The sequence below is a fragment of the Zootoca vivipara genome, chromosome 2 (genome assembly GCF_965207765.1).
Source record: "Zootoca vivipara chromosome 2, rZooViv2.hap1.1, whole genome shotgun sequence".
In the NCBI taxonomy this organism is placed as follows: domain Eukaryota; kingdom Metazoa; phylum Chordata; class Lepidosauria; order Squamata; family Lacertidae; genus Zootoca; species Zootoca vivipara.
Genome location: NC_142584.1, coordinates 11,115,548 through 11,187,636, shown reverse-complemented (window position 1 = coordinate 11,187,636; position 72,089 = coordinate 11,115,548).

The window sequence follows — 72,089 nt, the reverse complement described above, 5'->3', positions numbered from 1 at the left end:
TCCTTTTATTTAAAATGCATCCCTGGGTTATTTGCGGGGCATATGAATTCGTTACCCCACCAAAAAAATGTAGTCCGGCCCCCCACAAGGTCTGAGGGGGACAGCTGAAAAAGTTCCTTCAACTGTTCCTCATAAGGCTTGGTTTCCAGACCCTGGATCATCTTGGTCGCCCTCCTCTGCACATGATCCAGCTTGTCAATATCCTTCCAAGAACTGGACACAGTACTCCAGGTAAGGCCTGACCAAGGCTATTAGCTATCCCTGCCTAAGTGTAGAACCTTTGTTCCTGTTGAAATTCATTCTGTTAGTTTTGGCACAGTTCTCCAATCTGCTTAGGTCCTCCTGAATCCCGATTCTGTCTTCTGTGGCATTGGCTACCCCTTGCAGTTTGGTGTCATCTGAAAATTTGATGAGGATTCCCTCAATTCCTTCATCCAAGTTATTTATAAAAATATTGAACAATGATGGGCCTAATACAGAACCCTGTGGCACTCCACACATCACCTAGGATGATAAGGAACCATTACTAACCACTCTTTGGGTTTGGTCAGTCAATTAACTACGTATCCACCTAACAGTAACCTCATCCAGCCCACATTTTACCAGCTTCTCCACAATAATATTATGGGGGACTTTGCCAAAATCAATGTACACTGTGTCTATAGGTTAAAGGTAAAGGACCCCTGGATGGTTAAGTCCAGTCACAGGGGACTATGGGATTGCAGGGCTCATCTCGCTTTCAGGCCGAGGGAGCCGGCGTTTGTCCACAGATTGCTTTCTGGGTCATGTGGCCAGCATGACTAAACCGCTACTGGTGCACGGAGAACCGTGACAAGTGCCAGAGCGCATGGAAATCCTGTTTACCTTCCTGCCACAGTGGTACCTATTTATCTACTTGCACTGGCATGCTTTCGAACTGCTAGGTTGGCAGGAGCTGGGACAGAGCAACAGGAGCTCACCCTGTTGTGGGGATTCGAACCACCGACCTTCCAATCAGCAAGCCCAAGAGGCTCATCTATAGCATTCCCCTGACCCACCAAGCTTGCAACTCTGATAGAAAAAAGAAAGAAATGAGCTTCATCTGGCATGATTGTTTTTGAGAAACCCATGCTGGGTACTGTATTAGCAATCACAGGATCCTTTTCAGACTAACTTTAATGATCTGCTCTAGGACCTTCCCTGGAATTAATGTCAAGCTGATGAGTTACCTGAGCGAGATGGGCCAATGCTCTGACTCAGAATAAGGCACTTTCCTATGTTCCTAAGCCCAGGACCCAAGGCAACATTTAATACAGAATCCCACTGAAATAAATGAGAAATCAGTGGGGTACACACTACATCGTAAACATGCATAAATTTGTGCTGAGGGGCGTACGATGGCACTCTTATATGGTGGAAGGTTTCACGGCCTTTATTGTGTTCAACCCGTCGCCACCATCCTAAGCGGGTAGGTCAGCCACTGTTCTACAGATGGGGAATTCGATACCAAGAAATGGTTCAAACTGATGCAATGAGCCAGTAGCATCAGGGGGATTTGAACGCAGGCCTCCCAGAATCAGCAGAAGCTGGGCTTTTAAACCCCTGTGAAACCTCGGCGAAAGTACCCATCGCTGTTCACCTCCGGGCAGGGCCGCCTTAAGCAGGTCGGGCGCCCTGGCGCCGTGGTGCGCAGATCGCTCCGGCGCCCCCTGCCCCACCCCGTTTCTTATAGCGGCTGGTGGTTTCCGCACGGCTTCGCCGCAAAGCGCCCCCCTGCCGACCCGGGGCCCCGCGCCACCCAGCCTACCCCTAGAGCCGGCCCTGCCTCTGGGAGCACTATCCAAATCTGCAGAGGAATTCTTATTCAAATATACTCCCTTGGCACGTACGCACAGTAAATCCTCCCTAAATGCAGGCAGGCAGGCACGCTGTGCACACATGCCCCCCCCCGCAAGCACATATATTTCTAATAAACATTCATTCTTTCTCCAAGCACACCTCCCATTAACTTTTCAACACCCCCCCCCCCCGCTGCCTTCCCCTTCCTCCTTGTAGTGGCCTACTAGTCTCAACTCCCCAGGGAGAAGCTGGGAGCCAGGCTCCATATCAAGTTGTCTTTGCTTAACCCAAGGTTTCGGCGGTTGTAATTTATACACCTGCTCTTTGGGCCAAGAAAAGCCGTTAACTCATCTTTATTGCTGAGGGGGAAAACCTAGGATGCAGCTTAAAGTATTTCATCCCTTGCGGGGTCAAGTTTCCTGGGATAATTGGTTTGCGATCAGGTGAAATGTGTGTGTGTGTTTGTGTGTGTTTCAGAGCAAGGGGTGGGCATGGCAGGTGGTGGCCCTGGTAGTGTGCTGTTGGCTGCTGTGCTCCTTCTGTGACATTGAGACAAGACAAATGACTCCCCCCCCCACTTACCCACACACTGTGTGGTTTAATCAGCATGCAGACCACCCCAATAGCCTCTCTCAGTACTATTTGTATGGAAAAAGAGATGCCGGAACTCACCATGAACGGCCATGCAATGGCACCCACCTCCGGGGGTGAAGACAAACTACTGCATTAGTAGCACCGAAATGACATCCCTGGGGCTCAAGCCTGGGCAGTGTGTATGGAGGTCCTGGGCTGCCAAGATGACAAGACTGTCCAGATGATTGATGTGGTCCAAGGGAGAGCAGAGCAATGAATTTGGCACCAACATGGCTGCAGGAGTTGCTAGAAGGAGGCGTAAAGCACCACCCAATTGTCCTAGAGACTCCATTGCTGATTTGCGTAGCAGGGTTTACTCCTTAGCCTTTTCTTCTCCCAAATATATCCTGCAAGGCTGCAGGCTCACACACTGAATAAGTAAATAGGAAATAGGAAGCAAACAGACCTCTGCTGGATCAAGCCAATAGTTGCCCTTCTACTCCAGTATCCTGTTTTTCCAGTGTCCAACCAGCCTATGGGAAGCCCACAACCAGCATCTGAGAGCAATGACTTTTCCCTCCTTGTGGTTTCTGGCAACTGGTATTAAGAGGCATACTGCCTCTGACAATGCAGGCAGAACATAGCCATTGTGGCTAATAGCCACTGAATTATGGTGCTGGAGGAGACTCTTGAGAGTCCCATGGACTGCAAGAAGATCAAACCTATCCATTCTGAAGGAAATCAGCCCTGAGTGCTCACTGGAAGGACAGATCATGAAGCTGAGGCTCCAATACTTTGGCCACCTCATGAGAAGAGAAGACTCCCTGGAAAAGACCCTGATGTTGGGAAAGATTGAGGGCACTAGGAGAAGGGGACGACAGAGGACGAGATGGTTGGACAGTGTTCTTGAAGCTACGAACATGAGTTTGACCAAACTGCGGGAGGCAGTGGAAGACAGGAGTGCCTGGTGTGCTATGGTCCATGGGGTCACGAAGAGTCGGACACGACTAAACGACTAAACAACAACAAGCCACTGATAGCTTTATCCTCCATGCATTCCTCTAATCCTCTTTGAAAACCATCCATTTTAAAGAGAGGGGACTTAGCAGGAGAGGGAAGACTTTGAACTTGCTGGGTCAGTCTAGGGGGGGGGTGACATGCTCCAAAGACACATTATTATGCCCCTTTCACCGCTGAGGCTAGGTGGGTGTATCTATTTTGTGCACCAAGCAAGACATAAGAGTGAGGGGAGCTCCTCTCTCCCCTGCCTTGTCTCATTGTACTGGGCGCCTTGAAATATGTCTTTCAAGTGAGCTGTTTTGATGTTGTTTTTAAGTGCTGCATGTATGTTTGGCCACCCGTTTGTCACCCTTTTCACGTTTGGAGAAAGGAAACCAAAACTGCTCTGGAGATTGCAAGGAAATTTTCTTGCTGACATCCCAGGTGCTATCCAATCATCACTAGGCTTCCAGGCCATTTCCGCATGAGACTTGCAGAACCAAATTGTTCTACCACCACCACCACAATACATAGCTGCCAAGTTTTCCCTTTTCTCGCGAGGAAGCCTATTCAGCATAAGGGAAAATCCCTTAAAATAAGGGATAACTTGGCAGCTATGCCACAATATGAACGCTTGAGAGGAAACATGTGCTAGAGAGGAAACATGCAGCGAGAGCCTGTTCCCAACGCAGCTTGGTCGCCCTAAAATGCCAAGTCCGTCTTGCTCCCACCAATCTACTCACCCTTTTTTCTTGTTGCCCGCTCCCTCTTCTTTCCAGCATTTCTAGACATGTCTCCCAATTAAACAACAACAACAGCACACATAAGCAAACCAACCAACCAACCACACAAAGGGAAAAGAAGAAAGCATTTTCCATCCAGCTTGAGGAGTCACACCACTGATGATGGATCAGGCCCAGCAACAAGTACTGTACTGTGCTAAGAATAAAATCATTTTTAATCATCTGGAGAAATCTCCCAGGCAAGCAGTCTGTCCACCCAAACATGATAATGAGCACCCATCAGACCATTCAGATGAAACAGTCACATTCCTGCAGACCATTAGAGAATGGAGATTTGTGTGCATGTGTGAGTTTTATGCCACACCAATAATATTCATGCGCCTTGAAAAGAGAGAGAGAGCTGAAGACAAAAAGATGCTCTTAGTGTCACTTGTGAAGCCACCCTTTCTCCGTGCTTCTTCTTTAGCTGGCTGCCTACCTACCACTCCTAGTGCGCCCCCATATTTACCTATCCATCCATCCATCCTCCCCCAGGCAGATTTTATCACCTGCCACAAACCTCTCACTCTGAGAGGCTTCATCATGTACCGATTAGAGGGCACAGTGTCCCTTCTTCTTGGCTGATTACAGATTTTTGACCATGTCTGCTTCCCAGAGCAAAACTGAAGTGGAGCTGTGATTACAGGGAGGGGAGGGGAGCGGAGCACCCAGCCGCACAGAAATGCCCTCAGCGATCCATCTCGCCTCGTCGGCAGGAGAATGGCGTCTGATCGTTACGATGTGTTCAGCTCCCGGGGCCTGCTCTTCTTTGAGTTATGAGGATCATAGTAAAAATCAGTTTGAATTAGCCTCAGCTGATAAACAGCATCTCTTCTCTCAGAGGCAGAAAGACCTTGTTTGGAGAGGAGAATGGGGCTCAATGGTTAGAGCTGTTGCCCCTTCTCAGAATTTACTCCCTCCCTCCTTTATTCCTTCATATGACCTTGGGAGTCTGATTTTTAATTGCTCATTCCATTCAAGTAATGTTGGGTAAATTAGCTGCTGAGCTTAAAGGAAGGCAAGTTCCTTTGTTTAAGGCGGGGTTGGGGAATCTGTAATTGGACTACAACTCCCATCTTCCCCAGCCAGCATGGCCAGTGGTCAGAGATGGTGGGAGTTTTAGTCCTGCAAGATCTGGATGGTTGCAGCTTTAAGCTCAGAGGCCACATTTAGGTACCCCTATGTTGCATAGGGAAGCAGGGGCTTGGACAAAGGGGTGTAGGATGGGGAAGTGGAGAGCCAGTGATAAAGATGCTCTTTCTTTCTCTTTCCCACTGCTCATCCAAGCTGTAGCAGGTAGGGTCACCTGTGGGGTGCCAGCCCACCTGCTGCTGGGATTGCATGGCAGTAGGAGACAAATTTCAATCTGTCTGTGTGGCCAGCCCCAAAGTGTACTGTACTGGAATGAAGGAGAGAGAGACGGAGGGAGGGAGGAAGCTGAGAGTGGAGAAGAGGGAACCATAGAAGACCAGGAGGAAGGGAGGAGCAAGGGAAAACTTCTTCCCAGACATGAGCTAATTGATATTTGAAGGCAACCAAGATGATGAAGGGCCTGGAAACAAAGCCTTATGAGGAACGGTTGAGGGAGCTATGTTTAGCTTGGAAAAGAGGAGACTGAGAGAAGTTATGATAGCCATCTTCAAATATCTCAAGGGCTTTCACATGGAAGATGGAGCAAGCTTGTTTTCTCCTGGTCTGGAATGTAGGACTCAAATCAATGGATTCCAGTTACAAGGAAGGAGATTCCGACTCTACATCAGGAAGAACTTTCTGACCATGAGAGCTGTTCAACTGTGAAACGGTCTCCCTCGGGAGGCTGTGGACCCTCCTTCTTTGGAAGCTTTAAAGCAGAGGTTGGATGTCTACCTGCCATGGGTGCTTTAGCTGACATTCTTGAATTGCAGGGGGTTGGACTAGAGGTCTGGCTACCAAGCGCCCTTCTTCCTATTTTTATTTTTATGGTACTTATAAGCTGCTTTTAAACTGGGTGCCGCTCAAGCAGCTGACAATGGTTAAAACAAAAGCAACCCTCAAGCACACTGCTTTGAAATCAGCAGCCATAAAAGCAACAAGCAACACACACACACACACACACACACACACACGCAACAAACAGTAAAACAACAGGAGTTAAAACATGAAAACAGCAGCATCAAATTGAAAAGTCCCAGCATAATAAAAATGGCCTCTGCTGCTTTTCTAGAACCACCATTCCATGAACCTGGCAAGCTTCCCTTGGGAAGGAATTCTACCATGAAAAGGTGGCCTTTCTGAGCCAAGTCTTCCTCTACATCCAGTTCCATCCTCTGATCTGATCCTCTTCGGGATGGGCGAATCTGACAATTTTGGTTTCTCTCAGTTTCTCATTTCCCCAGCCTTAAGTCCAGTTCTCCACATTCCCACTTAAGTTTGCATATATATATTTTTTTAAGAAAGCACAATACAATGAAAATTCACCAACATTGTAGTGTTAATCTCTCCCAACAGGCACATTTTTTTTGTACGGCATTTTGCCATCTACACTTGCTTGCAAAGCAACATATATGCATATGCAACATATGCATTTTTGGTATGTTGCTTTAAGTATATCAGCCTGGATAGCTCAGTTGGTTAGAGCACAGCACTGATAACACCAAGGTTGCAAGATCAATCCTCATATGGGACAGCATATTCCTGCATTGAAGGGGGTTGGGCTAGATGATCCTCAGAGTCCCTCCCAACTTTATGATTTCTATACATTTTACCCTAGCATATGGTTTTTTAATTACTTGGCTGCATAGCTGCCAAGTCTCCCGTTTTCCCCAGGAAATCCCCGTTTTTCCAGCTGCTCCTAGCTGAAAAAAACGGATGTTTTTGTTTTTTCCCGGTTTATTCTGGCGCGGCGGCCATTTTGGAACTGGGCGGAGCATGCTCAGAAGAGACTTTTGATGCTGCTCTGCCCAGTTCCAAAATGGCTGCAGTGCGACTTCTGGCGTGGCGGCCATTTTGGAACTGGGCAAAGCAGCATCAAAAGTCACTTCTGAGCATGCTCCGCCCAGTTCCAAAATGGCGACAGCGCTACTTCCGGTCTGCTATTTCCAGCCCGGTCCCTTATTTCTCTGACAGCAACTTGGCAGGTATGCTTGGCTGGAGAAGAGCCTTGCAAAAAAATATTAAGAACTGCAAATTTCAAAGGATGATCATGCTTCAGTTCCCATACCATTTCAGAAAGGGCAGGTTTTCTATATTCGTCTTCAAATGCAAACTGAATCAAACTCCCGCATCCTTGCTCCCTCTTCCAGTCCATCCCAGAACTCTCACCACTCATGTTTCTGTCAGTATCCGTAGATTACAACACAACAGGGCAGGTCTGGGGAACCTGTGGCCTTCCAGCTGTTGCTGAACTTCGACAACTTCAACACCATCCCTTGACCACTGGTCACGCCGGTTGAGGCTGATAGGAACTGGAGTTAAATATATACATATATAATTGGAGGCCCACAGGTCTGACAAAAGGGGAGGGCGGTCTGACAAAAGATTGGGGTCCTGGAATTACAGAAGCAATCCCTGCTTCTGATTGGATCCTGGGGTGTCCCATTTTGGCTCCCACGAGAGCGCAGTCGTGAAAGACATGTGTCTCAACTGTCCTCTGTGGCATGTTGGAGGGCATGGCCGGGGGAGATCTTGGGAAGCCCTGAAATTCCAGACTTAATAAATGGCAATGGGGTGGGGAATTGAGATAGGGCGGTTCCATCTTCCCCCAGCTGTTCTGGCTGTCATTGCAGCTGTCGATTCCTCGTGTGTGGGGGAAACGCAGAAGAAACTTAGGGGGCTGGCTGCTGCTCTCAGAGGGTCCGGTGTCTCCCTGCTGCTTCCAGGTCTGCACAGCCACCATCTGCCTTGAGAGAGCAGGGTGTGTGGGGAGGCAGCTGTAAATCCAGACAGCGGCTAATCGCTGTCATAAATAACCATCTGAAATAGCCATTAAGAGGGTCGGAGTTCAGGTTGGCATGACAACAGCCGGCTGGTGGTGACTCAGATGTTGCGGCAGCCAAGCGGGTGGGACATGCAAAGATTGAGCAGGGGGATAGCGTGGGCCAGTCTGGACTTGGGAGAGTCCTGGCACAGGGGTATGTGCCAGCAGGAGGTCAACCAACCAGTTCAACCCACTCCCAGGCTGGCATCCTAGAAAGGAAGGCTTGTGTTTATGCTGGCGGCTTCCTCTCCAGCATCTAATGGAGGAAGAGAGTTACTCGATTAATATTCAAGCACAGAGAAGGCTCTAGTGCGGTAGCAAACAAGCCTAACGTGCAAACCACTTCTATGAGGACAGCTAGCACCATCGGCCAAAGGATCTCAGCAGGTGTCAACAGACATTTCCATGCACGGCAGAATACAGATTTAAATAGGTAAAGGTAAAGGGACCCCTGACCATTAGGTCCAGTTGTGACCGACTCTGGGGTTGCGGCGCTCTTCTCGCATTATTGACCGAGGGAGCTGGCGTACAGCTTCTGGGTCATGTGGCCAGCATGACAAGCGGCTTCTGGAGAACCAGAGCAGCGCACGCAAATGCCATTTACCTTCCCGCTGTAGCGGTACCTATTTATCTACTTGCACTTTGATGTGCTTTCGAACTGCTAGGTGGGCAAGAGCTGGGACCGAGCAATGGGAACTCACCCCGTCGCAGGGATTCAAACCGTCGACCTTCTGATCGGCAAGCCCTAGGCTCTGTGGTTTAACCCACAGCGCCACCTGAGTTTAAATACATCACTATTTAATTTTTATTTTGGTAGTGCCATCTCCTAACTATTAAATCATTCTCTGTGAGTGGAGATCGGAACTGAGTGTGCACTCAGGTGTGCACAATTGCCATTATAAGAGAACAGAGGAGGCATTCATTGAGAGTTCTGGAACCTCTTTTTCTAGAAAAAATACATATGCACACACAGTCATGCATACATACTGTTCAGATCACACATCACACTTACTCCCTGTATGTGGGACTGTTGTGCACAAGACGCTTGCCCTGCAGTGTACAGGAAATTGCTAGATCAGGGTGCAAGAAAATAAACTAAAAATTAACACAACGTAGGGTGCAGAGAGCCATGAATTAGTATAAAACAAGGGAGGGGGATTGACTTGAGGCTCTCTGAATGACATTGGACTTTAACTCCCAGCAGCCCCAGCCAGCATGGCCAATGATTAGGGATGGTGGGAGCCACAGGTTTCCTACCCCTGCTAGATTCAGCAGCCTGTGATTTGGCCAAGAGTTCAGAGCAGCAACAATGTCCCCCCCCCCGCCCAGCTCCCATTTCCCCCCCTCGCAATAACCCTATGAGGTAGGCCAGACTGAGTGAGCAGTCCAAAGTCATTCTGTTTTGTGGCTGAGAGGGGATCTGAACCCACTCTAATAGCTGAATCCCATTGTGGCTCCCTATTTATGTGTATGGCTGGCTGTCCGTATACCAAGGCTGAGACATGTATAAGCAGTACAAAGGAAGGATTGTTAGGTGGGCAGAACCTTGCTCTCGGGGTTGAAACATCAGCTCAGCCACAGGCTCCTGGAAGGCTTCAGCAACCCAACGCCTCCCAACCCAACCTTGTTTGTAAAATTAGGAAAGCAGAAGTCTGTTCGACAGCAGTTACTGCTACAATGAGCCAGGCAATGTAATGTTCTCACTCCCCTCTAGCCTTAGGGATAAGGCTTAGAGAAGAGAGAGGGCAACTTCTTTTAGATTTCATGACCAGCCTCTTGGGCACACTCAACCTGTTATGCTCTCGCTCCCCCTAGTGGGGGGCACCTGTTTGCATGCGTTGGTTGGCATTTGTTGTTTCTTTCCAAAGGTCTCATATGCACACACCCCTGGGGGCCACAGACCTCCGGCCGGGATCTATTTCTAAGCAACCAAGCTGAGCTGTCTCTTTTGGCTAGGAGACGCAATGGCTTCTCCTGCCGTTTTAATGGCAGCAGCCTGCGGTGCATTCTTCCTGCCTTCAGAGGCTCAGGGGGGGTTGCCTTTATGGTTTCAGAACAAAGCATGTGTAAAGACTGTAATTGAATCAAAGATGGCAGGGGGCTCCGGCTAAGTTGCTGAAGAGGCAGCGGGAGCACTTGCTTCTGCCCGGTGAAGGGTGCCATCACTTTTCGCCTCCCGCCGAGCGTAAATACAGCAAGTCATTTAGCGTGAGATCATGCCAGCCTCATCAGCTCTGGGGGCAAAAGGTACTGCAGTGCAGCAGTGGGAACTATCACACTTAAGGCGCTATGTCAAAAAAAAAAAGTTTCTATATTTCAAAAAGTAAAAACCAGGACACCCTGAAAGCATTTTTGGAAGGACCCCCAAAATGGTTGGGAATTCTCCCCAGACATCAATTCTGCCTTTGAAATCTGGGCATATGCCAGCCCTACCATAATATCTTTCCCCACCACTGGGCACTTTTCCCCATCCACGGCTGGGTGCCAGCGATACCCTGCCAGTGTTTCTCCAATTTGGGTCCCCAGTTGTTGTTGGACTACAACTCCCATCATCCCCGACCACTGGTCCTGCAAGCTAAGGATCATGGGAGTTGCAGTCCAACAACCCAAGTTTGAGAAACACTGCTAGTCACTGGAATGCCCATGGCAGACTCTCAGTTCTAGCTTAGCACACCCGGCATCTCCCTTCCAATTCACCATCACCCCAAATAAAGATTCTTCATTTGGGGAGATGATACAGTGTGTGTGTGTGTGTGAGAGAGAGAGAGAGAGAGAGCAAGCTTGCTGGCTTGCCCCTGCAATTGAGGGGGCCAGCGCCATGCACCGTGCCAGCATCACTTGCGCATGCTGCATTGCCATGCTGATCTGTCATGTGCACACTGTGTGACTTCTGCAAGTGGCATAAACACATCACAGAGTGCGTGTACAGTCACTGCAAAATATTGAGAGGCCCCGGGCCACTCCTTGAAAATTTTGGGGGCACTTGTCCCCCTGGCCCCCCCTAGATGGTGTACCTGATGAGGAGCCTATAGCCACTAGATGTTGTTGAACTCCAACTCGCATCAGCCCAGTCAGCATGGCCAAATGATCAAGGCGATGATGGGAACTGTAGTCCAGCAACACCCAGAGGGACACAGTTTAACACCACCTCTCTCTAGAACACAAGTCTGGGAGTATGAATTGCCAGCCCAGGTCAACCCTTCCCAGAGTCTGTGGTGTTTTGCAGTGAGGCCAAGATGCCCTATGGTGGCAGCCATGGAGAGGAAAATGAGGACATTCCAGGATCAAATCAGAAGCTGGGATGGCTTCCATAATTCTGGAACTCTTCCTGGAAAATCAGGACAGTTGGAGGGTATGAAGCAATCTGTTCTCCTTTGATCTGATCACCCTCCTTAGAAATCTTTGAAAAAGCACGAATACATCTTCTTCAGTTCCCACAGGTCTTTGCAATGTTGCAATGATTTTAATGGATCTTACTTCTGAAGTTGTTTGAATTTCACGCAAGAACTCCTTAGGCGTCGCAGTTCCAAAGTCGGCTGGAAGCTGAATCATAGCTGCAGTTTCACACAACACAATATAAGTGTGCTCAGAATTACATCCTTAGTGCACATTAAGCATTGTGTACAAGTAACAAAATGCTGCCTTTTCTTTGCCCACAAGGAAAAACTTTTATAATTATTCCCACATAGGTGTACATAGATGAAAATGTCACACTGGAGTTAGTCGTTCATGTATGTCTTGTTTTTTCCAAGTCCTGTTTGTGATCCCCCCCCCCCGAAATATCTGCCATATCTGTCTGTTGAAGTAAAACAGAGCTCTGTAGCACCTTCCACTCCATCAGATGCATTTTTCTTGAAATATACACACCAGTGGACAGTCCTAATGCAACGTTTCCCAAAAGCACTCCCATATGTCATGTGAGAAACAGATGCACTGCTGTTATAACCAATTCTTCATCAAGGTGTTCTGCCTCTTAAAAGGAAAAGAAAAAGGTAAAGGGACCCCTGACCATGAGGTCCAGTTGTGACCGACTCCGGGGTTGCGGTGCTCATCTCGCGTTATTGGCCGAGGGAGCCGGCGTACAGCTCCCAGGTCATGTGGCCAGCATGACAAAGCCGCTTCTGGTGAACCAGAGCAGCGCACGGAAATGCTGTTTACCTTCCCAACGGAGCGGCACCTATTTATCTACTTGCATTTTGACGTGCAGGAGCTGGCACTGAGCAACGGGAGCTCACCCCGTCGCGGGGATTCGAACCGGCGACCTTCTGATCGGCAAGCCCTAGGCTCTGTGGTTTGACCCACAGCGCCACCCGCGTCCCTAAAAGAAAAAGTAGGTGTAGGTTATTTAGGGCATAGCTGCCAAGTTATCCCCCTTTTAAAGGGATTTTCCCTTATGCTGAATAGGCTTCCTTACGAGAAAAGGGAAAACTTGGCAGCTATGATTTAGGGTGACATGAGCTACCTCATCTAAGAGCCGGAAGGGACCCTGAGGATCATCTAGTTCAACCCCCTACAATGCAGTGCAGGAATACGCAGCTGTCCCATATGGGGATCAAACCTGCAACCTCGGTGTTATCAGCACCATGCTCTAACCAACTGAGCATAGCTGTCAAGTTCTCCCTTTTTTTAAAAGGGAAATTCCCTTATGCTGAATAGACTTCCTTGCGAGAAAAGGGAAAACTGGACAGCTATGCAACTGAGCTATCCATTTAGGCACACCCTTCCTTGAAGTACCAGGGGTGCTGATTCCTGGAGTCATCTAGAGCAGTGTTTCCCAACCTTAGGTCGCCAACTGTTTTTGGACTACAACTCCCATCATCCCTAGTTAGCAAGACAAGTGGTCAGGGATGATGGGAATTGTAGTCCGAAAACAGCTGGAGACCCAAGGTTGGGAAACACTGATCTAGAGGAGGGATGGGGAACCTGTGGCCCTGCAGATGTGCTCCCATCATCCCTCACCACTGACCATGCTGGCCGGGGCTGATGGGAATTGGAGTCCCAATGGCACGTGGAGGGCCACAGGTCTCCTGCCCCCTGATCTAGGGGGCCGCAGGTTTCCCTGGTGTATTTTAACATCTGGCATGTGACTGCAAGAGCTTGGGAGGAACTCCTGCCTCCCACCCACCGGCTACCTCTTCCTATCTGTCTCCGATAATCGCTTGATGTCCTTTCAAAACCAATTACTAGATTAATTGACTCAGGGAAAAGATGCAGCTGAGGGCTGGAGCTGCCCAGATTTATTTTCTAATAGGCCGCAGCGGACATGGCCCGTGCCAGGGGAGATTTACCACCCCCCTAATTCAGCGACAGTTCAAATCTGTGATTAATAAGGTTTTTCTACCAGGCTCATAATTTACCTCCACTATTTTTTCTTTTAATCAGCGGAACCAGCAACCGGCCCCTCATCATCCTCAATTACAAAAATATTAAAGCTGCAGGTGGGGTTGCGTGGTTGCTGCCCAGCTGGGGAATGTTTCCTTTAAATCACAGCCAAATTAGCATAACAATAAGTGGTATTTGCATCTGAACAGCAGCAGCTGAAAGTTGTTTGGAGATTGCAATGCATCAAAGCCCTGGTTTGGGGCTTACAGTATTCGTATGGCTGCCTCCAGGGGCAGCAAGCCTCGCTAGATGGATCCCCTAAGATCATCTTGCTTCTCTGAAGGAAGATCTGACCTTTGCTCTCCTACACTGACCTACCGGTACTATACTGATGGCGATGACCGTCCTCTTCAACATGGGAACCTGGACTCTCTGCAATAACCCTCACCAGCTGTGATATCACTACAGCTTCTGAGCTGTGCGTTAGGGAGCATTTGACATCTCAACCTGAAAGATCAGGCCCACCTTCCAGAATGAAATTAGAAGAAAACATAATCTCTGGATCCCCTCTTTTTGCCTGCCAGATTGGAAGTGATGGGTAGGTCTTCTGTGTGCCACTTTTGGTCAGGTGAGTTCAGTCCTCAAGCAAAATTGCTCAGGGTTACAGCTCCTCCCATCAACCTCAGCCAGCACGGTCAATCATAAGGGATGATGCGAGTCAGGAGTCCAGGAACATCTGGAGGGCATCAGGATGGGGAAGACTGGTCTATAATGACTGGCAGCCCCTCTCTAGTCTTCCCCAACTTTGGAGATCCCAGGGATCAAAGCTGGGACTTTCTGCTTGCAGAAGAGATCATCTACCACTGCACGAATACTTTATTATGGTCGAAGACCAGCTCTTTTAAAAATTCCTTTGGAAGAACAATTCCAAAGAACATATCATACATGTGACGCATTATACAACAATAAAATTGATATTTATAAAAGAAATGGGGATAAGAATGCCTAAAGCTTAAAACTTAAAAAGCTGCCGCAGAAAACTGAGCCTGGGTCGCTCGGAGAGCCGATCTTTGGGACATTCAGATGGGCTGGTTCTTCTCAGGAGGGAGTCTATGTCTGCATATCTGGACACAGAATCTGGCGACCGTCCTGGTTGTCTTCTCGTCTTTACCTAACAGGAGCAGGTTGTATATTTGCTTTACAGGGAGGCCTACTGACCTTGCCAGGATGGGGTCCAAGATCTCCCTGCGTGCCTCTTCATAGAAGGGGCATCTAAAGAAAAGGTGCTGGGAGTCTGCTGAAAGTGTGACTTGGTTCAAAGACTGCAGCGTATTTATTCATTTACTGAGAGATTTCTATTCTGCCTTGCACAGATTACAAAAAGAGGCTAATATAGAACATAATAAGCAAGAACATTAAATATTCTCATAAATTAAGTAACTAATAACATCATAAAAATGACTCAAAGCATCAGCCTCTAAAAACCAGAAGAAGAAGAAGAAGAAGAAGAAGAAGAAGAAGAAGAAGAAGAAGAAGAAGAAGAAGAAGAAGAAGAAGAAGAAGAAGAAGACATGACTTTATATTCACAAGAATATAAAGCTGGGGAGAGATACACTTCAGTGTATCAGCTCCACAGATGTGGTGCCACCACACAAAAGGCTCTTCCTCAGACTTCTACTCTATGCACCTCATTTAATTCAGGTCCCACTAGGAGACCCTATTCTGCAATTATTTCAGTATGTTATTTTGGGCCCAGATTTCATTCCTGGGTTTCAAGCCCACATGGAATCCAATGGGAATTACTTCTGAGTAGGCATGTATAGACATGCACTGTAAATCTCCCTTAGCATTTAGCTGCTTGGCTCTCGACTGTCCAGGTTGCAATATGACACCAGAGCAGAAAAATCTGCTTCTTGGACCTTCTGATTATTTGGTGAGGTCCTGCATTTGGGGAGTTGGTAGTACATAAGGCAGAACCTTTTTCAGACCCCCTTGGATGAAACCCTGCCAGATTTATGAAACCATTTGTCTTCTGGTGACTACTAGTGAAAACATTTCTGTTTATCAAAACCTTGGGGGGGGGGGGAGAAACACCCAGCCCCAAAATTCATTCTGCCTGCTGCTGCTTTCTCAGTACATTTTATTCCTTTGTCTTTTGTGGGTTTAATGGTTTTATGCTTTTTATGGTTATTTTACCTCCTTTGTATGGCGGCCTTGAGCAATTTCAGTGGGAAAGGCAGGAGATAAATGCTGTAAATAAATAGATGTACAATAAAACAAGGAAATGAATAAATAGACATGAGTTTCTCGCTGATTCTGGTGTATGGGCTGGATTTGTCTGCTGCTCCTTACTTCTATTCACCCAAAGCCTTTTTATTCTCTCCCTTTTGCATAGAATAGATCACTGTGTAGGCCTGGGGGCCTAGTCTGACTTTCTAGGCTTTTCATAGAATAATAGAATTGTAGAGTTGGAAGGGTCCACAAGGGTCATCTAGTCCACCCCCTCGCATTGCAGAAATCCACATTTTGCCCAATGTGGGGCTTGAACCCATAACCCTGAGATTAAACTTCATGCTCTACCGACTGAGCTATCCCAAATGATGAGTCCCCTTCACTGGTCCCATTTGGCACCTTCCTGTTGCCTGGCTCCAAGCAGGGGCGGAGGAAGGGGGGGTGAGGTGGGTGCGGTCCGCCCCGGGTGTCACCACTGAGGGGGGTGACAAAATGTTGGGTGGCACTCACTGCGGGGCCTGGGAGTGTCACAGTGGCTTGGGTGCCTGCAGGCTCTGTGCTGCCTCAAACGGTCCGCTGTAGGGTGTAGGGTGGGAGGAGGCAGGCAGACTCATCAGAGGCCCTGTCCCAGCTGACCCCGCCCCTGGGTGCACACGCACCACCCCACCGGCGGTGGCTTCAAGGTGTCCTAGAACTGGGATCATGCCTCTTCCTTGCCTGGATGAAGGATGTGCATAGAAACCTCTGGCTATCGCATGGCTGGAATAATGTACCCTACTGTGCAAAGGTCAATGTCACATTTCATTGCTCCACCTACTTCTCACCTCTGGCCCCACCCACCACTGACATGAGCCCCACCCCCTGCCCACCGCTAGAAGGTTACCTTGCAGACATTGGGCTGTAAAAAGTTCCCCACTCCCGGAATAGATCATTCAGCAGCTCCTATGGCTTGGGGGCATCCTTTCCCAAACTGGTGTCCTCAAGGTGCTTTGAACCACAGCTCCCAAACGCCCTGCTCTGGTGAGATGTGCTGTATTTCTCTGCTGTATGTCTAAATTTGCATCCATGCATATGAATTAGCATACGCAAATGCATCCTATTGGTGGGAGGATGGATTTCCTTTTTCTTGGCAACATGTTAAACGACCACCCTAGGGACCATAGCTGCCAAGTTATCCCTTTTTTAAAGGGATTTTCCCTCATGCTGAATAGGCTTCCTCGCGAGAAAAGGGAAAACTTGGCAGCTATGCTAGGGACTCTGCAGTAGGGAGGGAGGGATCTGTCCATTTCAGTTCTCTCAGTTTCTTATTTTATCCAATCTTACATTCAAGACCCAGGTGGCGCTGTGGGTTAAACCACTGAGCCTAGGGCTTGCTGATCAGAAGGTTGGCGGTTCGAATCCCTGTGACGGGGTGAGCTCCCGTTGCTTGGTCCCAGCTCCTGCCAACCTAGCAGTTCGAAAGCGCGTCAAAATGCAAGTAGATAAATAGGAACCGCTACAGCGGGAAGGTAAACGGCGTTTCCATGTGCTGCTCTGGTTTGCCAGAAGCGGCTTTGTCATGCTGGCCACATGACCTGGAAGCTGTACGCTGGCTCCCTCGGCCAATAATGCGAGATGAGCGCCGCAACCCCAGAGTCGGTCACGACTGGACCTAATGGTCAGGGGTACCTTTACCTTTACCTTTACATTCAATTCACTGCGGCAACTTGCAATTTACTTCTTTATTTGTTTTTAAAATCCTCATGAAACTCCACCAGCATTTTAGCGCAAATTTCTCAACATAAACACCTTTTTTGCATGCCATTTTGTCTCCACGTTTTTGCAAGCAGTTCCCTCCAATATAATGCTCTGGTGCTTCCCCTTGCTCATAACAATATATACAACATATACCATCCCAGATGGCTGTAAACGTCTTCTCTTCCTTTAGAGCACTACCATTGCCAGCTTCAGGCCTGTTCCCCTGGCTTCCCAACAGTACCGCTCCCATCAGTACCAGCCTAAATACTCCAGAAACTCCTACCGCTTCCTACTGACTCAGGTTGGGAAAGGTGGTGCTGTCAGATCAACCCACCATGTTTTGCAGAAGTGGAAGAAATTATGCAAAGCTATGTAAACTACATAAATCTGTGTACTGTATAAAGGTCATTTAGCCACCTTGGCACACAACTGTGCAAGTTTGTTAAATTATTGAAAGCGCAGAGTGTGCCCAGTCCTCATCGTTAAGTCTGATGTGCTCCTTCTTCCCATGAAAACTGATTCTGAAATGCTCCTTCCCACGTTTTTTATTATTTTGGGGAGGAAGGGAAGAAGGGACCCATCAGCAGGAGGGACTCAAGCTAGGAAGAGCTAAGCGCTGCCGTTCTACTCATGGGGAAACGGGATGCGAGAGTTCAGCAAGGCTCCCACACAGCTGGCGGATTAGAGTGTCCGTCAAGGGAGAAAAAGCTCAGTACGGCTCCGTTCACTGCCTCCCCATTCAGCCCTTCATCGAAGAGCAGAGTTGGCATTTATAGACCAATAAAAATCCACTGGAATCTGGCCAGCTCCACTCACCCAGAAACATCGTCAGGAGAAATGGCTGGGAGCCAAACCCTGGACTGCCAGCATTCGTCCCTACTGAAGCTGAGATGGACAACAGTCCTTCGCCACTCTGCTGCCTTCTTGCACATTAAAAACAAAAACACACAAACAACAAATGCTTATTATTTGTAAAACTGCCTTTATGCCATCAGCATGTGGGTGTGGCCATACTGCCTCAGCTGCCTTTATGACATCAGCATTTGAGGGGGGGGTGATACCTCCCCAACTGTGTTTATGACATCAGCTTGTGGGTGTGGCCATGCCCTCCTAGTTACCTTTATGATATCAGCACGTGGGCATGGCTACATATTCAAGCCAGGAGTACCTAGCAGTAGAGTTGCTGCAGGTACAAGACTCAGACTTGCTATTTCAGTCGTGTGGAAGAGGCAGACCAGCTTCATGGTGATCAGGGTGGCCCAAGATACTTTGACACCTGAGGCAAACCACAAAATGTACCAACACCTCCTCCAAGGAAGAAGTAGTGAGTGGAGATCTACATTAGGTAGAAGGGTGGGAGGAGATTTGACAAGAGGTCTCTGTAGAGGCTGTATTGGGGGGGGGGGGCTGCTGAGAATGCAACAAATTCAGCATCCAAGGAGTGCGCCACAGCTGTAGCAAGCGATGCATTCATTCATCTGCTGCCCCTGTGGATCCTGCTGCCAAGAGACAGTCACTTCACCTTGTCTCATGGGTGGGCCGGCCATGTACGTGACAGTAGGTTCATGCCCCCATTCAGAAAGGGGAAAATGGCTATGCATGCTTGTGAGAGGTCTTGCTCTCCCAGCCTCCTCCTGAAGGTTCAGGACTTTCAAGGGAGAGCTATGGAGGACCTGGATCTTCTCAAGGTTGGGCTTTTCCCAGAGGGATGATTGGGCCAAGACAAAACTACAGATTGGGGAGGTAAGACGAGATCAGTTCTGGAAGGGAGCTTAGGTAGATAGAGAGAGATAGAAGCAGGTTGGGCTGGGGGCTTTGTGGCACCAGAGTGCGCCTGGATCAGGAAGTAAGCAAAGAACTGATTCTTGGAGGTTCATGATTTCCAAGAAACAAGCAAAGGTCCAGGTAGCTACTAGTGGAAAATATATGGCTTGAGTCAGCTTGAGTCTGTGGCTGTCAGCCTTGACGCAGGTTTCCTTTCCCAGCCACGCCAACTGGCTCCAATTTTTAACTTCATCCCCAGTGACAATATTTATATGCAGGGCCAATTGACTGCCATGAACTGATGCCGTAATCCCGGTAATTATAACTGTATTATTATTAATATTATAGCGGATAAAATGGGATGAGACCAATGCCGGAATGAATCATGCTTCCCCGATGCACAAATGAAATTCAAGAGATTTCTTTCCAGGAATAAATCTTCAGATCCAATTGAATACAAATGAAGAGCGCTTGTGTAGGCTTAACGCTGGTTCCCACTGGCGCGTCACATCCTAATGAACTCAGAGCTTGGTGAGTTTCGCAAAACCCAAATTGCCAATCCAGGCTTGTTTTACAATTAAATTGAAACGGGTTGGTTTCAAAGGGTGCTCCATGACGCAGACTTTCGATGGGTTAAGGAAGGTGCATTTAACGTTTGCTATGCAGTGCTGACTAAATGTGATCCACCTGGAGAAGGAACTGGCAAGCCACTCCAGTATTTTGCCAAGAAAACTCCATGGACATAAAAAAGTAGAAGCTTTGAGAAGAACGTAAGAGTTTCCAAGGCATGCTCTGGTTCATGGGGTCACGGAGAGTCAAACACGATAGACGGCTAAACAACAACAACAACAACAACAATGGAGTGCTGCAGTTTGGTAATTTTATGAATTGGACTTAATGGTCTTATGCCCCTCCCCTCTTTATATGCTAATATGTGTACTCCCTCTCTCTTCGGGGGCCCTTCTGTTCATTCCATTGAACAGGGTCCTATATTTTTGCCCCCCTCCCCAATCCTGCCCTGATAGTTCTTCTGTTGCCAAAGGCCGTTGTGGGTTGCATAGCCTGATTGCAGGTGTGTGCGTGCACACACACACACAACACACTCCTATATGAATAGTTCCGCCTTGCTGCAAGACATACAATTCGTCCATTATCTAAGCCTTTTCTATTGCTGTTTCCTCTTCCCTCCCTGTCCCTTTCCCCTTTTATGCCATGTCTTTTTAAATTGTAAGCCCGAGGGCAGGGATTGTATTCTTTTTGACTGTACTGTATGTAAAATTATCTGTAAGCCTTTTTGGCTGAGGAGTGAGGTACAAATGCTAATAACGATAATCATTATCATTGGCATCTGCGGTGAACCACACAATGACATCCCCCTCTCCCCACTAGGGAAGAAAGGCTGAGTAAAGATCTACTGTATATCAGAAGAAGGGGGGTAATAAAGACCTACATTGGATCTACTGTAAGGTTACCAGATGTTTTTTTCAAAGAATCCAGGGACACTTTTTAAAAAAGAGAGAGAGAGAGAAGTTATTTTTTTTTAAAGTTACTGTATTTTTTTAAAAAGTACTGTAGTAGTAATACGGTATCTTCTCTTCTGTGGCCTTCTCTGTTGCGTGGCCTTCCTCTGGGCCCTAGCCTGCTCTCTTGAAGTGCTAGCCGCCGTGGAGTAGGCTCGGTTCAGGCCCATAGCTGCCAAGTTTTCCCTTTTCTCGCGAGGAAGCCTATTCAGCATAATGGAATTTCCCTTTAAAAAAGGGAGAACTTGGCAGCTATGGTCAGGTCTGGGCTCGGACACATATCCTTGCCCTTCCGGTGCTCTCCAACCTCTCCTCCTCAGCTCAGCAGTGGCGGCGCAGCAAGGTCGGGGCTCCCCTCCTTTTTCTCCTTCCTCTTTTTCTTCCTTCTTCTTTTCCTCTCCTCCTTCTCCCTGCGTCGGCTCTGGGGTTCTCTTGGCCCTGGAGCGCCGCTGGGCAGTTGGCTGGGTGGCTTGGGCACCCTCACTCCCGGCTCAATTTGGGTCATGGGGGGGTCAGAGGTTACGCGCCGGGCATCCCCGGTTCCCCCTTGGCAGCGGCAGTCTCAGCAGCCCAGAGCCAGCCTGGTAGTGCAGTTGGCTCTGGCTGGCTTCAGGAGCTGCTCACTGCCATGGCGCCCACCATTTTGCCTCGCCGGAAGTCCCCATATGATGTGTCTTGTGCCGTTGAACCAATCATGCAGCATTCATTCCCTACTAACAAATCTACAGTACTTAAAATATAAATCTGGGTACATTAAATGAAATCCAGGGACATTCTGGGGACGGATTTTGTCCGGGGACAGATTTGTAAATCTGGGGACTGTCCCCGGGAAGCAGGGACATCTGGTAACCATAATCCACCGCCCCATAGATATGCAACCTGAGGTGGTAGACTCACCTGGCCTCATGGATGGGTCGGCCCTGATGATAATGAGGATAATGTATAGGGACATCAATCATTTTCCGAAATGAAATGGCCTCCTGGAGCCAGCTGAGGAGAGGGTGGACACATGCCATGCTTTACAGTCCTCTGTCTGAAGGGCTACCAAAGGGCCATCCTATATTTGAAAGTGTCCTGTTTGGACAACATGCCATGCCAAACCATGGCTTGGTTGATGGTAGTGAAGCAGCAGGAGGGTGTTGGCATCATGAGCTCTCTGGAAGAAGGGTGGGATTAAAATGCAAATAATAAAACCACATCGGCCAGGATGCCCATTGATATTACACAACTCTGTACTCTGCGTTATGTTCTGATTAGCAACAATCAGGGCTTTACATACACAGCATGTGAGAGACTCAAAGCTGATCGACCAGTAAACCTCACAGGTGAAAACACACACATTGTTCTTCATGTGTGAAAGGATGGGGGACGACAACCACTTGTAACACCACAGACCATTATGGGCAATATTGTTGTGACATTTGCACTGCAAACCTGATCGAAGGTCCGATTTCACAACAAGCTTCCAGTGTGGATGTCTTTTAGCTCATTCTGTGTGATGACAGATAACCGAAGCCCAGGGACATGATTATTGAGTTGGTGAGCTTGGAATATCGACTTGTGTGAGCATTGACTTGACAACTGCGGAATAGTTTATGGCTGTTAATATCCAACAGGCTCATGGGCGAAGAAGCCAGAAAGGGTTGTTCATCAGGGTCAGGATCTCACAGAGGTTATACATGGACACCTTGGACTGTGGCAGGATGGTGCCCTGGGAGGCAACCCGTAGGTGCTTCCTTCATTCTGCATTGAGAGAGATGGCAGAGACCTGAATGACTCCCCTCTGAGTTTCTGGCTGGGTGCGTTGCCCAAGCAGAAGTTCATAATGGGCTGGGGAGCAGGAAGGAGGGGTGGCCGATTGAGCTTGAGGGCCGCATTCCCTTCTGGGCCACCTTCCAGGGGCCAGTGGTGGGCGGAGCTGGAGGCAAAAGTGGGCGGAGCAACAAGGGGACATTTTGCCTTTGTTCACTAGGCTACTTTCTACACAGGCGTCCCCCACACCCCTTCCTATCCTCCGCCCTGGACCTGAGGTTCCTCAGCCCTGCCAGAAACTCTCCCTTGGGTAGCAAACGGAAGCTCCTGGAAGCCCGGCTGGGCACAAATGCTCTCTTTGCCCCTCGCCCCGCCAGCCAGCCCCCCACCTCCTGCAGCCAAGACCTGCCTGTGAAAACTATCCAGACTTAAAGCCAATCAATTTCCAACGAGTAGCAAGAGTTTGACGGGAAATTCATTCCAACTGGGGGCCTTGATTTATCTTTCAAATATACGGACAAGCGTGCGCATGATGGAGCCCATTAAAATGTTGGAAGATTGTTTTTATGATTGAAGTCTGTATTACACTCGCCATAAAGAAAGGCAGCGCGGAGTCATTAGCATTTCCATGATGTTATATTTCTGCCTGTCGCGGGCCGATAACTCATCTTTACGGCTTGTCCCACCGCTAGCTCTTTGCTACAATGAGTATAGAGTTAAGCAAAACTACGGCAGGGAAGGAGAATCCGGCGAGCCGCCTGCCCTTCACGCCGCGATCGCCTCCTCTGCTAGAGACATTTTTCAGCGCGCTGAAAGAGCACATATGCAGGGAGTCACTCTTCCCCCCGCTGCTATTCTTCATCGGTCCCTCTCTCTGTCTCTCTCCTCTCTCTCTCTGCCCTCCTTTCTTCTGCTCACCCATCCGGCTAAATGAAACTTATCTTGCATTTCGCCACCACCTCCTCCTCCTCCTCCCGCTCCTAGACTTCCTGGTTTGCTACGGTATCACCAAGTCAAAGAGACAGGGGGATTTTTTAAATATTATTATTAAGCAATGACCTTCTTTTCTCTTCCTCCCATTTTTAGCAGAAGACTCTGCCCTATGTTGGCTGCCCATCAGCTCTGGCCAGCTGAGGATGGGGAGTTATACCAGGGTATAACTCTGGCTCGGCCAGAGATGTGCTGGATTCTAACCCCACTAATCCCCATGGATCATGCAATATAATCACTCACTTTAGACTCTTTCTTTATGAACAACACTTAAAAGTTCACTGTTTTGCTAAACATACTCCCCTTCTACAACTGATAATGAAAATAGAAAATAAAAAAGATTGTTTATATAGTTCAAAATCTGACCCTTCTCATGTGCTTTCTCCCAGTTTTATATATGGATTTATTGCACGCTCAGTGTTTATTTTCAATACTCTAGGGCAAGCTAGCTAGATCAGTGGGGTATAAATAAAATAATAATAATAATAATAATAATAATAATAATAATAATAATAATAATTACTGATGAGAAATAGGAACAATAGAGAAACATATTCAGAGGGATAGTCATGCTAGCTTGTTAGCTTGTTGCAGAAAAAAACAACAGTTTTGTGGCCCCTTCATTATGGTTTTGTGGCCCAGTTCATCAGATGTAAGAAAACATACCTACCTTGAGCATCATAGGCATGAGGAAGGGATGATGGGAGTTGTAGTCCATCTTGTGGCGGGCAGGCCCAAGGTCCCCCAACCCTAGTATATACGTTATGATGTGACTATTTCTGGCCTTTGACTCCCCACCTACAAAAGAATAGGTTTTATTTCCAATGCATAGTTAGCATATCTAATTGAACCGTTGAACTGTAGAGTTGAAAAGTACCACCGAGGGTCATCTAGTCCAACCCCCTCCAATGTGGAAATCTTTTGCCCAACATCAATCCTGAAATTAAGAGTCTTATGCTCTACCAACTGAGCCATGACCCAGGTTCCTTCCGTGACTCTGGACACAGTGTTTAGGAATGGCTGATGGCTCATGATACTTGCCATCACAAGCTTTTGTCTGCTGCTCTTGTTATATTTGGTTTTTAGTATATTGCAGATGATAATATTTAATTGTTGAGCAGTGCCTGGATGTGTTTTATGGAGCAGGTTGCATGTAAATATTGTTAAACAATTGAATAATGTACGGAGTGACTGTTTTTGTCTCTCCCCCCCCCTCCAAAAAACAAAACCCTGAGCTATGCAACATGCACTAGTTTTTTTTTAGTGGCCTGGAAACTCTCATAAACATGCTTTAAAAATCCACTTTTAATTTCCAAAGCTAAGTTTCTGGTCCTCATGGCCTTATTTGATAATAAGATGGCTTCAAAATTTCATTTTTAAAAATAAACTGAAACAAGTGGGAGAAGGTATGTAACAATGGTGTGTGTGTGTGTGTGTGTGTGTGTGTGTGTGTGTGTGTGTTAATTCAGTATCAGGGCGCTGTGCGCTGTGTATGAGGGTTAAGTACACACACACACACACACACACACACATGCATACTCTCCAACATTCCTCTGATGAAAACAGGGATATTCTTTTCTACATCCGTGTGTCCCCCTGCCCCCATGCTCCCTATATAAGCATACTGCTGATGGAAAAGGGTGGGGTCGGCTGAGCTGCCCCAACGGCTGTTACCAAGAGGAGTATGTAACAATACCATACTGGCAAATGTCTTGGTTATATGAGGGAGCCTTAGATTATACATGGTACCTCTACTTACGAATTTAATGCGTTCCGAACACACATTTGTAAGTCGAAAAAAAATTGTAAGTCGAAGCCCATAGGAATGCATTGGGAGAAAAAATTCGTAAGTAGAAGCAACCCTATCTAAAAATTCGTAAGTAGAAAAAATCCTATCTAAACCACATCCAAGATGGCGGACGGAGCTCCATTCGTAAGTAAAAACATTCGTAAGTAGTTATTCGTAAGTAGAGGTACCACTGTATGGTAAAAACCATGAGGTTGCCATCAGCTCGTCTTGGGCATCAGGGGAGGGACCCACACCAGATGTTTACAAGGCGGCACTTCTGCACCAGCAACATAGTCTCTATGGTTGGCAGCAATGACAGCCAAAGGGCTCTGGTGTACCTGCGCCCCCCTAGGCTGCTCCTGTTGCCCCACTCACCGTAGTTGGATCCATTGAGCAGTACCAGCTGGCAGAGCTGAGGAGGAGTGGAATGGCAGCAGTTGGAGACATAACATTTCTGTAGCATATCTGGGTGGTATAAAGCCATGAAGACTAAAAACATACTATCTTTAAACAGTTGAAACAGTTCTAGTTACAGGTAGGTACCCATGTTGGTCTGCCATAGTCGAAACAAAATAAAATAAAAATCCTTCCAGTAGCACCTTAGAGACCAACTAAGTTTGTCATTGGTAAGTGTGCATGCACACGAAAGCTCATACCAATGACAAACTTAGTTGGTCTCTAAGGTGCTACTGGAAGGATTTTGTTGTTGTTGTTTGTTTCAGTTAAAACAGTATCGGAATAAACTAAACACAAAACCATCATGTAAAGAATTTAAAAAGCACTAAAACAGTCAGCAAACTTTTTCAGGAGGGGGCCGGTCCACTGTCCCTCAGACCTTGTGGGGAGCCGGACCCACCCTCTCCCGAAAGCATCCCCCCTCCCAAAAGCACCCCCTGAAAGCACCCCCCTTCCCAAAAGACCCCCCCACCGCCACTCACGCTGCAGCTGCCGGTGCCACCTTGTCTTCGGCAGCACAGTCGTCCTCTGCCTCAGCCAGGGGTGGATGCTGCGCAGAGCCCATGCCGCTGGCCTGGGCGGCGGACACAGCCTCCCCACCGCCGCCTCTTCCTCCTGCTTTGCTCTTGACCATATGCAGCCACCTCAGCGGGAAGGAAGGGGCATCGCCAGAGGTGTCCGCGACTTCGGATTGGCTGCAGGAGCTTCCTGCAGCCAATCTGAAGCTGCGGCAGCGTCGTGGAAGTCAGTCCGTGCGCGGCAAGGCCTCCGGTTTAGCGCAGGGACTGACTGAGCAGGTGGCAGGGTTTGCAAGGTTTGCGGGTCAGATTAACGAGCCTGGTGGGCCGCATCCAGCCCCCGGGCCTTAGTTTGCCAACCCCTGCACTAAAACTATATGTCTATAAAACTATGAAATAATGTTCTTCCCTTGGTACTGAAAAGACCACAAAGAAGGTGCCAGGAGAGCCTTTCTGGGGAGGGTGTTCCACAAGCAAGGCACCACCACTGAAAAGGCCCCCTTGCAGCTACACTTTGTACCACATTTTTTGGCCCTCTAGAGATGATCAAATGGTCTGGGCAAGTATAGACAGGAGATGATTCTTCAAAGAACAGGTCTGAAGCCTCTTAGGGCCTGAAAGGTCACTACCAGAACTTTAAATTGGGCCTGGAAATAGACTGGAAGCATGCGTGGATGTCTAAGCATTGACTCCAGGGGTGGCCAACTCCCAAGAGACTGCGATCTACTCACAGAGTTAAAAACTGGCAGTTAACTACCCCTTTTGGGGGGGTTCAGGTCAAAGTTGTTGAGTGCTTTTTTTTTAGGAAGGAGGAAGGCCCATTTTTTGGGGGGGGGTGGGTCAAAGTTGTTGACTTTTTTTCAGGGAGGAGGTAAAATGTTGAGCTTTTTTTAAAGGAGCCACAGTTGTTCAGTTTCTTTGTGGGGAGCCAATGATCTACCAGTGATCTACCACAGACATCTACCAATAGATCACGATCTACCTGTTGGGCATGCCTGGATATGCTTATAATGACCAGTCCTCAGTTAGCATTTTTGGCTGCTCTGTTTCGGACCAGGTGAAATTTCTAGATCATTGTCAAAGGCAATCTCTCACATATAATGTACACTTATTGAATGACATACCCTCCGACATTTCTTCCGTGAAAACAGGGATATCCTATGATGATGATGATGATGATGATGATGATGATGATTACCTGGTCATTTATTACCTGGTCATCTTATTGGGTTGCTGCATCCACTCTGGGCAACTTCCAACATACTGTATATAAAAACATAATAAAAACCCCTTGGTTCAGGGGTCACATAACTCCATCCCCTCCAACATTTCTCTTACCATCCCCTCCAACACAGGACACTTGGGGGATCTGGAATGAGTGTATCTCTTTGCCTGGCCATGCGCTCTTCTTTGCAAAACAAAATAGGACTGGCAGCAAGGAATGTTGGGCTCATGCAATGTTGCAAAAGCCATGGTGTTGCTGAAGTGCAGCAAAACACCCAGGAAGTTGCATGGGTGCAGCTGTGTTATGCATTGCACCATGCAAAGCCTTTTGGGAGTCAATGCAGATGGAGAGCAGATGCAACAGGGGCATTGAGGAGAATTTGTGAGCACAACCCTATCTCCATCAACTTGCCCAGGCTAATACTAATACTAATAAGTACTAATAATGGAAGCACACTGAACAAAGAGCCCAGATGTCAAATATCTGACTGAGCTGATTGTCTGTTCCCATTGCAAAAACACATAGTAATAGTCTGACCATCTATAAGGAAATATGTGTCTGGCGAGACACACACATTTTTGTACATATCAGTGAGGGTGCGTGTAATGTTGCAGCGCAGGTGAGTACTGATGTCTAGGAATAAATCTTAAGAGAGTCAGAAAATTATGACAGTTACCACAAATGTCATTGCCAACTGAATGCCTTCAGGAAATATCAAACTTATCGCAGTCACTTTCATCATTTACTAAGAAAGGACATACTCCATAACAAGCCAGTGTAAAATATATCAGCTTCATGACGCAAAGTTTTGTGACATTTCCCACTGACCTCTGGAAAGTTACCTGTGAATGTTTGTGACATTGCCTAGCACATGTTGCAGTGAATGTCCCAAATCTGGAGGTGTTGACAATCCTAGTTAAATGTTTTCGAAGGTCCCCACTTGTCCAACATACAATGGAGAAAAATGATCTTTCACTGTGAACATTCACTGATGCACCTCAGTTTTTTGACTTATACAAAATTAATTTGTAGTTCTTACTTCACATTCTATGCCCACGCAAGGACTATCTCCAAAGAATATTCCGAGACTCCATTTTCTCCCAGCTGCTTCCCTCTGTCACACTTGCTGTTTCCAAATATTATAGCTTCATTCATGCATTTTCTTCATTTTCTTTCTCTGACATGCGTAGGGATGGGGTGAAACAGTGATTTGACAAAAATAAAAATAAAAATGTGTGAAACAGACTCAGTAAATTGAAGAGGAATGCGAAATGGCATTACCCCCAACATTGTTTCTCAAAATAAATTTCAACTTAACTTCTCTGATCCTTGTTTAACTTCAGATTATTTTGCTGAACCCTGACCACACACCCCGCCTTCTCATACAAAATCAGGATGGTGGTACAGCAATATAAAAGTATACCGCCCCCCTCCCTCTTAAAAAACAGTACCAAAAAAATCACTCAAATGACTCAATAAAATTGTAAACAACTGCATAGGCACAAAGTCTCCAAGAAGACAGCTGAAAGTCAAATGCGAGGATGCCTGAGGGGAGATTCTTCCACAAATGCCCGACTTCTGGTTGAGCCTCTGTAATATTGAAATCAGTTGGGCTTATTTCTGATCAGAAATGCCTAATCTCTGATACTCGCCCCACAAAAAAAAACCTCTGGTCTGGGGGCAACTTTTAACTTTTGCTTTTCAAACAACACATCTCTGAGGTGGGTTTTGTTTCTAAATTGCTTTTTTTTTATAAAGACATTCTCGTTCCATTTTATTTTTAAACATCTAAATGTAAAAAAATAAATAAAAGTTTTCCTAGTACTTCAAGATTAAAAATAAAATGGCATGGACACTCTTTTTTATTATTATTATAAAAAAATACTGCTTCAACCACTGCTTTTTCTTTGGAGGAGTACTTAGTATTCCACCGCTCAAAGAAAGCAAGTGGCTGAAGGAACAATGCACCAATTTAGTAAAAGTGTGTGCTTTTTCTGTAGATAGCTAACCATAGGGTTGGCCCTCAGGGAGCAGCAAAAGAGGAAGCCATTTTTCAAAACGATGACAGCCATTTTGTTTCCCTCAAACCTCCAAAACAAAATGGCGGCCATTCTTATTCTCCTTTCACCTCCACCCCCTCAAATTTCACATCACGTCAGATATATAGGTGAAAATAATAATTCAATGAAACTGTATTTTGATTATTCCATTTTCTTTTAAGCCTATGGCCTACCTAAGCTGAAAAGGCCTGTGCCTTCCTTCCTTTCACGGTACAGAACTAGGCCCTTTTAGGTACTGTATGTGGCAAATGTCTGTTCCAGAACACCGGAAAGAATAAACTGTTAGAATCTTTGGTGGCCACTGTATACCTGAAAAGAGAATCAGCTAGGCCTGACAATTGTTATGAATCTTGAATTGTTTTGTAGATAGATGAAAGGGGATATTGGGAGACGTTTAATGAATAGGAAAATTAGCCAAAGTCTTAATAAAGAAAGGCACTGAAAAATGGTTATATGTAATTAATTACATGATATTAGGGTTGCCAGACTCAATAGAGGACAGGACTCCTGTGCCTTTAATTGCCCTCCTCTCTTTTGAGTCTGGAAACCTTAAAGAGAAACCAGCTTGGAAATTAAACAAAGGGTCTGCTGGTTTCTCTTTAAGGTTTCCAGACTCAAAAGGGAGCAGGGCAATTAAAGGCACAGAAGTCCTGTCCTCTATTGAGTCTGGCAACCCTACATGATATTATGATGAGGGCTGATCTGAAGCGCCAAATGATTTTGGATTGGTTCAGAATGATAACATTGGGTTGCAACTATTAAGTTTGCTGCGATCCTTTGATTGGTGAAATGAAATGACCTGTGTAATCCACAAGTGTGTAAAAAAAATTGCTTGCAGCAGCCTCCTTATTTTTAAGGCTGTCCCTATGTGCATTTGTATTTCAATAAAGGCCTATCTTTTCACTTACAGACTGCATCCTTTCCCTTCTGTGTGGGTAACCTCCAGTTTAGGAACCTCCTTTTTAATTTCCCCAACAAAGCAAAACAGCCAATTCAAATGTGTGTGAAATGCCTACGAAATTGTCCATGTCAATTCTCTCCCCCTCCCCCCCAGCCCTAGATGGGGAAGGAATTATCTAAGGAATTACCTGATATGCACCTCCTCAACTCATAAGCAAGAGGTGATCCAACTGTGAGTGGCTTTTAATTTATTTTCTTTAAACTGCTTGGGGGTAACTAGAAAGTGGGTAGCCAACTATTTTCCTTAATTGTGCTCATGATGTTTCTTTCACGTTTGAACCAAACAGGTGACCTGTTTGCTGAGCTTTCATCATCAGTTGTTTGCACGAAAGTTTTCAGGGTGGTTATATGACCTTGGTTGTTTGTTGAGCTTTCATCCTGATTTGTTTGCAGGGAGGCTAGGCAACCTTGTGTCAGGCAAATGTTATTATCCAACACTTCCCAGTGCATTTTCTTGTCACTTCCCCAGTTTTTACAAGGAAGTTGGTTTGCTGCTCTAGAGTGCCAAATTCACTTTAACTGTGCTCCGAATTTGGTGGTACAGTACGTGGCTGAATCCCACCTGGAAATAGTGAGTCTGGAAGTGCCCTGTATCCTGACAGGTTCAGGACTGGCAATAAAATCAGAAAGCAGAGCAATAGCAGTAGCAATATAGCCAAGAAACGAAACTGTATCAAACAGCAAAAATAACAAACACAAATTCTAAAATACAGTATAGTATTCAAAATTAGCTTGCCATTAAAATACATGTGTGCCATTTACGTGTCTTATCTGTGTCCCTATTTTCCAGGGACATCCCTGAATCAGAGAAGCTGTCTTGGTTTCTGATTTGATCCTGGAATGTCCTGCTTTACCTTAGCATGTCCCTATTTTCATTGGAGAAATGTTGGAGGGTATGGAGCTATCCACCCCCCCCCCCAAGCTGTCTGAAGGCAATCCTGTATAGGGAAGTTTTTTTTATAAAAAAAATGTTTAATGTTCTGTTATGTTTTTATATATGTTGAACGCTGCCCAGAGTGGCTGGGGCAACCCAATAAGATGTATTGGGTATAAATAGTAAAATTATCATTATGGAATGCGATGCCCCAATTTTCATCGGAGAAATGTTGGAGGGTATGCCATTGTGCATTTGTGCCAGACCCAGAGAAAGAGAGAGCGCATGAGGGCTACATCAGTGTGCTGCTGCTGCATCTATCCATTCTGCTCTCATGTATGCCTGGGCATGTATAGCTGTGCGCACGATCGCTCCATCACTGCCTCGTTCAGGCTTTGCCTTTGTAGGGCTTTAAACCTGCCAATGACTTGCGGACGTGCTGTGAAATCTGAGTGGTGCCTGGCCAGCTCCTTGCCGGTGGTGTGCGCAACCAGAATGCTAAACAGCCCTTGGGAGACAGGCCTCACTTAGTGTCGGCATTGGTTGCTTCTCTCAACTGTGTGTGTGTGTAGAGCATGACAAGGCCTTTCAGCAGTCAGCCCTAACTGGGATTTCTTCGTGTGTGTGTGTGTGTGTGTGTGTGTGTGTGTGTGTGTGTGTGTGTATGAGTGCTGCTTTCTCATAAACGCGATGCTCATTTCTCCTTCCCAGGCTGGCAGCAACAACCTGCTCGATTTATGGGCCCTGCACTGTGCATTTGCCACCTTGCTAGGTACTGCTTTCCCTCCAAGGTGACAAGACACATATTGTTTAGACAGACACACACAGATAAAAGAGCAATCTGCTGCTATCTCGTACTGGGGCAGGTGGGATCTGCTTTCTATCTGTGGCGAAAGTCCTAATGTTCATGGAAGCCACAAAATGAGGAGGAAAGAGGGTGGTTTTGTGTGTGTGTGTGTGTGTGTGTGTGTGAGAGAGAGAGAGAGAGAGAGAGAGAGAGAGAGAGAGAGAGAGAGAGAGAGAGAGAGAGAGAGCGTGCAGGCAATGGAAGGCCTGAAGGTTTTATTATCTCTCCCCAGGGAAAGTTTAATGCAAGGTGCTAAAATAGATAAGTTGTTGTTTGCACGCATTTGTATTGGACATAAATTAGGCATCCTGTTAGATAAACTGGCTGCAGCTGTGGGGGGAAGAAGGTCAGTGTGGGGACAGGCATGGTTGGGCTGAACAATCAGCAACTGGAAGAGAAGATGCAAGTTTCCAAGGGGAGTGCGGTGAGAATAAAAAAAGAGAGATGTTTGAGACTCAGGACAGGTAGGGAGTGGCAAAATCCCAGGAATTGATTAATCTTGTACACTGTGGGCTCTGCTCGCTCTCAGCCTCTCTGAAGCCCAGGGAGCAACATTTATTGTGGAGGAAGAGGTGTGGGATATTGCCAGATGAGTCATATTTATTGTGTGCTGATGGTGTTTGGGGCTCATGATGGTACAGGGACAGTTTATACACTTCATGCTTGCAGAAGTTTCGTGGCTGACGTCCTGCTTTATCTCTGGTGAGCGCATGTCCCGTAGCTTCCTGCTGAAACCCTGTAACTTTTAAATGCCGCACATATTCAGGTTTAATATTTGTCCCACTTTTGTTGTGCTCCAGATGACAAGATTGCTTTCACCCTCCGGATGGCAAGAATGCATTAATGTTGGGGAAGCATTGTAAAACAACTAATAAAGTAAAATGATGGGTGGACGGTCCAGTGTTAAATCCACTACTAAGGCACTGTTATTGCTTCAATGACATACAGTCGTACCTTGGAAGTCGAATGGAATCCGTTCCGGAAGTCCGTTCGACTTCCAAAACATTTGGAAACCAAAGTGTGGCTTCTGATTGGCTGCAGGAAGCTCCTGCAGCCATCCAGAAGCCGTGGAAGCCCCGTCAGACATCCGGCTTCCAAAAATAGTTCGCAAATAGGAACAGTCATTTCTGGGTTTGCGTCATTTGGGTGCCAAAATGTTCTAGAATTAAGCTGATCGAAAACCCAGGTACGATTGTGTTACATAATACACTTGCAGGAAAAAAAATCCTACCCATCTGGAAAGGCCATAGTTTTTCTCTCTCTCCTTTTGAGCTGCTTTCCTGTTGTGGATAGGAGACATGCTGAGGCACATAGAATGGTTGTGTGTGCATGCACATGAAAGCCACAATCTTTCACCTCAGTGGGAGCCTCTCAAATGACCTCCCAGTGCCTTTGTGACACCAGCAGCTTTTGAACCAATCACCATCCTCCTCTCAGACCAATCTGTATCCCTAGCAACCAACACATCTTTCACACTAAGAAAAATGTCTTCAGTGTTTAATCATCCTAGAAACACCCTCGTTCTCATCTTCCTGATGGGAAGCTGGGACTCTGCTCAGACACCCATTACTGGAAATATCATCTCCATATAATCTGTTACTTCATAACTGATATCCGAGTGTGTGAGGTGTCACCACTGAGGTGATAAAATGGTTTTGTTTGTGGGGCTTTACACGTGATGGCTGCTCCAGATTTTATAAGAGGACCATAGCTCAGTGGCGCAGTCCAAGCTTTCCAGGCAGCAGGTCCAGGCTCAGATTCTGACATCTTCCTTGAGAACAGGAGCAGGCAAACTCTTTTTTTGCTCTGACGCTGTTTTCATGCATGGAGACATTCATTCATGCACAGAGCAACATATATGATTCTGACCTTTGTACAATAGGATACATTCCACCCATGCCAAAATCAAAGGTTTCTACACCCAAACCCCCACATTGTCACTGGCAGGACATATACTTCACATGCATAGGAACCCAGGTTCAATCCCCAGCATCTCCAGGTACAGCTGGGAAACAACCCTGTCTGAAACTATAGTACGTTTCCGAGCACAATTCAGTGTTGGTGCTGACCTTTCAAGCCCTAAACGGCCTCAGTCCAGTATACCTGAAGGAGCGTCTCCACCCCCACTGTTCAACTCGGACACTGAGGTCTAGCTCCAAGGGCCTTCTGGAGGTTCCCTCACTGCGAGAAGTGAAGTTACAGGGAACCAGGCAGAGGGCCTTCTTGGTAGTGGCACCCACCCTGTGGCATAGCTGCCAAGTCTGCCGTTTTCCCCGGGAAACCCCTTTTTTACTTACCTTTTCCCGGTGGTCCCCCGTATCACTTCGTCTCCCGTTTTTCTCCGTTATTTTCTCCTGCCGGCGGCCATTTTTTTCTTTCCAATTTGCCCTTCTATGAGCACCAAAAATGGCCGCCGCCAGCTTCAAAAGTCGCATCTACGCATGTCCGGAAGTGCATAGACGTGACTTCCGGTGTTGGCGGCGGCCATTTTGGTGCCCATAGATGGGCGGAGCAACACCGGAAGTTGCGTCGGCGCACTTCCTGACATGCGTACAAACGACTTTTGAAGCCGGCGGCAGCCATTTTGGGTGCCCATAGAAGGGCAAAGCGACACCGGAAGTTACATCGACGCAACTTCCAGTGTCAAATGGCTGCTGGTCCCGGATTCTGCAGTCCGGAACTTGGAAGGTAAGCCCTGTGGAACGCCCTCCCATCAGATGTCAAGGAAATAAACAACTATCTGACATTTAGAAGACATCTCTGAAGGTTTAGGGAAGATTTTAATGTTTGATATCTGATGTATTTTTAATCTTTTGTTGGAAGCTGCCCAGAGTGGCTGGGGTATAAATAAATTATTATTTATTATTATTATTTTATTGACAGTCGGTATAGACCACTGTTGGGGAAATGAACTACAACTCCTACCATCCCTGACCACTGGCCATCTTGGCTGGGGGCTGATGGGACTCAAAGCCCAGCAACCTCAGGAAAGCATCAGTTACCTACCCTAACTGTGTAGATGGGACAAGAACTATCACCATTTCCCCACAGCAATGATGGTTGCCAGTGTTAGGGCTCCTCCCTGGGAAAACCCCCTCTTTGCCGCTGAATTGGAGTAAAGTGCAATTTGGTTTCCCATGGATTGACATTGCGGTAATAGTTTGGCTACAAATATTAGCCTCCTTTTGTAGACCTCTCTGTGGTTTCATTACAACTGAGCAGTAGATACATTCTTAAAGTAAATAAATACTCAATAGACACTTTAAAATCCGCATACATTTAAGTTAATTCACAGGTGTAAAAGATTAATAGCTATTACTTTCTTTGATCATTATATGAACTTTGTAACTTTAATAATGTGTTTGGGATTACTTGTTGCTGCGCCCCCTCCCCTCTCCTCCCTATTCCTTTTTCTTTTTGTATCCTAACTTCTAGATTGTAAATCTGGGGGAAGAGATTGTCTTCTTTTTTATGGCTCTGTAAACTGCTGTTGGCTAAAGAACACCCCCATTTATTCACCCCCATTTCCATGCCTCCTCCTTCCTCCTTTTTTCAACTTCCTTCTATTTTCAACTCCTCCCTGCACACAGACCACCCTGTTGGATAAGCTTGTTCAGTTAGAGAGCTCAGTAAGTAAGTTCATTTGATGGACGGTGTACATATTTTGTTGTTAATGAAATATCTGTTTTAAATCACTGCATTGAATTTGGAACTTGAAGGCAACACACGGGGCCAGGAATGAAATATACTGTGGGAAGGCGCGATGGAATCTTTGAGGGCCCTGCATCCTTTATCTCTCTCATATGAGGCAGCTGAGGAATGGGAAACAGAGATGTTTGAGTACAGCAAGAAGGAAGGGACACTGATGTATTCTCCTTCATTTCTCCTAGTCCCCCTTCTTGCTCTTCCGCAGCACTGCAAATGCCCCTTTCAACCCCACCCACTCCCATCTGCCCCTCCTGAATCCTCTTCCTCTCCAGCTTTCTTCCATCGTGTCATCAGAGCCCTTAACCTCCCCCTTCTCCCATCCGTATCTAGCTTTCTTCCCCTTCATCCAAATGCCGTTTTCATCCTCACCCAGTTCCACCTGCCCCTTCACTAATTCCTCCTCTCTTCCCCTGTCAACAGACTAAAACTGTCAAACACAAAAACACTTCTGCCTCTGCCTTCCCTAAGCTCCCACTAGGCATTAACTATACACTGTTGTTGTTTAGTTGTTTAGTCGTGTCCGACTCTTTGTGACCCCATGGACCAGAGCACGCCAGGCACTCCTGTCTTCCACTGCCTCCCGCAGTTTGGTCAAACTCATGTTTGTAGCTTCAAGAACACTGTCCAACCATCTCATCCTCTGTCGTCCCCTTCTCCTTGTGCCCTCAATCTTTCCCAACATCAGGGTCTTTTCCAGGGAGTCTTCTCTTCTCATGAGGTGGCCAAAGTATTGGAGCCTCAGCTTCAGGATCTGTCTATACACACGTCACCTTTCTTGGTCTCTCCTTTCCCCATCACTGCCTTTCGAACCTAAGGGGAAAACCAATGAAAACAGCATGATGGCGGACTAGTATAGAGATAAATAATATTTAATACGGTATTATTGGTTGTCAAGTGTGATGGCCTTTTCTTAAATATATATATGAACAGCCATCAAAAACCATTGGAGAAATATCTTGTCATTCATGCCCATGTTTTTGATGGCTGTTCACTGCTGGCTATACCTTCTGGCCAAAGTACCAAATGGTGGTTGAGAGACTAGTGTGTCCCTGTGTTTGTGTGTGCCTAGAGAGAAAAACGGTGTGAGAACTGGAAAGTAGGCAGTGAAGAACAGAAGAAAACCCCTGCTGGATCAGACTGAAAGGCCTCCCTGGTCCAGCATCCTATTCTTAGGATGGGCAACCAGGTCAAAGCCTGCAAACAGTACCTGACTGTAACAGCACTGTTCTCAGGCAACTGGTACTCAGAGGCATGTGGCCTCCTGCAATGAAGCCATGGACAGCTTTATCCTCCATTTGTCTAATCTTCTAAAGCCATCAGAGATGGTGGCCATCACAGCCTCTTGTGGGAACAAATTTCATAGTTCAACTACCTGCTGCATGAATAATAACTTTATTTTGTCTGTCCTGAACCTGCCAACATTCCTCTTTGTTGAATGTCCCTGGGTTCCAGCATTAGGAGAGGGAGGTGGGGAGAAAGGAAAACAGGCTAAGTTTTGCAGCTGGCTTGGAAACTCCGAAGTCATAGTATTTGGGAGGCAGAAGGGGGACGGGTGCCGATCTGGATGCTTGCCTGCTTCCCCCCCCCCAAACCGATATTCCAAAAACACAAGTCTCTAGAGATCTTTTCTCAGACTACCCTCTACAAGGCTGTCTCCCTGAAACTTCCTGCTGTTCTGGCTAACAGAAATCCTTAATACTACCATTAATAAATAGCCACAACTGCCATGAACATCGACTGCAACTTAAAGAACTTGTGCTTGCTTCTTCCTCCTCCCTTCTGTTACTTCTTCACGGCATGTGATTGTGAGCCTCTCTTGGTGACTGTCTTAGAGCTGGTTTTTGTAAGCTGCTCTGAGAGCCCCTTTTTCGCCTACGAGGTGGGATATAAATGCAATAAACAAGTAGCTAAGTCAGTAAATAAATAATGAAATGTATTAGTGTCCCACGGCATGCCTGAGAGGCCGATGCTGGGATGTAACACTGGGGCAAGAGTGCGGGGAGAGTCTGAGTGCTGGAGGAAGGGGCAAGGGGAGGATGTTGCAGTGACTGCCAGTAGACAAGGCTTCTGCTTTGCTGCTTTCCCAGTAAAGGTTGGATGGATGGTTGGCGTCAGTTTATGTTTATGACTCCGAGAAAGCAAAGCTGGGAGATATGTCAACATTCTCTCCCTTCCCAATCCAATCCTGGCTGGTTCCCAAGTGAAATCACAGTGCTGGAGAGAACGTTGCTTGACTGGGCCTGTGCAAGATACATTCCCCAATTGCTGCCACAGGAATCCGTCTAATGACATTCCCGGCTGTTCCTTGAAGCCAAGAGCTCAGGCTGCTTATGACGAGCCATAAAAACAGCCCAAGTCTCCTTCTTTGCAATGTGATGGTGGGTAGATGCAAAAAAAATGTATTTATTTACACGGCACAGACAGGATGTGTTAGATTATAGCGCTTCAATCCTGCTCCTATGTGCTGGGCGAGAGACATTTGAGAAAGCTACATTTGAGAAAGAAATACAGATTTGTATGTCGTGGGAGGAAGCACAATGTGGAAATGAGCATGCCAAATCCTTTTTTCATAGGGTCCAGTTTTGTGAAGTGCATTGCAAAATAGATTTCCCTGCAGTCCGGAAGGAAGGAAGGAAGGAAGGAAGGAAGGAAGGAAGGAAGGAAGGAAGGAGACGTGAAGTTTTTGCCAGCAAGAAGCAGCCCTGGGAAGACTTCTGGGGGACGGATGCTATCTCAAGATTAGTACTGTACTGCTTTGTCTAGATGTTTTGTCTACTTCCTGCTCCTTAAAGTTGTATATTGGAACATATACACACTCATTCACACTTGAAACAAGACATGAACCAGAACATACCCATCTTCTAAAACTTGCACTTCTCTGAATTTTGCAATGCAATTTTCCAGCCAAGTGATATGTACAAGGCTGCATATACCAGGACAAAGCCTGCATAAAAATACATACATTGGTGGAAATGATGTACAAAAATGCATTATGTTAGGCAAAATCACATACAAAAAGGTATATCAGAAGAAATTTGCACAAAAATGCTGATGAATTTTCATGAGGATTAGAATTTTTTCACAAATTGATGTGGAAATGTGGAGAGCTGAATTTATGATGGGAACAAATGAGAAAAAGACATTGACAAATTCGTCCCTCCCTAGTCAGGAGTCTTTGGAAGGGAAGGGTTAGTGTTCCAAGTGCTTCCAGGTCAGGCTAATGAACTGTATCTGGTTTGTTATCTCTGCATGGAGATGAATCTGGACATTGTCAAACTGAAGGCTGTGTACATTTACAGAGGCGTCTGCACAATGTCACCCAGAAAGCTGTTGGGGTCAAAGTGGGCCAAAGCATTGGAGAAAGAAGTAGAGGGGAGCTGTATTCCCTCCTCCCTCTCAGCCATGAAGTTGGCCACCTTAATGATTTGTGGGAAGAGCAGACCCTTCCGATAGGCTCCTCTTAGGAGCAAAGATGTTTTATCAAAGTCCAATCTCCCTCTCTCTGCTCCCGATTTTAAAAAGGGGCCAATCAGTCTTGGTTCAGGCATGGCTGATCTTTCCAGAGCCCCAGCAAGTAGTAATGAGGGATCCCTCAATAGATCATTTTGTTTGTGAATTAATGTAGTGATCGATGTAACATTGCTCTCGCATTGTGTCTCACTTCCTGCCCAGACTGGTAGCCCCAGTCCAGCCCTGTAGTTAACAGGATAAGTAGCTAAATACAAAGAAAGTAAGGTGGAGCCTTGGTTCGGGGTCCTTCCACCATCTTCCATTTGCACCTCACTCCCTCATCTCCAATTCCATCAACATGAGGACAGGAAGCATTGTCTTCCCCACCCTTGTGATACCATGGAGACAATTAGAATAATTACTGACAATTGCTTTCACCAGGTTGTAAATGTCCCCCGTTCTTGCGTCCACTATTATCCAGATCCCATCCTCTTCTGAAGCAAAGGCTCAGTGGGAGAACATCTGCTTTGCATGCAGAAGGTCCCAGGTTCCATCCCCAGCATCTCCAGGTAGAACTGGGAATGCCCCCAATTTAAAACCCTGGAAGATCATTGCAAGTCATGCTGTAGACAGACTGTACTGATCTAGATGGAGTTATGGTCTGACTTGATATAAGTCAGCTTCCTGTGTTCCTAAAGGGATTTGTGTCTTTGGCATACAGACCTAATACATAGACATATTTAATTGTCACAAGCGACAGTCAATTAGGATATAGAAGTTATGAGATAGCCAAGAAGACAGAATAACGTGGTTTTGAAGGAAATGCCAACCCATACTTCTTAAATGGCACTCCTACTAGGAAGATACAATGATTGCTGGTTCCCATCTACCTCGAGATCTCTCTCTCTCTCTCTGATTTATTGCAAGCTTAGTCCCTGGTGCTATAAAACGAAATGATTCTTCTCACCACTAATTTCTGTGTAATTAGATCACCGCTGGTGTGGAAAATGGGCAGAACTGGAACGACCCCACAGCCACACTCTGACATGTGTGGTAGGGAGTCAGAAAGATTCTGGTACCTGTACAGGCTGGGGAGCTGGTACCTGTGTGTAGATTTCACACAATCTGTCTATCTCAGACAGCTGTTCACACACACACACACACACACACACACACACACACTATAATGACTGTATTTCCACTCCAACCCCCTTGAAGTTCCCAGTGATCTCCCATCTAAGACACTGATCAGGTCCATACAAAGTTATACCTTCAGCTGTTCTGCAGTTTCCCCATGTTCCTAAACCAACCAGCATGGTGAGATCTGATGGAAACTGTTGATAAGCAACATCTGGAGGTCCACAGGTCTCCCAAGCCTGTCCTAGACCAGTCACTGGGGCCCAAACAAATGCTAATTTACACCTAGGTATAAACGCATGCATATCCTTGTTCAGAGGCATTTAAAAAAGTTTTATTTTTATCAATAAATCAGTAAATTGCTTGTGTTGTAAAAACTATAATAACTTTTCTGAAGCATCAGAAAACCCTGCATAAGGAGCACTCCTGCAAGTTAGCACATAGTTCATTTTTTCCAGTGCTTAGAGATAATAATAATAATAATAATAATAATAATAATAATAGCTTCCAACAGAATATTAAAATACAATAATCTATTAAACATTAAAAGCTTCCCTAAACATTCTCTCTCACAAACCGAGCATACTTGTTCTCAAGCAAGCACTAACCAACCATGTTCTGGAGTGGCAGAAATCTCCTAAAGCAGCTTTCTTGCAATAAAAGTACAAAGTGTACAAAAAGTACAAAGGTCAGTTGCCTTGTAAGGAAAAGTACCCAGGAGGTAAGGGGTAAGGTGTCTTTGGAATTTATTTGCAAAGATATAGGTTTCCACCTTTGCAAAAAGTTTAGGAGTGACTCCTGCAGACAATATAAAATCCATTGGCAGAGGGAACAGAGCTGATTCCCCTGTTGATTGCAGCACATGCTGAACACAACTGCCAACCTGATTCTGGCTCTGCTTTGACTCCACTGAGTCACCCAGCTGAAGGAGCGACTTTGGGCAGAGTTCACTGCTGATTTGTTTGTGGATTTAAAAATACATAAAAATGTAGGGCCAAATACCAGTAGCTATGACTCATTCAAAGGTATTTCCCAGATAATCAGTAGCTCAGCATGTATTTCAGTAAATCTACTGAGATTTTAGTAGATGTGGCAATATTGGAATGGGTTCAGGGCACAAACTTATATCTCGCTGACCTTCAGCTTGTTGGGACGCCTTGTGTTTAACATTGTCTGTTGGGCCCAGTGGTGTAGCGTGAGTTGCCAGTGCCCGGGGCCATGCAGACAAGGGGGTTGGGAGGGAAACAGATGGAGTCTGCATGCACATTCAACTGTCTAACGGTGTCTGCGTCACCCAGGAGATTGCAGCTGCAGAGATAAGAGAAGAAGAGTCGTTCCATTGTCTGGAGAGGTCACTTTCTGGTTCTCATGGCAAAGCCGTTTTCAATGGAGCCCAGTGATGTGTGCAGCTGTATTGAGGTAGCACCAGGTGTTGAAATTTTGCATCCCTAAAAGCTTTGCACCCGGGGGAATCACCCATGTGGCCTCCCCCCATGCTATGCCACTGGTTGGGGCTACCTAGTAAGTAGCTTTCAGTCTGGAAACCTCTCTGAGCTTGTGATGCTGATGCTACAAACTGAGAGAAGAAGGGTTGGAGAAGGAGGGATGAGGAACCCACAGGTCCTCAAGAAAGAGTTGGGGCCTACGAACCCACAGAAAGAGTTGATTCCTGTCCTGCATATTTTTCCTGAACTAACAGTGAAGCATCTGTTATAAGAAATAACTGCTCCTTTCCCCTTATGGAGTATCCAAGAGCCCGTATAGATTCCTTAAGTGGGTTCCCTATTGGCAGGAGAAAATAACAGAGGCCAACCAGAGTATATTGAGAAGCAAAGAGGCTAATAATCCTGATCTTTATTAAACTGTTGCAACAGGGTCCTCACTCACCACACGCAGGAGGCAGGAAGGACCCAGAACAATGGTGCGTAAGCCCTTATATAGACTTTTGAAATTGCCCACCCTGTAGCTCAAGACCACCCCCCAAAAATCATGCATACATCATAAAAGGAGGCTGTCTACAGCAGAAATACATCACAGGAGGTGGTCTACAGCAGAAATCCTGTCTGCCAGGAGACTTGACAATGGTCACTGACATGGGCAGCCTGGCATTTTGTGATGGTAAATACTTTAACTCCTGAATACAGGTCACAGGCTCACCCTATTCACACACAAATATGGCCTTAAGACAGGTAAGCAAAAGACAATGAAGAGGCTTTCCCATTTCCTTCCTCCTTGCAGAGAAATATTTGAGGTCAATTTGGGAGAGTCAAAATGGCTTCAGGATTGTTCTCCTGCACTATTTCAGAAACGTGGTTTATATACTTAGGTATGTGCTTGCCTTGTACATTTATGAACGTTTATTTGGGACCTTAGAATTCTTATAACACATCACTGTAAGAAGCAGAACCAGGGCTAAGTTCTGCAGAAATGCGGAGACACTCAAGGGCAGAGGAGAACTGTTGATGCTGGAGATGGTTATTGAGGTTCATTTTCTGGCTAGGATAAGCACAAGCCGTGGTCTGTGTCTGACACTGTACAGGGATGTTTTTAGTCAGGAACAGGGGAGGGGAGTGGTTATATTGCATTCATTGTTTTCTACCCATACCTTTTACTTCATAGTCCACAAACACTCAAACAATACAGTGGTACCTCGGTTTATGAACACAATTGGTTCCGGAAGTCTGTTCATAAACTGAAGCATTCATAAACTGAAGCGAACTTTCCCATTGAAAGTAATGGAAAGTGGATTAATCTGTTCCAGACGGTCCGCAGAGTACTTAAACTGAAGTGTTCATAAACTGAAGCGAACTTTCACATTGAAAGTAATGGAAAGTGGATTAATCCGTTCCAGATGGGTCCGCGGAGTACTCAACCTGAAGTGTACTTAACCCAAAGCATGGGTGTAATTGGTTCCGGAAGTCTGTTCATAAACTGAAGCATTCATAAACTGAAGCGAACTTTCCCATTGAAAGTAATGGAAAGTGAATTAATCCGTTCCAGATGGGTCCACGGCATTCGTAAACCGAAAATTCGTAAACCGAGGTGTTCATAAACCAAGGTTCCACTGTAATAGCAAATGGTGTCAGGAGTCATCCCATTTGCTCTGTGAGCTAAGATTGGTCGGTGCAGAAAGTCTGCCTTTTCTTTTGGGATGGATTCAGAGAAATATTTGCCTGGGGGAGCCAGTGCGAGTCCTACTAATGCTTTCCCCCTCTTGTCCCCTACATCCATTGCACACTCCCCACAACAATTGGCTATGAGGGGTTAGAGAACCCCCTCCCCCGAATAACACATGGAGGGAGGAGAGGGGAGATCGATCCACCAGGCAAGCAGAAATACTTGTTCCGACAGAGCAATCCCTTTTGTGCTACATTGAATTCCACCCATTTACTGCCATGTAAAACAGACCAGTTTAAGCCAACAGCTTAACAGGCAATTTTGGCGAAAACCAGATGAGAGATTCCAGTATAGGTAGCATAGCTGCCAAGTTTTCCCTTTTCTCACGAGGAAGCCTATTCAGCATAAGGGAATTTCCCTTAAAAAAAGGGATAACTTGGCAGCTATGATAGGTAGCACAAGTTTGATGAGGCAGCAGGAATAGACAGACAACTTTCAGGACAAGATATCTTTAAGGCCATTGCTGTTCAATACTATATTATAGATAAGAGCTATTGACTTCTATGGAGAAATTGCCACTGATATGGAATGTAAGCATGGAGCAAAGCATGCTTTGTGCTATTTGAATTTTCTTCTTTAAGTGTGGGATGTCTGATGGAGAATTTATACAGCTGGAAAATCTGCTTTAAAAAAAAACCATCGCATCCATTTTTTAAAATATAAAAAACAAGAGTTAGTTCCATCTCCAGCCTTAATTTAGAACACGCAGGTCCCTTAGGAGGCAGAGAGCAGAAATAAAGATAAGCACAGAAGCCTTTATATTGGCATAGCTGGATATTAACTTTTAAGTGGCACATGAGGGAGAGGACAGGCTTTCTCCAAAGCCTTTGCAACCCATATTATTATCATCATCCCCATTTTACAGACAGTGGGTTATAGGGGTGGACTTTTGCTTAGAGAAAGTAGCCTGCTGAAGACCATTCAGGGAATGCGTGCTTGATCTGAGGTCTGAATCAGGCATCTCCCCAGAGTCTTAACTCACCGTTAATGCATCAGATCAAATGTAACCAGCCATTAATGTCCTCGTGCAGCTATTAACACAAGCCGCAATCCAGCGAACAGTTTTGTGTAGTAGGTACGCTGTACGGAAATCAATGGAGCTTATCGGTTTTACTCACACGAGTGGCTGCCTGTGGTCTGTTATTGCCAAAAGGTAGCAGGGGAAACCAGGGCAATTGTATACGTGTGTGTGTGTGTGTGTGTGTGTGTGTGTGTGTGTGTATATATGTAACCCAGGTTAAAGGAGGCCAGCTCCTTTGTTCAATCTTCTGGTCTTTTTCCTTCCCCTCCCTCCGACCTGGATTTGCCAGGCTGCACAGCACAAGCTGTAGAGAAGGACCCTCTAGTACTTTTACAACCTCGGCCATAAAAAAGGCCATCAACTCAAACTAAGTAAATATACATATACTGTACATATGCATTAAAAAAGTGGATAGGAATTATACAGCTGCCAAGGGTTTATGCTTTGAGGGGAGTGAACCTCTCTGGTAGGTAATTGGTTGGAGCAGAAGTAATGGCGGAGAATTCATCTCCATAAACTTTCCCCAGCTAATTTATCGGGAGAGGCCAAGCACATTTCTTGAACTACAGTGCATCGAGCTTGTCAGGCGCCCAAACCAAAGGGTGGCCAGGTTGACAAAATGCACAAGTGGCCATTCTATTTATTTATTTAGGTAAAGGTAAAGGGGCCCCTGACTATCAGGTCCAGTCGTGTCCGACTCTGGGGTTGCGGCACTCATCTCGCTCTATAGGCCAAGGGAGCCGGCGTTTGTCCACAGACAGCTTCCGGGTCATGTGGCCAGCATGACTAAGCTGCTTCTGGCGAACCAGAGCAGTGCACGGAAACGCCGTTTACCTTCCCGCCGAAGCAGTCCCTATTTATCTACTTGCACTTTGATGTGCTTTCGAATTGCTAGGTGGGCAGGAGCTGGGACCAAACAATGGGAGCTCACCCCGTTGCAGGGATTCGAACCGCCGACCTTCTGATCAGCAAGCCCTAGACTCTGTGGTTTAACCCACAGTGCCACCTGGGTCCCCATTTATTTATTTAGAAAACACTATAAACCACTTGATCCAAAAGGGAGCTGCTGGAAGGCAGGCAGAAATGTCAGTCTGTGCATCAGTCCATCTGGAGGGTTGGCCTGGGGAGTGTCCCTTAGCAACATTGCCCAGAAGTATTCTGGCGTACGGTTTCTGCTTCTTGTTTTTAGGGTTGCAGGCAAGGAACCAGGAGTGCAGAGTTCAGTTCTTTGCTGAGTGCCCATCTGCCCTGGGCAGTTTGGAGCTGGTGAAAATGGGGTCAGGGTTGGGGGGTGGGGAGCATGGTAAGAACAAGAATGTCAAGTGTAAAGGATGCCTCTTCCTCTTTGGTTCTCTTTACCATAGGGTGGAAACAAGAGGTCATATTTTAAAGCAAAGCCTGTTAAGTATAATTGTTCAATGTGTATTGCAATGCTGTGAAGCATGGTTGGAAATTTCCATGAAGTTAGAGAAGAGCGAGCCTGCCAGGTTCATCATTAATGGGGCTGTCTCACGGGACAGTATCTGTGTAGATCAGTCACAAGGTGATTAGCTCACAGTCACATGAAACAGATAGTATTTCAGGTCTATGTATGGTAAGCTGGCAGTCATCCATGTTGGTTGCGGTGCCTCTTTGTTCTAAGCCAGGCACCCCCAACCTTCGGCCCTCCAGATGTTTTGGACTACAATTCCCACCATCCCTGACCACTGGTCCTCTTGGCTAGGGATCATGAGAGTTGTAGGCCAAAACATCTGAAGGGCCGCAGGTTGGGGATGTCTGTTCCAAGCTGTTGAAAAGAATGGATGTCATTCTCTGTCTCCAGCAAAAAAGCTGCAATGGAGAAGAGATGGAGTTTTGATTTTCACTCAGAATGCAAGACAGTTATAATCCTCATTATTATGACATGCTGGAACCAGTGTAAAAGATAACGCAACTAAGTGAATGTGATTTTCATTGTTTCAAGTTGTTTTGCAGTTAAATTCTGTGAGTCTTTGAACCACATTTTTGGACTGGATAATTTTTATCTCAATACAAGGGTCAGTTTTTGTTTATCCAGCAGCTTCAACCTGTGCAATAGTAATGATCTCAATAAAGTCATAATGGGTTCTTCACTCATGGTGTGACTCCAGCCCACTCCCAACAGAACCGTTTGCACTTTCCACATGCTGAAGTCCTGGGTAAGCAGTTGACCTTCAGAGAGGGGCTGGGGCTCAGTAGCTGTAGCATCTATGGTACCTTTCATGCAAATGGTCCCTGCTTCAGTCCCCAGCATCTCTGGAATGTGCCTTTGAACTCTGACCATGCTGCCCTCTTGCTGCCCTGGATGTAGAACAGACATGGGTGTGCAAGTATGGATGCAAAGTAGGCTGCTGTAGAAAGGCATTAGCCACCTTTGTTTAGGGGTGCCTCTCTGGTATAATACAGTAGGATTATCCTGTATTTCAATGAAAAATGCTGTTTCCTGCATTGATACAGTTTTGTATCTCTCTCTCTCTCTCTCTCTCTCTCTCTCTCTCTCTCTCTCTCTCTCTGTGTGTGTGTGTGTGTGTGTGTGTGTGTGTGTGTGCCAAGTTAGGGATCCTCTTCAAATGCATGTGTTTGAAAGGGTGTGTGAATGGTCCTGTATTTGAGCTCTGGGTAGCCAAGCACAGACAGGTTTACAAATTCACGTGTTTGTTTGTGTGCGTGCACATGTGTGTGTGACAAATTCCAAAGGGGCCATCCTGCTAGGCTGGAGTAGATTGTAATGGATTGCTCTGAAGTCACTGAAACTGAATTGAATTTGTTAAATTGTATGAAAATCAACAAAAAAAATGGGGGAAAAAAGAAGTCACTTCAGCACCAAATGAAGAAAAAAAATTGTCCCCAAACCACCCCGCCCCACCCTGTATTTTGCCAGAACAAAGGTGGCAACCCTACTCTTGTTGTTCCATCCACTTTTGCCTCTGATCGCAGCCACCCCTGGCAAGTGGCCTCCCTGAGGGCAGTCCAGAAAGGAATGTAGCCTTGCATCCTCTGTTGGCATTAACACTCTCTGCACACTCATCCTTGAGTTGGCTTCTTGGAGGTCACAATGAGCCTGCCAGGTTGGGGCTGTGCTCTCTTATACCCATAAATCAGTCTTGCTTTTTTTTTTGTACTCTCATTTCACTGCCATCTCAAGCTACTGCTCCCTCATCACTGACTCTGGGAACTAAACTCTGCAGATGTGGATTAAGCTGCTTCTCTGCAGGTGAGGTCCCCCCCTTGGAGCTCTGATCCAGGGAGGCCCCCTGTCGGAGTTCGCAGCCTCAAGAAATGTGAGGCTCAATACACCAGCTGGAGGCAGCTCAGATGCCCCATAGCTGGGCAGAGCCTGGCACTGAGAAGCCTTAAAGGACAGAAGGTGAAAAGTAACCAGAGAAACGACGGACAACAGATGGGACAGGCCCCTACTGGGCAGAAACCAGCTGGGAAGATTTCTGTGGCTCAGGAATATTAGTTATAACATCTGCAGCCCATATTCTTGGAATGGAGACCTGGGCTACAGGACTAAGCCCTACGTGGGTTAAGACTTCTCTGCTGGGGCTGTTAAATTTAGTCACAGTGATTTACTTAGTTACCCCCAGAGGAATTATTTCACTGGGTCCGGGGGATCACTTCTTGAACTTGTGTAATTCTACAGTTGCTGCCCTTTCTTTCTTAAAGTGAATTGATCATGCCAGGGTGACAGAGCCCTTTAATCCACTTTTAACTGTCCAAAGCTAAAGTTACAGTATGCGCTTTATTCCCATCTGCAAAACATTGGCAGTCTAGATGCACCTTTAAAATATTCCCATGTCCAGAAGCACCGGTGGGCATAAGTGAACTTTCAAAGTGAAAGAAAAATAAATCTGCATGCTGGTGAAGCTGACAAGGCTTCCCCAAGCTGTTTCTTGCTCTCTCCTTTACCACCGCCCTGAGATGAGAGCTGGGTTGCAATGCAGCCCAATGGCAAATGTCCTGGCAGCTGCAGCGGCATTAAAATGGTGAGAGAGGGGTTCAGCTATACTCTCCCGTTGCACACACCAAAAGGAGGAGGTCCTCGGGCTCTTCCATTCAGCAGCAGCAGCAGCATCCCCTCTTCTGTGCCCTGTAGCCATGCCACTGTACCAGTTAGTCTCTCTGTTTCATTAACTCCCCGTGTTAAGAATTGCCTTTATCCTGGTGGTTTACTGCTCCTTTACGATGCTTTACAAGATGTTCTATTGAAGCTGCCCTCAATGTTTTTGCTGAAACATGCGAGCCTGTGTGTGGATATTGATATATGCGCATCCATGCAAGTATGCCATAACTGCCGTGCTTTTGTTTGCCTGCAGCGGAAGGCATCAGAGGGGGGTGACAATGGAAGCCAAGATGGGGGAAGACGAAGGACTCCTGTATCTCCTGCAGCTTTGTCCAATTGCTTCTGCTGTTGGTCCCTGTTGGAGCACCAAGGAGTTCTCTGTGGCTGTCTTGCAGCTTAGGGGAATCATATAATGCTAACACTCAAAAGATGCTATAAGCATCTCTTTTCTTTTAATGTACAAGGCATGGCTGTTCCAAAACATAGGCTAGTTCTGAGCATTAGTCTTGCTTCAGGGGGTAGAATGATGATGCTCCAAGGCTACTTTCAGACAGGTGGCTCCTAGCGCTATCCAATCATTGATCTTCCATTGTAGGCAGAATTGCAATTGACTTGAGACACCATCGGGAGTATTGTGATTTTCCTATGTGTATATCCTGATGGTGACAGCAGTCATGAAATTAAAAGACACCTGCTTCTTGGGAGAAAAGCAATGACAAACCTAGACAGCATCTTAAAAAGCAGAGACATCACCTTGCCGACAAAGGTCCGTATAGTTAAAGCTATGGTTTTCCCAGTAGTGATGTATAGAAGTGAGAGCAGGACCATCAAGAAGGCTGATCGCTGAAGAATTGATGCTTTTGAATTATGGTGCTGGAGGAGACTCTTGAGGGTCCCATGGACTGCAAGAAGATCAAACTTATCCATTCTGAAGGAAATCAGCCCTGAGTGCTCACTGGAAGGACAGATCCTGAAGCTGAGGCTCCAATACTTTGGCAACCTCATGAGAAGAGAAGACTCCCTGGAAAAGACCCTGCTGTTGGGAAAGATTGAGGGCACTAAAAAACAACAACAACAACATCCTGCTATGTTCTGTCCAAGCTGGTAGGCATGGCATAGCTGCTGTGGGTGGAACATTTGAAACTCAGCACACATTCTGTACCCTTCAGTACCCCAAGTATAAAAGCTAACAGCATGAAGTCACACTGTGCTTGCCTACTCTTAGGTAGGGGATGGTGGAGGAAATTGAGAAAGTGCCTAATGTGCATTTCTTGGACCAATACGTGAACCAAAATTCAACTAGCCTTAGAAATGTACACTTTTCTGAATTTTGCAATGCAGTTCTTCAACTAAACATCTGAGAATGGGGAGGCAAATGTGTAGCATCTCCCCCATCTTTCACCAGAGCCAGATGCTGTGAGAGACATCAGCAGTGGTCACCCAGTGAGGAAGTCCTGGCTTGTGTGAGACTAACATCTAGCTGTTTCAGCAGACACTTCTAGGCCAGGAGACTCAGCTGCAGAAAGGCATTTGTTAGAACATCAGAGAACAAGGTGGAGAAACATATATACACTTTTGCCCCCCTGTGATGACTATTGTCTCATTGTCCGATCTATTGTGTTTTAAATATACCGTAAGCCACCTCGAGAACTTCCCGTAGTGATCAGGGTATATATGCTCCTAAACAAACCGTGTATACAAAACTGCACAGTTTAGGTGAAAGTGTTTATAAAATGCATACATTCGGGCAAATAAGATGCAGAAATGCATTCTCTCGGGGGAAATCTCTTTGCAAAAATGTGTCTGTCAGCCAAAACGGCCTACAAAAATGCCCGTGTTCGGAAGAAGAATTGACACCAAAGTGCTGACCAATTTTCACGAGGATTTAAAATAAAGAAACAAATTGCAAATTGCAGTGGAAATGGGGAGAATGGAATGGGAACGATGAGAACCCAGGAGAAGCAGAAATTGGCAGAGTCCTCCATCCTTACTCCTAGGTAAGTGAATGCAGGATTGCAGCCTATGGGTTAGTTATGTGCATTAATTTCAGTGGCTCTACTCTGAGTATAGCTAACGTCGGATCCAACCCCTAGTTGCCAAACTCCTCCTGTATGTCATTCAAGCAAATAATTTGTTGACTTGTGTAGCTTGTTGGCTGGTTGTCAGCCAGCACCCCATGGCTGAATTTTCCAGCTGGTCTTGCTTTGGATTATCACCCACATGGTAGCAGAGCCACAGATTTAACTAGATTGGCCTTTCCGTTTTGATCCTGTCATTAGAAAATGGGAGTGTGACTAACAACCCCAGCAGCAGCAGGAAGTCTCTCCCCCCCCCCCTCTCAGAACATATCCATGGAAAATGGTGGATTCTGCAGCAGCGAAAAGAGCAGGCTTTTTCCTTTTTAAAGCTTCTCCTGAATGCATTGTCTATGCTTCATTTAACTGACAGCAGCTCTCTTTTTGTTGGACAACATAAATAAGGAGCTGCTGAAGCCCTGCTTGCTATGAACCCTCCACACAAAACCCTCCAGTGCTTCCAGCTTCCTCTCCGAGAGAAGGAGAATTTTGTTTGTCATTTATAGGGAATGCGAACTGGGGAGCGGGGTGGGGAGTTTTTGCTCCTCGAGTCTGACGAGTGGCCAGCAGGGGTCTCTAGCACATCAAGAATTGTGGCAAAAAAACAGCCAAGGGAGACAAGGTTGGGAAAATCCACTTATTTTTCTCTGCTTCTGCCACATACAATGGTCGGCAGCAAATTAGAGGTGGAAGCTTCAAATCTCCTCCCTTCATGTGTGAAGGAGAGGGGAGCCTTGAGGTTTGCCATGACATGTTCACAATCTGTGGACTGCTAAAAGGACCCCCACGACCACCCCCCAAAACCTGCTGGTGTCTGAGCAATCTGACCTTGACTGAGGGTGCTTCCCGACAAATGTTTATTGTGGGATCCTGGCTTCTCATGCAGGCAAGTTCCCCCCACCCCCAGTATCCACACGATGCCCTTGCCATCAAAATGCTAGCCTGTATCCCCATCCCTTCCCAATTTAACATGGATTTTCCCTTTCCTTCCAGGGAAAATCTGATTGGTTAATGAAACAAACATCCAGACCTGTTGCCAATGGCCCATTTTCAACACCTTAACAACCTGTGTTCAACTATTAACCCCCTGGACTGGAAGCTGCCTAAATTAGCTGACGATTGTGCTGCACAGACCCACGATCCTAAGCCACCATCCCAAATGCCTTTTTAATGGTGCTGTGGTCTAAACCACTGAGCCTCTTGGGCTTGCCGATCAGAAGGTCAGCGGTTCGAATCCCCTGACGGGGTGAGCTCCTGTTGTTCGGTCCCAGCTCTTGCCGACCTAGCAGTTTGAAAGCACCCCAAAAAGTGCAAGTAGACATATAGGTACCGCTCCGGCAGGAAGGTAAACGGCGTTTCTGTGCACTGCTCTGCTTTTGCCAGAAGCTGCTTAGTCATGCTGGCCACATGACCTGGAAAAACTGTCTGTGGACAAACGCCGGCTCCCTTGGCCAGTAAAGCGAGATGAGCGCCGCAAGCCCAGAGTCGTCTGCGACTGGACCTAACGATCAGGGGTCCCTTTACCTTTTTAACAAGGCACCTAGCTGACACGAGACATTCTGCAAAAACAAACAAGCATGATGATGATTTTTAGAGCCAAAAGAGTTGTCAACAGACCTACCCTACATAAAAAGGCGAACGTGAAAAAGCAAATAAAACGCAAAGAGGAAAGAGGGACAGTGGAAGATGAAAAAGGGTGGAAATTGATGTTACAAAAGCCAGGGACAGCTCCTGCAGCTGCTCTGTGCCCCTTCCACATTGCTTCCTTATAATTTTGTAAATGATGGTTTGGAGCCATGGCACGCCACACATTTGCACGTCCTTTCCTTCACAATTGAGGGGACTAGTCAGAAGCTCCCGCTTCAAATTTGTGGCAAACCATTGCCTGCTGCTTCATCCAAATGCTGTGGTTTGTGCAGAATCGTGGCTTGCAATGTGTTGCTTTCACAGTGCAATGTTTGCTGCCTTCGGTCAAGTTGGCCAAATGGAAATTTGAAGTGGAGGCTTCTAATCTCTTCCCCGCACATGCATGGGGTCATGTGAGGCCCGTGATCTCTGTGGCCCATTCTCATGCGTAACATCAGCATACAGCATCCTTATGGCAGCTGATGGGGCTGTTACCGATACCTGCTTTGGCCTTCCTTTAAAAAACAAGCGAGCAGCTGGTTCTGGGAACTGCAGTTGGGGAGGTTGTAGCTCAGGGGTAACACACAGGCTTTTCAGGCAAAATGCCCAGGTTTCAATCCCTGCTATATCCAGCTCAGGCTGGGAGAGAACATCTGCAATTCTGGAGAACAGTCTGTGTTGACAATACTGACTATTGATATAATTTGTTATAAAGTAGTTTCCTTGCTCTTGAATGTTTGGCAATGCTTCAGAATTATGAGATGTTATAGGGGTAATTGTGGGAAATTAACATGGTGGTTCTCCTCTGCCCAGTCCTGATTCGGAGCACTCCTACTCTGTTCAGGGCCCACGAATGTAGGAGATGATCCACTTGTTGTTGTTGTTTAGTCGTTTAGTCGTGTCCGACTCTTCGTGACCCCATGGACCATAGCACGCCAGGCACTCCTGTCTTGCACTGCCTCCCGCAGTTTGGTCAAACTCATGTTCGTAGCTTCGAGAACACTGTCCAACCATCTCGTCCTCTGTCGTCCCCTTCTCCTAGTGCCCTCCATCTTTCCCAACATCAGGGTCTTTTCCAAGGATTCTTCTCTTCTCATGAGGTGGCCAAAGTATTGGAGCCTCAGCTTCACGATCTGTCCTTCCAGGGAGCACTCAGGGCTGATTTCCTTCAGAATGGATAGGTTTGATCTTCTTGCAGTCCATGGGACTCTCAAGAGTCTCCTCCAGCACCATAATTCAAAAGCATCAATTCTTCGACGATCAGCCTTCTTTATGGTCCAGCTCTCACTTCCATACATCACTACTGGGAAAACCATAGCTTTAACTATACGGACCTTTGTCGGCAAAGTGATGTCTCTGCTTTTTAAGATGCTGTCTAGGTTTGTCATTGCTTTTCTCCCAAGAAGCAGGCGTCTTTTAATTTCATGACTGCTGTCACCATCTGCAGTGATCAAGGAGCCCAAGAAAGTAAAATCTCTCACTGCCTCCATTTCTTCCCCTTCTATTTGCCAGGAGGTGATGGGACCAGTGGCCATGATCTTGGTTTTTTTGATGTTGAGCTTCAGACCATATTTTGCGCTCTCCTCTTTCACCCTCATTAAAAGGTTCTTTAATTCCTCCTCGCTTTCTGCCATCAAGGTTGTGTCATCTGCATATCTGAGGTTGTTGATATTTCTTCCGGCAATCTTAATTCCGGCTTGGGATTCATCTAGTCCAGCCTTTCGCATGATGAATTCTGCATATAAGTTAAATAAGCAGGGAGACAATATACAACCTTGTCGTACTCCTTTCCCAATTTTGAACCAATCAGTTGTTCCATATCCAGTTCTAACTGTAGCTTCTTAGAACTTCTTAGATGATCCACTAGAGGTCCCTTTTTAAAAGAACACCCCCATAGAAATTCTTCCGCGTTTAAGTGCCGATTTCTCCTGAAGAACACATTTTTGTATGCAGTTTTATCCAATGTACACCTGTTTGTAAGCAATGTATCCTACTATAATGTTTTTGCCCCATGTCCTTTTCACTAGTGTGTTCATTTTTATTTTCCCCAAATATATGCATTTTTGCAAGCATAGGTCGGTTAGAGGAGTAAATCACAAATTTCAGATAAGTGTGAATTTTTAAGGATGGTTGAGTTTCGGTTTTCACATTGCTTCAGAAGGTGCAAATTTGATCAAGTTGGCTTTAAATGCAAACCAAATGGAATCTCTCCCCCACCTGCTGGTCCATTAGGGCAAAATGGGGCACTGCCCCACCAACCTCTGTCTACCCTCAACCAGCCGCTACCAACCTGCTTTCTTAAAACAGATCAGAGGGGTGGCTCTGGCTGTCACCTTCCTCCTCCTCCTTAGTCTCAGTGTTGCCCTTGTACAACTCAGGAAGGAGGAAACTGGGAACACAACTAGAATTAATTAGTCCACCTGTCGCTGGCTCTGGCTCCACCTACTGGTGGCCTCCTGCCTTCTGCTCTGCCAGTTTCAACAGGCACCAGCCAACACTGTTTGTCACTATGTCCAACTGCAGCCAACAACTAGTGTATAACAGTGGTGATGCCATTTGTCACTGCACCGTGCATTTTTAAAACGGTGTCGTCCTGCTGTTGAAGTCCTTGATGGACAGGAAGTTGTGCTGTAGATATTTTAAATAAGTACATCCCATGCTAGGTGTATGATAAAGAGACGAAGAACAGGATTGTGCCACACTGACTGCCCCTGGTCTATAGAGCCATGGAAACAACAAGCTCAGATCTGTAACTTTGATGCATTACATATTACAGGGGGAAAAACCATGACTCTTCGTACTTACATAACAGATACAGTCCAGCCACAGTGCTGTGGGAAAGGAACAGGAAGACCAGCTTTTCTACAATATGCGAAATGGCCCTCTGGGGTAAATTGGATATGACAGCAGCCAGTGGCAGAGCTTCATGCTCTGGCACCGGGGGCAGGGGCGGGGGGAGCCTCCTGGAGGGGGGGTGCGCGCCTTCCGGAGGGGCGGGGTGCGCGTTCCAGGGCTGTGGCGTACCTCCCAGGGGCACGGCGCGCCTCCCGGAGGTGTGTGGGTGGCTCCACAGTTTAGAGGAGGGCCTCAAACATATGTTGCTTTTGGGTCAACAGTTCTAGTAGAGCCTTCCCCTCTAGTCAGCAAATTGGATGCTGTCAGGTCCAGGTCGTATTTAAGATCAGAAGGTTTAATCATGAGAAGAAAACAAAAGGATAGCAGGAGATGGAACAGTTAGATTCAACCCTATTCCTTTCTTTCCCATCCCTGATTACTCATCACTGGGTGAAGGTCCAGATAGTCTCAGTGGGTTGGTATTTAGGCCAGGGATGGGGAACCTGTGGCCTCCAGATGTTGCTGGACTACAACCCCCATCATCCCTCATTGTTGGCTATTGGCCATGTTGGTTGGGGCTAATGGGTATTGGAGCACACCAATATATGAAGGTGTCAGGGGTTCTTGCGACTACTCTAGAGTAACGACGATCCTCATGCTTGTCTTTAAACAGTTTTTATTAGTGCAGTCTATTTACAGTGAGACAGGTGTGTAAAAACATGTCTGCTCATTCCGATGCAGAATCCGGCACTGCCCCCCCACGTGATCTTCTCCAACACAGGAGTCTCGGGGACAGTGAATCTCCTCCCTTTCTTTCTCCTGCGTAATTCCGGAACCGGAGGAAAGGGTCTACGCTCCATGCTTTTCTTCCCCCCCTTTCCCCCCTCTCTTTCCTCCCTCCTGTGTAGCCGGGGCTCTCTCATGCTGCTGGAGCCCTGGCCCTCTCTCTCCACTTCCTCACTGGCCTCCTCAGAGCCCTCGCTTCCATCACTGCTTGGGGAGGAGCTACTTCTGATGCAAGGGGGAGGTTCTCTGTACTTTCTTCCCCTTACAGAAGGCTTACAGGTTCCCCACTTTGAGCAGATACCTGCTTCCCAGTTCACCTTTTTTCCTGTCTGTATCTGCTTTTCTGAGTGGTCTGGGAGGAGACTTAGAAGACTGTAGGGTGCTAGCCAGCTGCTTAGGTCCACCTACTCACTTTTGTATATTTAATTCATATTTATTTATATACTGCCTTTTCTCCGTGAAGATGAAGGTGGAAATTCAACAGTTCCATAGGAAGATCTATAAGAGCAGGGAAATGTGTCTGCTATTACTCAACTACTTATTGCGGACTGCCTGATAAGTTTCTGAGAAGTCTCAGGGTTCATAAGAGCACAGTTCTGAAAACCGCCATCCTAAGACCTATCCAGATGAGGGCATTTTCCAGGAAGCAGATTGTGATTCGATATGCCTGTTTTTCCTTCCTCAGAACTACCACACAGGCATCTTCATTAGCTCACCCTGTTCTTGTTGAGAATCTTATCCAAATTCTCGAGTTACAGCAGGTGCTGTTTTCCTGCCTTCTCCAGCATGGGTCTTCCTTCCCATGTAAATAAAAAAGTAATCTGAGAAGGCTTGTAGATGGAGATTGCCTCTCTATGATAAACAAGCATGACCTCAGGCTCTTAAGTCAGTGCCAGGCTATTAGTTTGCCCTGAGCTCACCTCTAGGTTGTGAAAGGCCAGCGGGTAAGATCTAGCCTTTTCTTCCTTTACCTGCTAAAATCAGGGTTAAATTAAATATGACATTAAATGTATTATTTGACATTTCATATACCGGTAGCTTTTTTTAAAATATAAAAACCTAAATACTGGCATCTGCTGGGGGCAGGAGACAATAAGGACAGCCCTTTCTAGCTATGTCACAGACCTGACGAAAGTCACATACTCTACTCTGCCCCAAGAGGGAAGCTCCAAAGGCCATGAATGTAATCTTCCCGCACCCAATGTTGTGGGTACTGTTTGGGGTGTTAACCTGGGTACCAGACACCCCTAATCCCTGGATCCAGTGAGTGTTAGAATTTAATCGGGGCACCTAATTCTTGGAATAGCCAGGCTGTTGAGGTGGATAGCCTGGGTGATGAGCCATCAAGGGGCATTAAGAGCCCCGGTACAATGGGTGGAGTCTAAGCCAGAGCTTAGAGTTGTGAGTTTGCAGTGATGTGACCTAGGAAGGAAAGCAGCAAGCTGGAAAAAGAGGGGGAGAGCAAAGTTTGTTTTCTGTTGGAGGCTGCAGCTATTGGAGAAACAAGACCCTTTGGGGGTTGCTGTGAACCCCACCACTGTTAGCTTAGGTTGTATATAGGTTTAAAGAAACCGTATGTCATAAAGGCACCACAGTCCCTGCTGTGCCTCATTCCCAAAGGAAACACGAACCCTGTGTCCGTGCCTGGAACCCCAGGAAACTTGAACCACCTGGAGTTTGGGGTGGCATGCTATAGTATGTTCGGACCAAGGTTGCTGGGTAACTCAGCTCTTAGTGGACATGGAAGTAGAAATTGCTGCAGTGTGCATTATTAATAGAAATGAAAACCACAAGGTTTTGTTTCATTATTAGAAATGAAAACCACAAGGTTTTGTTTTTTTAAAAAACGAACTCTCACAAACGATGTATTTCATAACATTGTTTTTATAATAGTTTTGATGTTTCCTTTATAATAGTTTTGATGTTTCCTGCATTCAGTGCTTTCTGTGTTGTCGAGCGGAGGAACTCACACATGCAACCTACTATGTGGGATCAGCTGATGGCTGGGGAGTCCAGTCCTGATTTCTGAAGCGTTGAGCTGCGTCAATGCCAATAAACACAACAGAAATATGGCAGAAATGACAAAAACTGCCGCTACAGTAGACAGCGAGACATATAAGGTGGTATTTGGTGGAAATGGAACTGCATCAGAATGGAAACAGCACTGATTGTGATTAACACAGGTTGGAGAGGAAATTGCTGCCTACTTACACCCCTAGATAAGAGTGAGAGTTCATTTTTCGTGGACTCTTCAGTGCTGGAGGAAAGAGTTAACTCTACTATATTGTACACTGTGCTTCCAGTCCTAGTGGAGGTCCTGGCAGCATGTGATACCAGATTGTGTCACACATAATCTGGGCCTTCATCCTGGAGGCACATGCTGGCTCTTGTAATCATGTTATGCTGGGTCTACTGTGGGCTGAGTTCATGGCACATGGTGCTGCTGTTCCCCAATAGGAACCCACTTGGTGAGAAGGGATCTACCCTGGAGGGGAGGCCTACCTAGTGGCAGCATGGGGAAATTGATTTGTGCAAAGCAAGATGGCAGGAAACTAGAAGGGCCCAGAGCCGCAACTTCTGCACTCAGGAAGGAACTGAAGTGGAGCCCCAGATTCAAGGCAAACTCTGGAAGAAATCAGAGTAGTAGTTAGTGGCTGGCTTGAAAGGGTACGTTTCCTGACCCAGCAGAAGCTGGCTGTTTGGAGGAGATAGCCTTCTAGCGGCAGCACTGTATCAGGATCGTATTATAATGCACATGTGGGAAATCGCTTTGCAAAAATGTTTATATTAGGAAAAACTGCATACAAAAATGTGTGTATCAGCAGAAATTCACACTGAGTACTGATGAATTTTTATGAGGACTCTCAAAACAAAATCCACAAATTGATGCGGAAATGTGGAGAACTGAACTTAGGACTAAGAAAAATAAAACACTGAACAACCAACATGTTTGCGCATCCCTGGCGAGTGCTGAAGCACATCATTAGCAGCATATATATCTTTGGAACCTGTTAATTTATTTTAGAAATACTTTATTGATTTTATTTTAGGCATTTAACTATTGCCCTCCAAAATATCCCAAGGGCAGTTTACACTGTCAAAGGAATGAGCTAATCAGACAATGAAAAATACAAAATAGATAAACAGCATACATAGAAAAACACTCTGTGCTGTTGATGGCCTCTAACACTCCAGATTGAGGCTATGCTCTCTCTCTCTCTTTCACTCTCTCTCTCTCTCTGTATATATATAATTGATTGAAAAAAACTATGTTGACTAGAATGTGCTTTTCGATTTAAAAATTACTCTCTTCCACTTTTCTATATTGCGACAACAACATTCACAAGTGACACACGGAAGAATAAAAGGCGCTCTCAGACAAGCAAACGAGGCTATTCGAGATACTTCATCATCTTCAAGGGTGCCAGAAGCTTTCATCCCATTTTCGATCCCAGAGGCGGGGGCTCGCCAAGTTCATAAGCTATACCAAGTTGCAACAGCTACGCTCCCAGCAGATCCAACCTCATCTTTCAAAGGGCACATGATTTGCAGCTTTTAACTTGCAGGATGTGGATAGCCTTGCTCACCACTTCCAATTGGGCAGCAAAAGTGGAGTTCCCAAATGGGCACAGCACTTCTTAGCTTCCTCCTGTTTTTAAAAAGCCCTTCTATGGGCAGCCAAGGCAGAGAAGGTGGAATGGTGTTGGCACTTCCCACCCCACCAATATCCTCCAAAAACCAAACTGTGGGGCAACTATCCTACCTCTCCTCTCCTCTCCTCTCCTCCCCTCCCCTCTCCCCTCCCCTCCCCTCCCCCTCCCCCCCCTCCCCCCTCTCCCCTCTCCCCTCCCCTCTCCTCTCCTCTCCATCTTTGTCCCACACCAGCCACCTAGGCGAATCTTTTCCTCCAGAAAGGAGCAGAGGAATTAACATCATGGCTAAATGGAGTTGCAAGTGGTTGAGCCCTTCCACCTCCAACAATGGCTCTGTGCTGCAGCACCAAAAAAACGCATTATACCCATCCCTATGCTTGCTTCATGTTGGCTTAGAAGACTGCCTGCATATTATGCTTCCTAACAATCTAGAGCAGTGTTTCCCAAAGTGGGTGATACTGCCTCTGGGGGTGGGGGCTAGAATAATCCAAGGTGGTGGTAGTAGCCTTGGGTAGAATTAGGGGGCACTGAATAAAAATAAGGGGACGGTGGAAGCATAAAGAAAGAGAAGAAAAGAAGATTATTATTATTTTTGAAAAACCGTCCATACATGTTTCATCTGTTGTGTAATGACTCTTACTGCCAGGTCGGGAGCAGTTGCAGGATGGGGACAACGCCTCCCTGGGATCCAGGGGTCGTGCTGGAGGTGAGGAGTTTCCCCAGGCTTGGTGTGAACCCTTTTCAGCTTCACCCAGGCCTGGGAAGTAGATTGCAACTAGCCTGCCCATTTGGACAATGGCAGGCAGGCTGCCTGCAGCACCGGCACTATCCGTGGGGTGGATCGGACTGAGCCGGCAAGCTTAAAGAAGATAGATTTCCAGGGGGGCACTGAGTAATTTTTTCCTGAAAAGGAGGCAGTAGGCCAAATAAGTTTGGCAACCTTTGGTCTAGATATTTCCTTTTTTGAAACGAAAGCTCAGAGTTTGGGGTCCCTTCTGGCATGGGTCCTGGTGTAATCACTACATCATGAATCTGGGACCGCAGGGATTCCGATTGCCTGGTGTCCAAACAACTCACTTATCAATCAAAGTTCTGAATTCACTCATTGGCTAAAACCACAGACAGGCGGGAGCAGCTCATGTGACAGAAATTATTTAGAAGGGTATTTTCACACTGTGCTTCATAACTTTCTTTCTAGAAGGGCTAGAGACTTATTCTTTATTTTAAAAACATGAAATCCAGTGCAGGGGCATCAATGAAGGCCTTCAGAGGCACTGGATTGGCAATGTCTCCACTGACTTTAACTGGGGAATAAGAGAAATGAAGGGTGGAAACAGTGCAACAAACTAAAATACTAGAATTCCACTGTGGCAATTCATTGTTTGTAGCCATGTTTCAAAAGTATCTTCTGTGCTAATGATGTATATTAAAAACTCAGCTGCAGGGGCCCCTAATTCTGGGCATACTGTGGGTGGTTTTGCCACCGGGACCATTGCAGGTGTGGGAGACCTCAAGTGCCAGGGCAGTGGCATAGCATGGGAGGGATCACAGGGGCGGTTGTCCCAGGCGCGAAATTCTTAGGGGTGCAAAAATTCAAAAAAGAAGAAAGTAGTAATAATAAATTAAAAAATAGTGCACCTTCCCCATCACATAGAAAATCTTCCAATGTTCACATGGGCAGACTAAGGAGCTGATTTGGGCAACAGTTGGTTGCTAGGGCACCCTCTACATGGGCTTTAGAAAGATACACAGTCCTGATCAATCCAGCATCCCACCCTCCGTCATGCATAAGGCTGCTGCCACTAAGCTATTGCTGATTCGTTCCAGCCTATTGGCGGGGAGTGCTGAGGATACTAGCTTTGCCCTGGGTGCTGGAAACCCACGCTACACCACTGCACCAGAGACTGGATGTGTCCCACCAAGCCTCTGGATCTTGCCCTTGGGATTGTCCCCAGGCCACATCCCAGCCCAGCCCAACTTCATACCCACCTTAAGTGCTTCTGCTTTGCCAGGATGTATCCTTGAATTCTGAGGATGCCTCTTGGTGGGCTGGATAGATAGAAACAGGCATGTGTGGAAGGTACCCTTTACCTTTGTACAGTGGTACCTCTAGTTGCGGGCACGATCCATTCCGGGGTGCTAATCACACCCCAAAAAGTTATTAACTAGAGCAGCGCTTCTGCGCAAGTGCGGAGCACAATAGAGTGCTTCTGCAAATGTGCAAAACACACAGAACGCTTCTGCGCGTGCATGCGCAGAAAAACCTGGAAGTATACACTTCTGGGTTTGCCGCGTTCGCAACATGAAAATCCGCAACATGAAACAAACGCAACTAGAGGTGTGACTGTACCCTCTTTTGCGTCCGGCCCCATCCACCGCTTCCAGGTGGCCTCCGGAATGTTGCCCAGATGGGAATGTGGCCCTCAGTCTGACAAATGTCCCCCACCACTCAGCTAACGAAATGGGGGTGATATGGCACTGTTGTGCCTGGTTTGTGCTTAATGATCCAGTGGTGTGTGTGTCCCTGTCATTGTGAGTTCATTTGCACCCAGGATGGCATGTGGGTGTCATCTCTGGCATGGTCTCTGATTGGTGGGACCTAAAAGAGTTTTCATTGTGACACTGGGAGGGTGCCTGTCATTTTCATCCTGTTCCCCCCCCCCCTGTGTGTATGCTCTCCTCCTCCCAGCATGAGTAAGCCCTGGATCCACCACCACCACATCCTGATGCAATGTGGGTTTTTAACGTGATTGTTTTGTCTTATATTATGGCACTTTTCTACTTCTGTTTTTGAATGCTACTCTGCAGAAGAGCAAGATCCTTCCCCTCTTCTTCTTCATCACCTCCTTTGGTAGCAGCTTGCTGGTGGGGAGCAGCTTAAATCCCCTCTGAAATCTAGAGGCTCAGGACCTCCTGTGGGTTTAATTCACGATGACAGACAGAGTAAAATTCTATGCACATTTCTTCAGAAGTAAGTCCCAGTAAGTCCAATGGAGAGCACTCCCTGAAAAGGGTGTAGTATAAGTGATGTAATGAGCAAATCAATGAGACAGAGTGCAAATCCACTGCGGTCTCTCTATGCGACTATGGCAAAGACAGTGGCATCTTCAAGCCAGTTATTTACAACACTCACTTCTAAGGCGCTTAGCAATTATATATTATAAAAGAGTGGTTTGTAAAAGCGTTAACACACACACACTTCAAATAGAAAACCAGGTTTTGATGGGAACTACCCAGAGGAGGTCTTAGCAAATGACAGGTCCTTTTTGTGTTAACAGAGCAACCTTTTAATTCATGTCTATGATCTTTTCAATCAGGTGAGATTTCACACACACACACACACACGCACACACAGACACACACACACACACACACACACACACACACACACACACACACACACACGCACAAACTCTGGCCTCCCTGCCTGGCTATCCCAGATGCCATTAGACATAACTCAACAGACGATTTCATAAACCTACTTAAGAATGTAAAAGTTTGATAATAATTCCCGTATTATTAACCCTCCCACCCTTGTAAATTTTATGGGCTGGGAGCTTCAGGGGGGGGGGATGGAGGCATGGCCATCGGACGGGGCTCCACGGCTGTGATTCATTCTGCTGTCAGTCTGGGTCATATTTATTAATAGTCCTAATGCGGGAAGCAATAAAGGAAGAGAGAAATTCTATTAATTAAATCATTGTTATAATTAACTTTCATTAAAGGAAAATCAATAAAGAGGAGCCGCGATTGAAATAGTGCCCATCCATTATGGCCGATTTTACTGGAATGCATTCAGGGCCTGCTATATATTATAGCTCTGGCGGGGGCGGGGTGGTGGTGGGGAGAGGTAGCAGGCCTGCGAAGGGAGGGCTGTGTCACAGCCGACTGATTTAAAGAGCCCTGCTCCATTTCTCTCTCTCTCTCCCCCCCCCATCTCTGTGCATGTTCATGTATAGATTCGAGGCAGGTATACGGAAGATCTATGTCCTTCTGTAATAGAGACTAGTGTGTAAATATAAGTGTGGGTATTTTGGGAAGGGATGGGTACGCCACTGTGCACTGAAGCAGGTTACTGGAGTGGACGCGTTGATTGGAACTGGTTATGAGAAGACGAAGAAGAAGAAGAAGAAGAAGAAGAAGAAGAAGAAGAAGAAGAAGAAGAAGAAGAAGAAGAAGAAGAAGAAGAAGAAGAAGATCTCTACCTGCACCACTGATATCAGGAGGGGATTAAGAAGCACATGTTTTATGTGCATTGCACGAGAGAGAGTACAAATTTGTGGATTCCTGTCCCAGAGACAGTGCCAGAGCTTCATGCTCTGCCACCGGGGGCGGAGAGCAGGTGCGCTGCCCCCAGGGACATGGCACACGTTTTGGGGGTGGGGCGGGCAGTCGCGATGGCGCCCCTAGGATCGCACCGCTCGGGGCGGCCCGCCCCCACTGTCCCTATCTTCCTACACCCCTGCCCAGTGATGTTAACCTGTGACATATAAATGCATGCTGCCCTGTTTTAGTCAAGCCCCACAAGGTGGTGATCTTGGGGCGGGCAGTCGCGATGGCGCCCCTGGGATCGCGCCGCTCGGGGCGGCCCGCCCCCCACCGCCCCTATCTTCCTACGCCCCTGCCCAGAGATGTCAACCTGTGACATATAAATGCATGCTGCCCTGTTTTAGCCAAGCCCCACAAGGTGCTGATCTAGAGACGAGGAACACGTGGCCCTTCAGATGCTACTGGACTACAATTCCCATCCTACCTGGTCTTACGGCTGTGCTGGCTGGGGCTGATGAGAGTTGGAGTCCAACAACATCTGGAGGGCCACAGGTTCTCCACAGAGATGGAAAGCCTAGAAGGGACGCAGTGGGGATCATCTAACAATGAAAGGCAGCAGGTTCTAGATCAGGGGTCAGCAACCTTTTTCAGCCGTGGGCCAGTCGACCATCCCTCAGACCTTGTGGTAGGCCGGACTATATTTGAAAAAAAATTAATTGAACGAATTCCTATGCCCCACAAATAACCCAGAGATGCATTTTAAATAAAAGCACACATTCTATTCATGTAAAAACACCAGGCAAGTCCCACGAATAACCCAGAGATGCATTTTAAATAAAAGGACACATTCTACTCATGTAAAAACACGCTGATTCCTGGACTGTCCGTGGGCTGGATTGAGAAGGCAATTGGGCCGCATCTGGCCCATGGGCCTTAGGTTGCCTACCCCTGTTCTAGATAGCAAGGCTCAGATCAGGGTTTCAGGACCTGGGAGAGCTCCTAGGGAAGCCAGGGGTTGACCTGAAAAAAGTCCAAAGTACAGCAGGGTTCTTAACATTCTCATGGAACTACGCAGAATCATATTCCTCAGGCAAGTTGCTGGGGGTGTAACAGGGCAGTACTTTGGCCTGCAGCCACCCCCTGTGATGACACTAGATGGCCTTGGAGCATGCTCTCCACTCTCTCCAATGAGCCCCACAGGGGGAGCAAAAGTATTGGGGCACTGCAGCAATTCCATTACTTGACCCTGTCCACCAAAAGCTCTTTAGGAATTTCATCCCCTTGCTGCCCTTCCGATGGTCTGTTGGACTCCATCTTCCATCAGTCCTAGCCAGCATGGCCACTGGCCAATGATGGACACTGTAGTCCAACAATATCTAGAGCAGGCATCCCCAAACTGTGGCCCTCCAGATGTTTTGGCCTACGACTCCCATGATCCCTAGCTAACAGGACCAGTGGTCAGGGATGATGGGAATTGTAGTCCAAAACATCTGGAGGGCCGAAGTTTGGGGATGCCTGATCTAGAGGATGCAAAGTTGTCTACTCTTGCTCTAAACACAGAAGCTTCTGGGGCTTTGAAGCTTCCTGCGCAGGAAATCCTGGGTTATCATATGAAGCTACTGTCAAAAAGGTCTAGGGCCTGGGACAGGTATTCAAAGGTATTGCAGCCACCACCATATTGGACTGAGACTCAAATTGGTTAACTAGGGCAGGTTTAGGTTAGATTTTTGATAAATGCACACTATTGCATGTCCAGTATAAGCCAGGAATGGGCCAAGTTCCCAACACTGATATTTCATTGCTGTTTTCTCTGTGTGTGTTTTAATGTTGTTTATTGCAAAGAGAAGAGAAGACTGAGGTGGGACATGAATGGTAACACTTTCCAAATACCTGGAAGGCTGTCACAGAAAAAAGGGCAAAGATTTGTTCTCTTCTACCACAAATATAATGTGCTTTAGTTGGCGGATTTTGGTTGAACATCAGCATAAATGCTTTGACTTTTGGACAATGGAACCCATTGCTTAGGGCAGGGGTGGTTAACTTAGTGCCTTCTATGTATTGTTTGACTCCAACTCCAATCAGTCCCAGCCAGCAGGGCCAGTCAAAAGGGATGATGGGAGTTGTAGTCCAGCAAACATCTGGAGCGTACCACCTTGGTTACCCTTGACCTGGGGTATGTGTGTGTGATGAATTCTCCTTCACTGGATGTCTTCCAGCAGAGGGTGGACACGTGAGCCTCTGTTGCCGACACTCTGGATTTCCTACACCCCACCAAGCTCTGTGATTCCACATACATTGTAAGGTGAGATTATGACAACAAATTTTGGAGTACCGGTACTTGTATTGCTTGCATGTTGTGCTTAGGCATGGTCCCCACCACTGGGCTGACAATCTAAGAAACTAGATAGGCAAGGGAAAATTAATGGAGAGAAAAGACCGAGAAGGGAGATCTGTTCAAGAGTGCAAGAATGAAATGATGTGCTTGTTGCTATTAAATAACGGCCAGCTGCTGAGGCATACAAAAATATTTCTCTTATGTTTATAGGAATGTCATCACTCAGAATTCCAAGGAGGAAGGCATCTGTTTTTTTTTTTAAATAAAGGTTATTCTAAAGATCTTTTACATCTCCTCATAAATGAGATTCCAAAATTCTTTGATTTTCCGGCACCCCCCCCCCCCACATATGATACATGTCACCTCCAACATGAATCTGATATCCTTTTATACATTTTGGAGAGTCTGGATGGTGTGAGATACTAACGGTATTGCATTTTCATCATGTTTTCTTTTAGTGTATAACAAGCCGTCATAGCTGCCAAGTCTCCCGTATTCCCCGGGAAACCCCCGTTTTTCCAGCTGTCCCCAGCCGAAAAAACGGATTTTTTTGTTTTCCCCGGTTTATTCTGGCGCGGCGGCCATTTTGGAACTGGGCGGAGCATGCTCAGAAGCGATTTTTGATGCTGCTTTGCCCAGTTCCAAAATGGCTGCAGCGCGACTTCTGGTGCGGCGGCCATTTTGGAACAGGGCAGAGCAGCATCAAAAGTAGCTTCTGAGCATGCTCCGCCCAGTTCCAAAATGGCGGCAGCGCTACTTCCGGTCTGCCACTTCCGGTCCAGTCCCTTATTTCTCAGGCCGGAACTTGGCAGCTATGCAAGCCGTTAAAAGCCACAATAGGCCACCCCTGATCTTCTATTGATGGTACTCTTGCCAGGCAAGCAGGGTGCAACCTCTTAGCCCTTTGACCAGTGATATGGGCCAGATTCTATATATAAAGCCCCTGTGTGTACTGCTGATTGTTCTGCAAGGTGCTGTAGTGCAAAGGATCGTTTGCAAGGTGCTGTAGTGCAAAGGATTGTTGAGACAGAAATGGGGAACCGGCGTCCCTCCAGATGTTGCTGGACTACAGCTCCCATCACCCCTGACTTGCTGGTTGGGGCTGAAAGGAACTGAAGTTTTGTCTTTGTTTTTAAAGTAGAGCCACAGGCTCCCACAGAAGTAGGGTGGTCTGACAAGAGATTAGGGTCCTGATGTCATGAGCAACAGGGGAAGCAGTGCAGTCCAACTAATTCTGGAGGGACACAGGTTCCCCTACCCCTGTCTTTAAAAAAAGAGAGGAGGTGGCAGTGACCAGACACATAATCACACGTGTGTGCATTTGAGATGTCTTTGTCCTGAAGAGAAGATTGTTCAATGTCCTAAAATCATAGCCTGGTCTTGGCTTTGTGGAGTCACCCCAGCTGCAGTTCAGCACCGGACAGGGGAATGCCTTCTTTGCAAAATGTGCTGCGCTGCTTCTGGAATGCATTCTCCGTTTCTTTTTCTCTTGTTGCTACAATGATCCATTATTAATGTTGCTTGGTGGTTTCTCTCTAATACCCAGCATGCTCAGAAACCTTGGCACGTGGCTGAGATTGAATAGGCCCGGCGGGGCAGTTGGGAAGGGATTGGCACAGCCGTTAGAAATGGTCTCAGGTGCCAAATGTGTCTTGTACCCCTTGGCAAAATGGTGGCCGGGGGAATTGCTCGTGGTACCAGGACTGGAGGAAGGTGATTGTAAAGCTGCTGTAATTCATCCCAATGGCCCCCTGCTGCATGCAGATAAATTTGGAGGAATACAGTAGATCACCTGAGCTCTGTCAAACTCTGACAGGCTCCTTCCTCCCCCCCCCCCCGGCCTTTTCAATACTGACTTCCAAGGTGCTCTGCCCTGGTCAAAGTATCCAGCTAGCCCATTTGCTATTGTGCCTCTCTATTGACCCAGAAAGTCCTGGATGCAACCGGGGTGGGGGTAGGGGGCTGAAATAATATTGGCTTCCTTCACCTGCATAAGCCATGCTTGTCATTACTGGGGATGGGACCATTATTTAGCATCCAATTTGCCTCCAGCAATGTCTCATATGGAAAATGACAGGAGTCTAAGCTGAAATCTGCTGGTAAGACTGAAGACGGACCGACCCATGGAAAACGGAAAGTGGGATGTGTGAGACATCATTGCTTATGGTATTTACATTTGTCCCACCCCCTTGCTCCAATCCCACTACTGTTCCTGGTCAAACAGGTTGGGGAGGTTTTTGTAGAGCCTCGTAAACCTGAAAAACCTGTTTGACTAGAGATGATAGGATAAAAGAAAGAAATTATGAGCAGTGATGGCACTATCATACCATTAATACTCTTAAAAATAGTTGTCTGGCTCCTTCCTTACGGGAAGCCAAATGGATGTTCAGGAATAGAAGAGGTGACCCCAGCAGAGTCTCAGGTGTCTGGAGGCTGGTTCTGATCATTCAGCAAATGAAGGGCATCCCAAACATGCTCAATTTTTTTTGTTTTTTGTTTACACCGAGGTAGGGACCCAGGTGGCGCTGTGGTTAAACCACTGAGCCTAGGGCTTGCTGATCAGAAGGTCGGCGGTTCGAATCCCTGTGACGGGGTGAGCTCCCGTTGCTTGGTCCCAGCTCCTGCCAACCTAGCAGTTCGAAAGCACGTCAAAATGCAAGTAGATAAATAGGAACCGCTACAGCGGGAAGGTAAACGGTGTTTCCGTGTGCTGCTCTGGTTTGCCAGAAGCGGCTTTGTCATGCTGGCCACATGACCTGGAAGCTATACGCAGGCTCCCTCGGCCAATAATGCGAGATGAGCGTGCAACCCCAGAGTCGGTCACGACGGGACCTAATGGTCAGGGGTCCCTTTACCTTTTTACCTTACACCGAGGTATCCCAAACCAGCTGTTGCTAGACTACAACTCCCATCATCCTTTGTTAGCAGGACCAGTGGTCAAGGATGATGGGAATTGTAGTCCAAAAACAGTTGGAGACCCAAGTTTGGGAAACCTTGGTTTGCACGATACATCCCAGGGCTGGATTCTGGCTTGAAAAGAAGTCCAAGGCTGGGCTCTGGTCTGTGGTACTCCTGCTGCCTTACTTTTGACAGCCAGCGTGATATAGCAGTTAGGGTGTCAGACTAAGACCTGGGAGATAGGGTTCAAATCCCCACTCAGCCATGAAGCTCACTGGGTCACCTCAGGCCGGTAGCTTCCTCTCAGTCTAACCTACCTCATGAGGAGGAGGTAGAACAATGTATGCCACCTTGCGCTCCTTGGAGAAAAAAACTGGGACACAAATGTGATAAATGAATAAATCAGGCTGGTCCATTAGGGGCAAATAGGGCACTGCCCCACCAAGCTTAGTTTGCCCTCAGCCAGCCAGTCAGCCTCCACCTGCCTGCCTGTCTTCTTCCTTATGTCCAGTCCAGGGCAGGGCCCTACTGCTTATCAGCTTGCTTCTCTTTACTCCCTGTAGACCTCAGGAGGGAAAAGCACGACGACAACACTAGAATAAATTGGCTGCCTGTGTCACTAGCTGTTGTCCTTCCTGTCATCAACTCTGGCTCTGCCCACTTCTCAGCCTCTTCTGCCCTACCACTTCCAAGAGGCACTAGCCACCATTGGAAGAGAGAAGGGGAATCAGAGAGGGAGAGGGAGAGAGAGAGAGAGAGAGAGAGAGAGAGAGAGAGAGAGAGAGAGAGAGAGAGGCTTCAGTTCTTCCCTTCTTCAGCATCCCAGATTGATGACTCCTAAGGGAAGGCAGCCCTTGACAGAGAAAAGATTCCCCACCCCTGATTTAAACCCCGCAGAAATCTCTTTACATTCCATGTGTGGCTTGGAGGTGTCCTTGACTCTATGAAACGGCCACTTCATTAACTTGAATTGTGCCTATAAATCACCAAGTCCCACCCTGAAGAGCAGAATCCCAGCAAGCAGAGTATGGCCCTGTGGAAAAACGGCCCTGGCCACAATCATATTTTATGTAACAAGAAAACCCCGGACATTTGTCAATCATCATGAAACCTAGGTTATACCTTGCCAAGGCATTGTAAGAGAAAGCCAATTCATTAAAATCAGGTGGAATCAAGCGGAAATCACCAGAGGTCCAAAAGAAAGGTGCTTGTGGTGAGAGAATAATATCGAAGCCATGCACAGAGCAGGATGAAAACAAGGGCTGTCTTAGAACAGGACTGTGTGCATTTCACAGCTGTATACAGGAGACAGCAGGGGGTTTGGTAAGGAGTATGGAACTTAGCAAGCTGAGTACTTCAGCTTAGCAAGTGTCTAGTCCTCATGACTGCAAAGTAGATTTGAAGGTGCCAGAGCATCCTTCAAACCTTTGTTGTTCAGTCGTGTCCAACTCTTCGTGACCCCATGGACCAGAGCACGCCAGGCACTCCTGTCTTCCACTGCCTCCCGCAGTTTGGTCAGACTCATGTTCATAGAATCATAGAGTTGGAAGAGACCACAAGGGCCATCCAGTCCAACCCCCTGCCAAGCAGGAAACACCACCAAAGCATTCTTGACATATGCCTGTCAAGCCTCTGCTTAAAGACCTCCAAAGAAGGAGACTCCACCACACTCCTTGGTAGCAAATTCCACTGCCGAACAGCTCTTACTGTCTTACTGCTCTGGTTCACCGGAAGCGGCTTTGTCATGCTGGCCACATGACTTGGAAGCTGTACTCCGGCTCCCTCGGCCAATAACGCGAGATGAGTGCCGCAACCCCAGAGTCGGTCACGACTGGACCTAATGGTCAGGGGTCCCTTTACCTTTACCTTACCACCCCCTTCCTGGAGAATGGAGATTCTTAAAGGAGCAGCCCTCTGGCTGAAGCCTCCATCGCCTCTCCGCTAACGAACATCAGGCAGGTTGCTTGCGGTTGCGTATTGACTCTGTAGTACACAAGGTCCTTGGAAGCAAGGGTGCTAGTCTTTTGGTGTCTGGCTCAGGGACTGTTGTCACTGGAGAGAGTCCCTGATTTGGGGGTCTTGGGTTTGGAAGGTCCCTAGCTACAGGACTCAGCATCAATGGCCTGGCCTCTCTGATGCTACTGCTTCCTCCCCCTCTCAGTGAGCAGTCGGGTCACTGTTGGAATGGTGACAGTTCCATACATGAGAGTTTTATGCAGTAATGACTGTACCATAGACTGTACCACAGTCTACACTCGTGGTTCAGATATATTCAAAGTTAACAGGAAGTCTGTTTAGAAGTAGGATTTCCTGTTAAACAGCAGTTTCCCCAGAATGAGGACACCTGCTAGGGTGAAGCCTGGGCAGCTTTAGTTACAAACCGTCCCTGCAAACAATGCCTTTTCACTGTTGCTGCACCTCTTCCGAAGTACTAATGGAAATATACAGGCCATAGTGAACCCCAGGTGTGTGATACACCCCCCCACACCAGTTTTCATATGGTTTTCCCTGGTAAACACCAGCAGCTGCTTCTGAATCTCACACCTAATATATCTTTACTTAATTTGTGCTCCACTTCTGGATTTTTTAAAGCATAAAATTAGTACATCATAAAACAGCTATTAACCTTACCACGATGCCCTAGCAACTGATCTCTGGATAAAAGTCTTGCAATATCTTTGATCTAGCATGCACTCTTATTTAAAACTGTATTGTTGCTATTGTTGCTGTTGTTGTTGTTGTTGCTGCTGCTGCTGTTCCTAATCCAGTTTATTTTCCCAGCAGACTGTTTTTTCCTTAAAGCTCCTAGTAGCCCCACATCCAAGGACAGATCTAGTTTTAGCAGGGCTACAGTATTAAGTG